Source organism: Pseudopipra pipra, chromosome 12, assembly GCF_036250125.1.
Source record: "Pseudopipra pipra isolate bDixPip1 chromosome 12, bDixPip1.hap1, whole genome shotgun sequence".
Classification (NCBI taxonomy): domain Eukaryota; kingdom Metazoa; phylum Chordata; class Aves; order Passeriformes; family Pipridae; genus Pseudopipra; species Pseudopipra pipra.
Genome location: NC_087560.1, coordinates 1,228,641 through 1,299,689, shown reverse-complemented (window position 1 = coordinate 1,299,689; position 71,049 = coordinate 1,228,641). Strand labels below are relative to the sequence as shown.

General features: G+C 45.7%; 1 protein-coding gene and 1 long non-coding RNA gene across 5 annotated transcripts; one reads left to right on the top strand and one right to left on the bottom strand.

Moving 5' to 3' along the window:
• The first annotated feature begins 6,807 nt into the window (after positions 1-6,807).
• LOC135420651 (uncharacterized) lies at positions 6,808-13,191 on the top strand. 4 transcript variants are annotated; one of them, XR_010433652.1, is made up of 5 exons: positions 6,808-6,967; positions 7,777-7,909; positions 11,029-11,099; positions 12,601-12,723; positions 12,957-13,191. It is a non-coding gene; the product is annotated as an uncharacterized LOC135420651 (long non-coding RNA). The 4 variants fall into 4 exon arrangements; XR_010433651.1 differs by lacking the exon at positions 11,029-11,099 and having other exon boundaries at positions 6,815-6,967; XR_010433653.1 differs by lacking the exons at positions 11,029-11,099; positions 12,601-12,723; positions 12,957-13,191 and adding exons at positions 8,289-8,351; positions 8,810-9,073 and having other exon boundaries at positions 6,817-6,967.
• Positions 13,192-43,763: 30,572 nt separating this feature from the next.
• Positions 43,764-47,147, bottom strand: FOXB1 (forkhead box B1). Its single transcript, XM_064668330.1, has 2 exons — positions 46,621-47,147; positions 43,764-46,211 (listed from the first exon to the last, which is right to left on the bottom strand). The coding sequence occupies exon 2, from the start codon at positions 46,186-46,188 to the stop codon at positions 45,226-45,228; it is 963 nt and encodes a 320-aa protein (XP_064524400.1). The 5' UTR covers positions 46,189-46,211; positions 46,621-47,147; the 3' UTR covers positions 43,764-45,225.
• Positions 47,148-71,049: the final 23,902 nt, after the last annotated feature.

Below are 71,049 nucleotides of genomic sequence, written 5' to 3'. Positions count from 1 at the left end.
AAGACAGACCGAGCAATTGCAAGAGGAAAGGGAAAGAATGAAATTATGGAGACAGTAGATGCCAGGCAATGCAAGAGCTTGTGCAGCTCCTGTAATTGGGGCACAGTGTTGCTGATTAGTCAGAGCAGAATCAGATCTCTGAGCTCATATTCTGCTCAATTAAGTTCCAGCCCTAGACAGGCCTATCTAGAAAATGCCCCAGTAACTGTGACAGAGCTCAAGGGGAGGGAGTCAGGCTAAACTGATGTTCAGGAGGCATTTTAAAGGGTTCAACAAGGGAGCTGTACAGCCCTTGTGTGTTGTGTTGGTGTCAATGAATAGTTTAAGATTTTACCATAAAATTATTGTCCTCCAAATTTACTGTGTGCTAATGACAGCCTTAATTTTTGCCTTAGTGCTGCTGCGTTGTCGGAGCTTGCAAACCACTGCAGGTATTAAGAAGGTAAAACTGAGGTCAACCCAAGTGTTATTGCTGTTTGACAATCTTTTTGCTAGAAAGTTGGGGAACTTGTAGTGTGCCACGCAGACTTCTGTGTGATGAATGTCAGCAATAATGAGGCTGAGCAGCCAAAGCTGTGCAGCCTTGTCAATACATGCCAGACACATATCGTTTGTTTTATTACAGATACAGCCTTTGATCTTTCTAATGTTTGAAGACTTGATTAGGCCCATCTTGTTAAAGACATAGCACATGAAAGCTGGGAATTGGTTCCTTTAATAGCAAAGCTCTTGAGAAAGAGCTCCTCAAATTAAAGAGCAGAAAACGCTTCCTAAGGGCTGTGTAAACCTTCCCACACTCGGTATGAAATGTGTTTGCAGATGTTTCTGTGCCAGAATGGTGTTCCTTCAACAGTCTTTCAGTGGTGCTCAGAATTCTGGATTTGGCTTTAGAGGAGTTGTTTCCAGACATGTCTGTGCACTGAAGGATAAGGTGATGTGTGTGCTGAGCGCTCGTGCAGGGGAAGGACCCACACAGGCACCACAGACCAGACCACGAGTCTCAGGGGTGACACTGGAAAATACTGTTGGACACACTTGGTGCCCTCAAGTCTCTGTTGGTGTGTGTGACTCAAATTCAAAACCTTTTGGCACTTGGTCTTGGTTATCTTGGTCAGAGAAGGAGCAGTGTAGCTCCTGGTGTTTCTCCTCTGTGGGTTATTCCATCACTGGCAAAACACATGCAAGGTTTGGTTGGTCAGTTCTGAACAGCCACGTTAAAATGTAGCAATGCTCTTCCCAACTGTTCCATTTATTCAATGTTAACTGCATTTCCTTCTTTGGTCCAGGCCCTTCCAATGTGAGACAGAAATAAATTTATGCATAGAAAAAGAAATAATGATTAACTTGAAAATATAATTTCTGTATGAACAAAAGAAGGGCTTTATTATCACACTTTTGTATAGTTACTTTTTCTGTTGCCTGGTTACCGGGTCATACAGAAACTACATCCCGAAGAGAACGTACCTTAATTACCAGCTATTCCTAACTCAGCAATTAAAATCTCACCTCCACATTTCCTATATGTTTTACATTCGGGAAGTAGCAGCAGAAAGGAAGAAAATACTTCATTTGTGCTCCCTACCCTGCCAAGAAAGTGGGCTCAAGGTAACGGTCAACCTTGCCCAAAGCTGTTCTTACAATACTCTTGGATAAACATTTTCCAGCAGCTGCCTGTGAAGTCCAGGTTTGGAATGGCTTTGTGTGGAAGTAGCCGAGAGCCTTCCTGCCTCATTTGTTCTCAAAGTCACATTTCATCTCAGTGTGTGTGGTGGTGGAATCACTGTAGAATTAGATGAGTCTTTACCTCAGCCATGATAACCAATAACATGGGTTATTTTTCACCCCAGCAGTAGTTCTGTGTTACTCCTGAACCTGTTCCTTGCTTCTAGCAAGCGACCCTCACCTTGACTGAGACACTCAGGTCAGCTCCTGCTTTATTAAAGCAATCTGATTATGTTGAGCCCAACCCTGTGCATCTGTCCTGGTGTGTGGTGCAGCTCCCGTGCAGGACAACCAGCTCTTTGGGAGGGGCCCCATTCCCACCTCGGGAGCTGCTCCCTCCCCACTCCCTGGAGCTCCCACTGGGCACTGGGAGCGTGGGCTTTGTCCTGCACCCTCCAGGCTGCTCTGCCACTGTGCAGCTTTGATCCCTCCTGGCCTTACTTTGAATAATATGGTACTATTTAATTATATTATGTTGTATATTTTGCTGTATATAAAAATATGACACTGTGAAGATCTATTTATTTTAATAATGCAATATGTGCTGTCCACCAGCTTACATAGAGGAAAGTTTTAAGGCCTCAGAAGGCCTCAGATTTGATTGCTGAGATTCAGGTTATATTCTTAATCCTATGTCTGTTAATCCTGGATGTATTTAACTACCCCAAAGCTCACAAGGATGTTCTAAAAAGCTTAGTTGTTAATGTTTGCTGGACACATAACTAATTATTGTTTTTAGTTAGTTCACTTACAGTTCTGCAAGAAAGTTCAGCAAAAAAATGTTTGGAGTAAACCCAATATTTTATTTTGGAAGTTCCATGATTATTTTTAATTATGCTAGAATAAAAATGTGAAAAATTTGAAATGAAAAGCTTCCGTATAAAGGAAAGAAAACAAAAGGCACCATCCTTAAGAAAAAAAAAATTAAAAGTGGACATTTTTGTTAAGAAAATATTTAATTTAAACCTGAATTTTATTTAAAAATATTTTTTCTCTAGACATACCCTTTTCCAAGCTTAACATAACTTCACAAAATGTTGTTAGGCTACCAAAATAATATTCTTACTAATAATTTAAAAAAAAAGGCCAAACAACAAAACAGAGTTCAGTGAAAACAATTGCCAGATGTTTCTGGCTTTTGCCATGATGGATTTTACACAGAAGGTATGGAATTACATTGTTAGCAACACAGATAACTCTCCATAGATAGAGAATCTAATGTGCTGCAAATATAGAGGTCAAAGTGTTAATGACCCTCATGCACACTGTGATGGAAGAGAGCAGGGGAGGGGGATTTGGAGAGTCTGAGGTGGCACACACCACCTGCCCCACTGTCCTCTTCTCCTTGTAAAACACAAAGTGGTTTTTAACACTTGTGTCAAGAAAAGATAAACAAGGAGAAGAAATAAACACAGAAAGAATATTAAAATCACCTTTCATTTTTTAATTGCTGAGTCTCTGCCCAACAAAACTATTTGAAGTATCCACTGGAAGAAACCCAAGGGACTGAACATCTGCTGGGAGTTTTTGTTCTCTTGAAAATGAAAGAAATCCTCTTGAAAATTTTGTGGTTATGAAAATTTAATTTAGACAGAGCAATTTATCACTAGCTAAATATTCATTAAAACTGCAGTGCACACCCCTGTGTGAGCTCAGTCTGCACTTGCCTGGGCTCTCTGGGATTTCGTGGTGCTCCTCCATCGGGGTGGTGGGGTTTGAGATGTTCAGTTGCTTGTAGGATTCTTGACTGATGGTGTCAACTCCTCAGGAAAGCCTCTCAGCTGCTGCAATTTTGAGATTCTTAAGGGTCTATTTTTCTCTGGCCTTGGAGGTGGGGGGATTAGTTTTCCCTGTACTTTGAGCATGGAGATCTGCAGCATCTGAATGTCCCCATGTTGCATTCTAACCCTTGTGTTAGACAAGGACAGATTTGTTGAGGGCTTTTATTTGTAGGTTTGCATTGATGATAATTTGATTACCAAGGACAATGACAGGATGGAAAATAACTCTGTATGTTCTACTAGGTGCCAATTCTGCTATGGCAATTCTGTGGTTTGTGGGGAATTTCTATTTTCCTTGTAGTGTCAGCAGTGAGGGATGTAGGAAAATGGTAAGGGAAAGAAGTAGCTTAATGTAAACTGTGTGTTTGAATAAATGTTTGCCCAGAGGAGCACAAATATTTCTAACTTTTCTAGACTATTTTTTAATATATTAAGAACACAGGGTCGTCCTGCATCATTAGTTTTATATCTATTTACAAATAATAAAAATCTTTGTTTAGAAGAGGTTTGTGATAATGAATTTTGAATACCATGTTATTCTTTTCAATAAACAGAAATATGAAAGCTCTTGAAGTAAGACACTGCAATAACTGCATAATTACAGTGGAGGGGTTGCCCTCCCAAGCACCCTCCAGCCTAGGTAGGACCCAGATTCCAGAACCTGGCTGGCTGTTCCTTTGGTAAAGGCATGCAAAGTATTAGGCATGTCATTCCTTCAGCTTGGATTGCTTGCCTAGGGTTGTTTAAAAGCAGGTGCTAAGAATAAGTGCATCAGTGAAATGCTCTGTGATGAGGGTGATTTATGATGGGAGGTTTAAGGAAAAAAGAAAATTATCTCGAGTCAGATGAACAAAGGGTGGCTGTAATTAAGCATGTATTAAACACCAGCATCAGAAGCTCTCCAGCCACTGACTTTTTGTTTGCTGTCTTCTACCGATCCTGCTCTGCGCTGGCTAGCTGTATTAAATCCACACAAAGGGACATATTCTCTGTTCCTACCTAGCTTTTTATAATGATCAAACTGGAATGACCTTTAAAAAGCCAGATAATATTTTATTTACCTTTTTTCTCCCATTTACTGCTAAATGTTAATGAAGGTAAGAGATTCAAATCCTTGCAAATAAAACATTTTAATTGACTTAAGTGTAACCATAACAGTAAATTGGCTACTTTATATGGAAAAGCTTTTCAGTGTTGTGAAAACACACTTGCACAGTCCTTTCATCTGTCTGTAGACTCAGAAATTAGTAGCAAACACTTCCTTTGTTTCCAATGACAGGGAGGTTGAGGGTGTTTTGAGGATGGATTTCCCCAAGCCTGGTTGCTGTAATCTAGTGCCAGTCAAGTGTTCCCTGGAGATGCCTCCACTGAGCCCTTGCTGCTTCCTCCCCAGTGTTACCCAGCTGCAGTCAGTCCTCACAACACTTACAGTGGCCAAGGGTTCTCCTCCAGCTTTTCAGGCTCCCCACTCGTGTCCCTCGAGCCGAAGGACCCTCCCTTTCCAGCAGCACTGTCCAGCCGTGGTGCTGAGCCTGGCCCGGTGTTTCAGCTGCTCTGAGCTTCATTGCAGCAGTGCTTTAGGGGGAAATGAGCACTTCATTGCTGAATTCCTGTTAGATGGAAACACATCAAAGCTCTCCTTCTCTTCCTAGGAAATCTCCTCCAAGCAGTGGGGTGCTGAGGTTCCCATCCCTCTGTGTGGGCTGGGGGGATGCTGCTCACAGCTGCAGCAACCCCTTTGCCCTGTGTGTGAAGAGGATGGAGGGGAATGGCTGGAGGAGTTACAGGGTTTAATTTTACCTTCTAAACCAGAACTCCCTGACTGCAGTGGTGCTAAGAACCATCCTCCACTCTCTGAACTGGGTCTGCAGCCTTGTCATGATTTGCTTGAAAACCAAACTGAAAAGAGCAGTGGTTCAGATACTGGAGGGACCTTGTGTACATGACAGTGCAGGAGCAGTTGCTGCCACAATCAGAGCAGCAGCTGCCCTTTCTTGACAGACCTTTCCTGGGGAACAAGCACCGTGAGACTCACAACATTTGCTCTGTGAGTCCTGGGGATCCTGGGGCTGTATCACATGTGTTCTGGGTCAGAAAGAACAAGCTGTTTGGAACAAGTCTCTAGAGACTCCTGTACAGGAATATTTCTCATTCCTTTCTCATGTTCTGACTGGGGGCAGGATGGCACTTCAGAACTGGTGTTGCTGAGATTACCTGGGGTAAAGCAGTGCAGTCTGACACTTTAACAACAGCTGTAGGGACTCCTACTTGATTATGCAGTTACCTACCCTTAGGTAGGTAATGCTGGCTCCAGAAATAAAAGGCCAAATAAATTTTTAACTTTAGACTCATTTTAGGTTTGTTTTAACCAAAAGCCAAACATCTACTGATAAAGGCAGAATCAAGTCCTTAGAATCACAAAATCATTTATGTTGGAAAAGACTTCTAAGATCATGGAGCCCAAGCTTTAACAGAGCACTGCCAAGCCCTCCACTAAACCGTCTCTTTAAGTGCCACATCTACACATCCTTTTCAACGCCTTCAGGCAGGGAGGCTCCCCCACTTCCCAGGGCAGCCTGTTCCAGTGCTTTCCATGAAGAAATTTTTCCTAATATCTAACCTAAACCTCCTCTGGTGCAACTTGAGTCCATTTCCTCTCCTTCTGTCACTTGTTCCTCGGCAGAAGAAACCAACCCCACCTGGCTTCAACCTCCTGTCAGTAGTTGTAGAGCACAATAAGGTTCCCCTTGAGCCTCCTTTTCTCCAGGCTGAGCCCCCCCAGCTCCCTCATCAGACCTGTGCCCCAGACCCTTCCCCGGCCCTGTTGCCCTTCTCTGGACATGTTTCAGCACCTCAATGTCCCTCCTGTTGTGAGGGACCCAAACCTGACCCCAGGATTTGCCTCAGCAGTGCCCAGCACAGGGGGATGGTCACTGCCCTGCCTCTGCCCCACCACTGCTGGAACAAGCCAAGTGCCACTGGCCTTCTTGGCACCCCCCCCCAGGGGTGTATCTGGAAATACTGAGCTCCAAGACTAGGAGAGGTGTCTAGTGGAGCACCTCTTAGACAGGGACTTCTCAAGCAAGGCTCGAAATGTGTCATCCGACCCTGACAATCAAACTTGGAAAGATGCTTTTCCCTCAGTGTTGTACAAAGTACTATTGTTAGCCAAGAACAACTATTTCATCCCAACACTGCCTCAGCTAAAGATACAGCAAGCTTATTCCCAGATTGTTCTGGCCCTGATGCAATCAGAGCCACAGCTCTGCTTTATGACTTGTTATTGGAGCAGAATTGTCCCAAAGAGACGGGATCCTGTGTTGTCTTTGCGTCACACAGCCCAAGGCTCCTGCAACCAGCCAAGTCCAGGCTGGTGTTTTACACTTGCACAGCTCCAGGGGTACAAGATTTTGCCCTTAGAAGAATTTCCTGTGCTGCCAGACTGGGAGATGCTGCCACAGACTGTGAGTGGCTTGTAAGGAGAATCTGTGCTCAGCCCCCTTTCCTTCACCCTTTGGAGCAGTGCTGTGTTTGCCACGCCACAGTGACTGCTGGGAATGACAGGAAAGCTCTGCTACAATTGTGGGTTGTGCCTGTTCCTCCTTAATTCTTAAAAATTGTTACAACACATAGCACAGCATATGGGAGGAGAGGAGGGATTGACTGGGGATTTTTTTCCAGTATATGAGGTGGATATTCTAATTTTCGCTTTTATATAGAACTTTTCTGATTAGAGTGGGAGTTCCCTACGTGGTAGACAAATCTTTTTATACTTATTTTCCAGGCAATCTGATAGTTCTTTGAGGATGAAAATAAAATTCAGTTCCTGACCTAGAAGTTGAATTTTATTATTGCTGATAAACTATTGGATTATTTTGAGCTTGATAATTGCATGTTAATATTAAAAAAGATAATGTTCTGAGTTGTTTTTATTAAGATTCAGATCCAACTTATTAATTCAAATTCAGTTACAAGATGATTGTTTAAGGAACTTAATTTTTACTGTCCTCAGAATTGTCACATACATTTCCAAAGTTAGAGTTCCAAACTTCTCTTTATTGATTTGTTATATTTTCAATTTGGAAATCCAGCAACCTGACTGGTTTAAGAGACGATTTAGTGAAATGATCCCAAATTATCCCTCTTTTCTTGAGCAGGTCGACTCCTCTCTTGTCAGTACTTGTCTGCCTCCAGTGGAAGGATTTCTCTGTATTTTCCTTAAGGAATGCTGAGTCAGGTCCTGATCCTCCCTGTTCCATCCTTTTGTCACCAGGCTTACCCAACTGCCTTGCAAGTCTCCAAGACAGAGACCATCTCTGATTCCTGTCTTTCCTGTCCTGCCATGTGCCTGCTCCTCAGGGATTACCCAAGTAGGAACCTCACAATTGTTACCAACAGCACATCAGGTATTGCTGTGTGAACTCAATTTACCCCGTTGTGTTCAGAGGAACTCTGTGCATATTTAAAGTTGGTATTGCTTTGTGTGTGCTGGGCTGAAGTCTACAAATTTGGGAAGTCGGATCCCCTGAGTAGGTCCTGGTTCCCTGCAGAAACTCCAGTAACAATCTTCATTAACCTGAATCAGGCAGCACTGCAGAAGAAGGTTCCCTCAATAAAGTGTTGTCATGCCTATGTAAAATTCTCCCAAAATATATTAAATACAAATCCCTTCAAAGAAAACAAGCCCCTCTCTACATTAATAAAAATTATGTTTTTGAATGCTCAGGGATTTACAAACTGAGGCCTGTGACACACAGGACTGAGTTACCACTTTTGCCACCACAGATCCTGGTTTTGCCCACGTGTTGTCAGGAGCAGCCTGGGGAACACAGAGCTCGCTGACACCTTGTAAGGAAAACATTTTACGAGTTTGGGAAGTGTACTGTGTAGAAAACAGCATCAGTGATCCAGCAGAAACGGCTCTGGTCAGAGCTTTGTGGCCTCGGAGGAGCCTTTGAATGTCACAGAAAGCTGAACTATCATTGCAAGTGATTTAGAGAAGCTGGGAAGTTTTCTGTGTGCTGTGAGCAGCTATTAGAAAAATAAAATTTGGCAAAAGATTGGATTTCTCAGGATTTGTTCTGTAAATCAAACCAAAATCAGACCGAATCCTTAGAACAAAGGCAGATATGTTTTGCATTTGAATATAAAACCTATCAAGTGGGTGGTGGGGAGAGAATGGGTAAATAAATACAAAACCTCTTAAGGGTTTCTTTCTGGGTTGGTTTCAAGAATGTCCCACAAAACAGGTTTTCATGGTTGTATGGGGCAATGTGATGCCATTCAACTTTCTTTCCTTTCTTTAGAAATTCTGAAGAAACTGTTGAAAACAGCTTCTGGGCTTTTACTAAAATAGTTTCCAGAGATGAGGAAAATGAGAGAATGCATATACAATCTTAGACAAACGATCTGCTCATATATTGAAGCCTGGATTGTAAAATGACTGCTGTGCCTTCCAGTGAATGAATATTCAGTGCTTCCCTGCTGGGTTGGCTTTTCCTATTTGAACCAGCTACAGCTCTGCACTGCGATCCACTTGTTACCAAATTAAACTCTTTACACACGTGGGAGATCCAACTTTATAAAGTCAAATTTTGAAGTGCTTTCTGGTCAGCCCCTGTGCCTGTCACAATCTTCATAACGGCCTGAATTAAGTTTAAAATATCATCGATGTGTGTTGTTTCCCTTGGCTGGGGAGCAGCCCTTCTGTACATCAGGCATTTTTCTGTTGACACTACGTATCACTTAGCAACCCAGTGAAAGGCCCTATATGCATTGATTGCACACAATTGTCTTTATGGGGTGGAAGTGTTAAGTGAATAAACCCCCACAGGTGACCAGACGGTCATTCCTCTCATGTTGATAATCTGTTTACATCAAAATATTGTTTACTCAGCTCTCTGATCTTGAGGAATCTACATGGAGCTGAAAGAATACAGTTAACTCCCCACACTCTGACACACAAGTATGAGCTGTATTTCCATTCTCAGGGATGGATAGATTGAGAAGGATTGTTTTGTCTTTAACTTAGCTCTCCCAAATAAAGCATTAAAATGCGTTTGACAGTTAACCACAGATGATAATGCAATCTTTATGCTGTGGTTCCCATCATAATGGAGAAGTTACAAGGCTGTCACTACACCATAAAGAAAGAATCTTTCGTGCAGTCTTAGTGCTGTCTTTTCTGCTTTCCTCTTTGTAAGCACTGTTACCAAATTACCTTTGGAGAAGTTGGATTGTTTACACTTATTTTTCTCTACAGGGTGAATAGCTGAGCTTTTAAAATGAGCTACAGTGTTCTCCCCAGACATTTTTCCTTGCCATAAAGTAGTCTAAAGAGACAAAAATAGTTTCCAATTCTGCAGGTTTTGTGTGGGTTTTTTTGTTGTTTTTTTTTTTTTAGTTTTATTTGGTTTATTACATCCTTATTAATTACTGGGGGGTGAGGTGGAGAGGGGAGTGTGCTGAACTGAAGAGAGATATTTCCATTGTTTTGTTTGTTTGTTGACAAAGATGTAACTTCTAATGCAAGCAGATTTGTTTTATTTTATGAGGACTTTGGAAACTCAATAGAATGGTAGTTTATATCATAGGGAGAAAGAGTAAGCACTTTTGAATGTTTTTTACTAATTTGGACAATTCTGAAAGATTTGGATAAAAAATCCTCCCCTTTGAAAAGATTCCAAAAACACATACCCTGAAGTGATAGGAAAATTGCAAACTGCTACCGGGAACTTTTTCCATTTTTCTGTTATTTGTAAAGGTCACATTGTAGCATCTGCCACAAGTAATTGAATTAAGGGAGTCAGTTATATCTGCATTTTCTGTCTGGTTTTTTTTTTTTTTTTCAAGTAGCTAAATATTATAGACTGAGTCTTTATAGTCCCTTCACATAAACATATAGTTTTAAGGACTGTGTACTAGGGAAGCATGAAAAGAGCTTTAAGAGGGTCTGGAAATCCCTGTTGTACCACACAGTAACTGCACTAGCAACAGAGTTAGAGAGATTTGAGCTGGTAAAATGAGAGCTGGGCCGCACACATGTAGGTGTGTTACTACAGTGTGTGTTTTCTGCAGTCAATTTAAATCAATCTTTGCAAAGTCTGACGAATAAATGATCTGGGTTTGTCATTCTGTTCCCCGCCCTGCCCCCATGGAGGTCCCTGCACCCAGTCCTGGTGTAGAGCAGAGAACAGTCCTACTGAGCCCTGCTGATCTCTGGGGGAGCCAAAGGAGTGCTGCCAGTGATTAATTTGGCCCATGAACCCCAGTGGAATTTCTCAGGGGAGGAGGGCAGTGAGGCTGACCCAGCACTGGAATCTGTGTTCCCTGCAGTGACACCACTGCTGTGGACACAGGGACAGGGCTGGCACTGCTCTGGGGCAGGGACCAGGGCTGGTGGGCAAGGAGGTGGCTACAACCCACTTCCCTTCCAAGGGCTGGAAGATAAAGCTGGAAGATAAAGCTGATAGATTAATTTTTGGCTGAATGGCCTAAGGAATCCGTATTTCTGAACACTAACCAGGAAGCTGGAGCTGTTCCTTGGTTCTGCAGCTGAATGAGTGGGCCCTTCTATAAACATTTTGCTGTTACAAGGTAGATTTTTCACAGTGTTAATTTTAACAACATGGGTGTTTGCTGTGGAATAAAACTTTAAATTGATGTTCTCCCATTTTGTTGTTAAAACAAGGGGGAAAAATGGAACTAGGATTGTGATAGATTCTGTGGTAATATTGCATTCTGATGGAGGGACTGTTGGATAATTAAAGGAGAACCAAAAGAAAATAACCATTATTTTTACATAGGATATCTTCCATTTTTACAGCATAGTGAGTTTTGAGTATTTCTTCATTAAATCTGTAATAAACCCAGTTACCTTTAAGTATCCTGTATTGGTTTCAAATATGTCCTTTTTTTTCCAAAATCAAATTTACTTCAAAATGTTGACTTCACATCTCAAACTGTTGATTTCATGGGAAGGCACTTGAAAATGCTGGGAGCAACTTGGAAAAACTTGTTTTTCTTTCCTTCTTCTAAAAAACTAATTTGTATTTCTTTGTAATTGAAAAGGAGCCAGGCTCAGAGCCTTATTTTCATGTGTTTAAAAGTTTGGTAGCTCAAGCCAAACACTTCCAAGGCTTTTTAATAAAAAATTAATTAGTAAATGGCACTTCTTCCCTAAAGAGGTGGTTTTAACATGCTGTAGGTGATGCTGTTTGGCACTTTCATTCCACTGTGTTCAGACACTGGTTTTAAAATCATTAAGTGGGGGTGGGGTGCAGGGGGTGTGGGACAAAATTTAAACACCCTGAGCTGTGCACAGTGCAGGTATGTGGTGAGGAGCAGCCAGGAAATTGCTGAACCTTTATTTGGCTCGTGCTGCTTGTGCTTTATCATAAACCCTCTCTCAACCCATAGTTTGTTTGTCTCCATATTTTTTCCCATTCTGACAAAATTCCTGGCCTTCTAAGTCTAATGATGTTGACATATTAAAATGGTAGGGAGAAAAATGTGAGCTGAGCCCCTCCTTTTAGCTAAATGTTATCTGCTTAGACTAATATTGCAATTGCCACCCACTGACATAATTTGTTTCACAGTCACAGCCTGGCAGCATGAATCAAATGTTGACATTCTAATTTCATGCACACATGGGTGTTTGGCTGAGCAGGCCTCAGCCTCTGAGCCATTCACACCATACCTGTGTAAATCAGGGAGACAAGGCCTTTTCACAGCCCCCCAAAGGGAAGTTCCCACCTTCCTGCAAAGTGCAGGGCTGGTTAAAGCTGCACAGCCCTGCCTTCCCCCACAGGAGTTCATGGCTCCTGTCACTGCACTGGTGGGCTGGACAGGCACATTTACAGGAAAAGTAGGCATTTTAAATTTTTATTTTTTTTTTAATTCAGTGTGTTTAACAGATTTTTCTCATAATTCCTGTATGGAACAAATGGTTATATTGTCAAAACTCTGTAACTCTCTGTTGTAACTGCTCTGTCCGAGTGGCTTAAATGCAGAAGATGTTCCAATTCTTGCTCCTGGAGACTGATGCCCATTAATGATTGTTGTAAAGATGTTTCACCAAAGTTCTCACTCCAAGCAGCCACCTCTGGAGCTAAAATGAAGTTCAGCTTCTGCGTGCACCTAACCTTGGAGCACTCTGACCAGAGGGAAAACTCCAGCCAGCTTCTGACCCCCACCTGCCAGACACCGGCCAGGGCCTTATGTAAGGTTTCAATCTAGATTTTCACTACAAATACAGTTAAAATATTGCAAGTATCAATCCCATGGATTCTTCTGCCTCTGATTTGTAGTTTTGTTCCGGTTCCACGCAAAGTGTAGTTATTTGTGGTAAAAGGGCAGATTTATTTTGCTTTGAAGGAAAGTCTTTTGTTTTTCTTGAAAGGCACCCAAAAGTCACGGCAAACCAAAAGAATGGCTTTGAATGGTTATTCACAGATCTAGAGGCACATCCCAGAAACGTTCCCAGAGCTGCAGGGTGGAACGGCTGAGAAGGAGCCAGAGCAGTTGCTGTGGGGTTTGGTGGCACCTGATTGCTGAACAGAGCAAACCATCAAACCCAGGAACACCTGCTTGCTGCTTTCCCGGTTTCATGTGTGTTTGGAAGCTCTGAGAGATTTTAATTCTTATCCAGTACTGATGAGAATAAAGGGTACTCATGAGCCATGTGACACTCCTCTGTTTCAGCTCATTGTAGTCCTGAACTGACTGTGGCTGGAATGCACAGCTTTGGCTTCAGCTTTGGCATCCCTGGGTCGGAGGAGGGTGTTTAGCTCAGGATGTGACAGGAGTGCCACGCACTGAGCTGGGTGAGGACAGTAACACAGGCAGAGCTCTTGTCCTCTGGAAAGGTTCCAGGCTGTGCACGTCCAGCCCACTGACACATTGCCTGCCCTGCGCTGGGACACAGGCTCTGATGGCATGTGCAGGACTGCAGCACTGGACAGGGAAGAGATTTTAGCTGAGACACTTGGACAAGTCCTTGTGTGAGATTTGCCAGGTCTTTAAAGTTCATTCAGAGTAAAAAGGAACTTGGTTATTTTTCAGTCCAAGAGAATGACACCCAGTAAATTGTGCAGAAGCAGATTTATGTCCCTTGGGAGGATGAAGGGCTGAGCAAGCCCTGCTGGTGTCAGCGGTGCTGTTTGAGGGATGTGTCAAGATTCCCAGCGGGAAGCCTGGTGTGCAGAGCCACTCTCAGCACAGCTCCTGCCCAGCCATGCCTGTGCCAGCAGCCCTGGCTTTTCTCTCACCAATTTTGCAGCAGTTCATGGAAGTATTTTCCTTAGTTTTGATGAAAGTTGTTTGCATGCCCAAAGCTGTTCAGTCCACCCTCAGCTGAGGTTTTTTGCCATCCATCAGTGGAAATCCTGTACAAGGTACCAAACACAGACTTTTATATGGAGCAACTTCCCCAAGTCACATTCCTATGGATCTCGTGGCTCAGTCAGAGGTTTTTTAATAGTTGCATAGTCTTAGTTGTGCTCATTGGTGGAAAAGTATTTGTTTAAAGTATTTGTTTAAAAGGAGATAAGCTGGTATGTGCACTAAGAAAGGTGTTTTTAATACAATGTGCTGGGCATGCAGGGCACTGAGAGTGTGTGTTTGAGTGCTGCCAGTGCTGTGATTTCTGCACAGCTGGGGATACCTGAGCTGGGCTCAATTCCATGTTTTACATCATTTGGAATATAAGAAGTCAGCAACTAATACGGGCTGTTATCCAGCTTTTCTAGTGCTGATAGCATTGAGCAGAGCCTGCTGTGAATGAGTGTCGTGGGCAGAATGGTTTATTAGAGAAGCACTCCCAAGATAGGGCAGAAAAGACCCCAATGCTTTCTAAACTCCTTCTCAGGGAGGAATTTGTGTGCAGCTGGATCCAGTCTTAGCCCCAGACTTAGTCAGCCCTTTATTTCTGAAGGTTTCCATAGCTGTAATTGAACTTTTATACAACTTTGTCCCACAGGACTAAGGATGGCAAACCAAATACATTTATATAGATAAATTATTTATTTAAATTATGACAATGGTATTAGACTATAATATTTTAATCAGAATTCTTTTCTACACACTATAGGAGCTATAGCTACTAGCACAGTGCACTCTTTTTGAAGCAATATTGAAACAATTATATTAAAGCAGACAAAAGCTATTGCTAAGTAGACACTGATGTTACTCAGCCAGAGCAACAACCCCAGGCCAGTCTCCTTCACTCAGCCTTGAGGAATAACCATCAGGGGCATCCCCACTCAAGGCAGTGGTGTTCTTTCACCCCCTCTCTAGGCAGAGCATCCTGCTACAACGACCATCAAGAACCTGGCAAGACTTACTATTAGCAAAATATTATTATCAGGGAAATAATCTTTTGATAGGAAAAGGAAAAAAAAATGGGGGCAAATGGTGCAATGGGTCTGGCTTGATAAATTATGATACTCTTTGACTGTCAGCTTTCAGACTCTGGACATGCTGGATACTTTATGGCAACCTACAATTTCCCCACATCCCTGTGTTCCAATGCATTTAATGGAAGAAAGAAACCCACAGGTTAATATTGTTGGTACTTGGCAAGGCAATGTATCAGTATTTATATTTCTCTCTAGAGGCATTAATGAGATTTTTGGACTCCCTGTGGTCTTCCCTATACTCTGAAAATGCCCTCTGGCTTGCCCTCAGTACTTCCTTTTCCCAAATAAAGAAACAAAGTGTGAAAGAGACCCACTCCTGTTCCCCACATCCTCTCCATGCAGCAGGCAGGACTCCTGGAGCTGAGATTCATCCCTGACAAGCTGCTCTGCTCCTGCCTGTTCAAGACTGGCAGGTGTCAAATGTTGTCTGTCCTGGACTTGACCACTTGACCTCGGCCTTGCAGGAAATTTTATCATCTAAGCAAAAACTAACCAGGATTTATTTTGATTTGGTTCTGTTTTTCTTTCTCACAGTTTTATTTATTTGTTTGTTTGTTTTCAGCCATCTGGTTAGGCCAGAAGGAGAGGACTGGAAGGGAGAATTTTTTGGTTTGGATATTTTTCTATAATGAGAACCTGGCAGTGGAGCTGTGTGAGCATCTCACAGACAAGAAGCCAGATGAGCTGGCAGTCAGTTCCTGATGCTGGCTGCTGTCTCACCAAAACTGCAACCAAAAGAATGAGCAAGTTTTAGATTGAACTTTAAAATTCTTTGAGAAAACCAAACTGTAACTTGCAGCTTTTCTACCTGCTTAGGTAAGGTCAAGAGGGGGAAAGAAGGGTTAAAATAATGTGCTGTGTGGTGCTATGCTGGGCAGGCACAAGCAGAGAGCTCAGCAGGAGGAGATGCTGTGCAGGAGCCTGCTGGGGTTTGTGGACAGCTCTGGGTGAGAAAGCACAGCCCAGAGAGAGGCAGCACAGACACCAAGAACAGGGTTAGAGCTACTGAAACCTGAGAGGTGATTGAAGCATTTCAAATCTCTCCAAAGGTTTCTTTATTCCGTCAGGTCAAACATACAGTGTCTGGATTAGAGAACATTATCAGCTGGGCCAGCCTCCTAAATCAATTATGACTTGAAGGGCTTAGTAGCACATTTAGAGGGGCTTAGTGATAAATTCTGTCTTGTTATTTCTGCTGAAGAGGCAGTGGCTAATGTGAGAGTAACTAACGTGGTTTCTGTGAGAGAAGGAAAAAGTAGCAGAAAGCCATAAAAAAGAAGGTAGAGAGAATAATACAAATAAATACCTGAGAATAAAAAGACATGGTGATGCTGTTTGCCCATCTCACTCACGAAAGCTTTTGTCACCGTGAGCTATTCAAATGTCATCTACTTGCCTCGATTTCTTTAGAATTTGGGTAAGAATATAATCACCTCCCTTCATGGAATGCTGGGTGTGACTGTTCCATTGTCTGAGAAGGGTTGTGCCATGACTGAAATGAGAAATCATTGCTGCTGCTCCAGAAAACTCCCTGTAAGTGTTTGCCTGTCCTGTTAGACAGCAGGAGTGTGGTGTGTTTGCTGAGCTGGGAGCTGCTGAGGGCAGGTTTGCAGTGGTGGGAATGATAAATGCCCTTGGCAGCCTCGTTAGCTCAGCCAACATCAACAGTGCTGTTCTGCTTTGGGACCTCAGCTGAGTCATGGACAGCCAGCCCCAGTGCCTCTGCACTGTCCCCAAAACCTTTGGTGCCAAGGGGAGCACTGGCAGAGCATCTCCAGGGTCTGTAGCCCAAGTGCAGCAAGCTGCTCATCTCCTAATGCTGACACAGCTCTCTCAGAAATACAGACACTCTCAGCCTTGCCAAGATGTACAGAGGCAGTGCTGTGGAAATTAAAATGGCCCAAGGTTTGAAAAGCAATGTCTGGATGCCAGGATGAAGGGTGTGGTAGAGAAGTGAGTGTGTGACAGAGGGTTATGTTTGGTGCTGTCCTTCAGACCAGCAGGGTTACAGATTTTATTAAGCACACCCACCTTGAGCATCTCATGGTTCGTGCAAGGATTTGTGTCCTCAAATACCTGGGGGTCAACTTACTACATCCTTTCTAATCCTTTATTCCTAAGTGTGTAAGACTCCCCAGGACCTCCATGTGCATTACAGTGGTTGGGTCCTTTCCAAGGAGCACAAACCCCCCCAGATATTCAGGCACAAATCCGATTCTGGTGTAGTTGAGAGTAGAGTGCAAACATTTCTGGGAGGATTTTCCTGAGATCTGAGTAAGTTCACATGCCTTTGATAGTGGCAAAGGATGTCCTTGGAGAGCCAGGTTACTGTGACTTCTGACCTTGTCTTTCTTAGCTGGAATTCAATTCTTCTCATAAAGACAACTCACAACCATTTCAGAAGTGCTAATAATTATGGGTGATGTGGCCTCTTTCCCCTCCTCCCAACTCTACACCAAATAAATCCGGAGGTAAAAATAACTCCACCCCTCCTTTTATATTGTTTCCTGTCTGGAGACTGTCTTCAGTTTTTATGTGTGCTTTGAGTGTAGTCCTTACATTTAAGATGGCAAACAAAGATTTCAAGCGATGCATCAGAAGAAACCCAACCATTCTGTGTTCTATCCATTTGTCTTCCCTTTGTCCTTAATCTTGATTTGCCCTGTAGGTTAGTCTTATCATAAAGACAGTATGAATGACTGTCTCAGCGCCTTTCCTCATTAATGCTGCAGGAAATTGATGAGGAGATCTCTGCAACTGTGGGTTTTTTTGGCAAGAATTATAGCCCCTATTTATTTTGGAGGGACTCATGTGGCTTTCTAAGTAAATATATGTTAAAATTTTCCCCAAAAATAAACAGTACAAGTAATTGCTTGATATATGAAGTTGACATTTTGGCTTTGTGATTTGCTATGATATGTAAAAATCTAATTTCCTCTTTGGAAAGATGCTATTGCGAAACTGTAGGTAAATTAAAATCAGTGGTTTATTCAGAAGGTGAGTAATAGATTCTGTTTTAATATATCAATATTTATTCTGCAGCTTCTCAGGTCTGCCCAGATATGTGCCATGCAATGCTAAATGTGTGCTGGGCTGTGCTATTACCTTTGTTTGTAATTGGAATGGATCGAGATTGATGGGAGTGTCGTGCACACAGGAGCAGCATTGCTGCAGACACTGCCAGAGCACCCCAGCACTGCCACTCTGCCCTGCTCACTCACCTCATGGGGGGACCCAAAGAGGGGAACTGGAATGCTAAAAAAATCAGAGAGTGAAGTGTAATTTTATAAGTTTAATGAAGCTGAGCCTGCTGTTAGATCTCTGCCTTGAAGGAATCTGTTGGATGGGAACTACATTCATAGCTGCATTATTTGTGCATCTTTTTTGGATTAAACTTAAAAATACAGTCCAAGAAAGAGAAGTACATGGCTTCATACACTGAGCACCTTTGGAGGGGCTGAGGTGCCCAGTGAACTGATGCTGATGCTGCTCTGGGCATTATTAGCAGTGCCATGTTATTAAAAGGGATGGCATTGAAGGAGGTGGCAGGGCTGTGCTGGGGAGGAGGAGCTTCTGAAGAGAAGCTCTTTTAAGGGCAAAAGCACCTCAGAAAAAAAACATTCCAACAGCTCCAGGAAAACAGCTAAGTTAGTGCAATTATTGTGATTTTTCAGGAGTAAATCTGGCTGCAAAGCTAGAAACAATTAAAAATCCTAATAAAATTAATAAAATCTGTCATGATTTTATGTCTTGCAGTTCATACTAAGGTTCAACAGTATAATTATGACATCCATGCTGATGGATTGTAGAAAACCTATTCTGCTTTTTTTCTTCAGTTGAATGATTTTCTTGACTGAAACTATTTAGTTGCTTCCCCAGAACCTGAATGTCTGAACAGGTGGCTTTGGATCATACACTGAATTTGGGTATTGCTGAGTAATACATGATTCAGATGTTCTTCTTTTATTATATGGAAATAAGAGAGAGTTTACTTAAATTTGCCTTTAGTTTTAGTCATATTTTATGAAACTGGAACATCTGCAGCTTGAACCTCAGCTCTAGTGAAATGAATGTCTCTGTGTAAGGCACTGATCTCTCTGCATAATTTGATGTATTGAGCAGGACTCCAGTTTAACAGCAGCAGACTACATTCTTCTTTATGAAATTTGCTTGCTCACTGGCCATTTTTTTTTGTCAAGGCCAATTTTCACAAACGTACTTCAGAAGTACACTGGAGAACTTTTAAATTTTGGAAAAATAAATGTAGGAAAATTATTCTAAAATGCATTTTTATCTGTTGCTCACTACGTAGTCTTAGAAATATGAGTTTCATTGGGTGATTGTGGTTGGTCTTAGAAGTTGGATGCTTCTGGTGTTTTGGTTTCCTTTGTGTATGGCAAAAATTCATGCAGTTGAATTTCTGAAGGTATGTGCATATGTGACTCTGAAAATTGTCTTCTTCCCTCATTTTGTCTTCATTAAAATTTAGTTAGTCTGAGTTATCTGAATGTTTACAGAAAAGAGAATAAAAGGTCAGAAATGTGTAGCACAAACAATACATTAATTTGCTGTACTTCTCTGGCTGACAGTTCTCTATTACTACGTAATCCAGAAGTCCTGACAAAAGCTTTATATCCACTCGTTTCTGCAACCTGGTTTTTTAGTGATTATGGGACCAAGCCTTAGCTGAGAGATACTTGCAAAAGCTGGAGGATTCCCATGTGAATGGAGTATTCTGATCCAAAGAAAAGTAGATTTTTGTTGGCTTTAAGGGTTCATTTCAATCAACATAGACTCAATTTGCTTAAGAGCAAACTATAGGCTGCCTTTTGCCAGCAGTTTCAGTAAGATTGAGACCTGGCCTCCTATACTATAGCAATTAGTTCTACAGGACAACTCTTATTAATTCATCTGCCTCCTGTGAGCATGGGAGTGGGAGCTGTTTCAGCCAACACTTGCAGGTCATTTATAGCACTGGAGTAGGTTCCCTAAATAATAGTTAACCCTGCACAGGAAGTTTTCTTATTGGCTATTAGTACAAGTAAATAAAAGAGGAAGCAAATAAGGATTACTTGGTGATACAGACCCCAAAATAAACATTCAATTTAGTATCATGCAGCATTTGGGAGCAAAAATCCTACTGCAGATAATGCTTGAGAATTGCTCAAAAAAATGCAGCTCAAAAAAAAAAAAAGGCATATGGAGATTCTTACATTATCTTTTATACTTGGGACCTACAAATTCTCACACTTGTCTGGTTAGGAAAGAAGTTGGCATGTGGATAGAACAGTGCACAAAGACCTGGATTCACTTCCAGCTGCAGATTTCCTGTGTTACCTCAGACAAACACCTTCAGTTTTTTTGCTATTGCTGTGACAGGTAACAAAACCCAAATGTAAGTTCAGAGGAAAGAAAACAGCCATTCAGCATTAGGCCTGATCCAAACCCCACACACTTCAAGGATTTTTCCCGCTTAGACAACAGAAGAAATGACCAAATCAAGCACAGATTTTTTTTCAAAGGCTGGAAATATGAAGACCTCTCAGTGATGTAGAGACTAAGGAGAAATGTGAAAGCAAACAAGTCAAACGTGTTGACAAGACAAAGACAGCTGGGGAAAATAATCTACCTGTATAGCAGCTAAGGCGTTTCTGATTAAGGGAACTCTGCAGGCCCATTGGTTCAGCTGGCCCTTGACAAGAATGAACATTTCTGATGTTTTCCAGTGATAAAAATCACAGCCAACCCACCTGCCCTGCTGTTGGAAGAAAACATTGAGGGAAGAAAAAGTAGCACACGGAGAGTTTCTCACACAGAGCTTTTGATTTCAAATCTTGCAGAGCCCTAGAGCTTTACTGTGCTTCTGCCTCCTCTCACTCCACAGGATCTTTCCACTCCCACCACCCCACATGCACCCCCCGTGCCTTAAAGTGAACTTGTGCTGCAGGGCTGTGCAGACGTGCCCGTGGTTGCTGTGGTGCTGCCATCCCACCTTCCTGCACATCCCAAGAGCTCCCTGGGATCTGCAGCTGGGCCTCAGCCAGCCTCCCCGACCTGGCTGAGAGAGGATCTGCAGCTAAAAAGATCTTTGGTCAAACCTGTTTTCCTGCTCTTACCAGAAGACTTTGGGACTTTCTTTTCCAGCACTAAACTTTACAGTTCCTGTGCCAGACTGACAAATGCTCTCTAAGACACCTGACTGTCTTGCCGGCCCCATATCTCTACCCCCAGCACTGAGATCCTGTTATCACCAATCTGCCTGACATCCCTGTGTCTTTCCAGAGGGTCCACAAGCCATAAGTCTGGCTTTGACACCCTCATGTGGAGCAGAACTCTGACATGAGGACACTGGTGTCCAGCACTTGAACTGCAGGTCCCCTGGGGCTTGGCAGGGTGTCACCCAGGAGCCACCAGAGCAGTTCAGCTCCAGGCACCACACTGTAGATAAAGGAGCAGATTGACTTTGCCCTGTGTCATAGATACAGCTGGATTGGAGCAAGGTTAGAAAAGGCTCCAGCAGAAATAGCAGCTCAAGGCACAGCTGATCCTTCTGTGGACACCCCCAGCAATGATGGCACACGTGGGCACACTGAGCTGAGTCCTGCTGCCAACAGTGCAGCTGGAGAGGAGGGGTGGGGTTGGTTTGGTTGGTTTGGTCACTGTGTTTGCAGCGAGGCTGTGCCACTGAGGGGATAGCAGGAAGGAGTCAGGGTCTGGGATGGGTGGGGAGTGGAAAGGCAATAGGTCAGGGTGCCTTGGAAGCCACTGACTTTGGATTGTGAAAACTGGGAGGGTTTTGGTTTGAACCTTTTGCTACATTTGCTCCTTGGTGAAAATTTTCAGGGGAACCTTCCTTCAAGTCAAATCCCTGCTGCAAACTGCACATATGTGATCACACAATCAGTGTTCTGGTAACTGATGAGAACAGGAGACATTTACTTGTATCCTTCCTTCAGAAAAATAAAAAAAAAAATTCATCCTACTGGCTAGGCAGCATCTTATAATTTTAAGAAATTAATTAACTATAACAAAATTTCACCTCTTTAACCTTAGCTCTTGAGCAAACCTGAGTTAAATAAACATCTGACCATTCAATCTCTTCCACTTAAGGTTAACTTGAGTTTATTATTCAGACTACTGCCCTTGTGTATTAGGCAAAGCGTAAATTATGCATACTAATTACCTTGGATGGGGCATGACTTTAATGAATTCTTTTAATTAAACTGCAACACAGTGGTTTTGTGGAGGATGGTCTATATTTCATCCTTAAACTATGTAACCTTCATCTTTGTCTGGAGAGATCACACATTTGAGTTGGTTTAATTCACTTAAGTAGTATATACAGAGAGCAACCTACCCTCGCTAGCACTGGAAATTTGAAAAATGTTCTCTTGCAGTGCTAAGGAATGAGGTTCTTCAGTGGAAAGTTATGGTTCTGTCAGGAAGGCAAAGGCCAACACCCAGGAAAAGGAAAGGCAGTCTTGAAGGAATGGAGTTAAAGAATGGTGTAGTATTGGTAATTTCCAAAACAAACACGAGTAAATCATTTCCCAGGACTTCTCATTTACTTGGTGTTTTACATCAGTGGTAAATAGCAGAGTTATCTGGGTCCCTGGCATGTTCTTTTGAAGTGGCTTTGGCTTCTTAAAAATGATCAGGTCACAACCATTCAGCATAACAGTTACACTATCACCTGGAAGTTTTTGCACAGTGGCAGCACCAGTAGCTTAACAGCAAGAATAGTAGCAAAGACTGAATGATTCATGTCATTCTGATCCTTAAAAGCAAAGCATGTTTGTGCCCTTACTCTTTTGCCTTTTGCTGGAATTTGTTATTTTGTTCTTGTAATTCACCTGTTCTTGGCAGTCTTGAGGCTTCTGTGGCTTCCCAGAGTCCAGGGAAGGAAAATGGTCATTGGATGTGCTTCAGCTGATGTTCAAGCCTCTGCTGGGTTACAAAGAAGCTTGGTGGCTGATGGTAGTGTGCTTATGAGGGAAAATAGCAAAGGTTGCCTGTCCTGACACCTGTCCCCTTCCTTGGATCACCTTCCCTCAGGGTCCATGTAACTGTGAGGTGTGTTCCTGGCTGGTCACGCTGCACATTTGTGTCCTGCTCTTGCCCACAGATCCACTGTGGTACTGTGACCTCTGCTCACTGTTTGGTTGTGTGCTACTTGTGCTCCAGCCAAGGTGTTCATCCATACAAGTAAATGGGAATTTTCTACTTTAAATTTACTGTTTGTAGATAGTTACATTCATCTGATGCTTGTCCTTTGGTCCCACCATCACTTTGGTGCTGTTTCCTTCATGTGTTCATCTCTCTGAAAGGAATATCTGCCCCACACAGCTGTTGGTGTGGTCATCTCCTACCACAGAAACCTCTCCTGGTGATACACAGGAAGAGATCTGGGAAAGACCCTTCCAACCCAAACCATTCTATAACCTTCTGAAGAGAGGAATAGTCATGCCCTTATGCATTTAGTGCATCCAAACCATTTTACATGTTTACATCCTATTTAACCTAAGGTATGATATGAAGAGAAATGGCCAATGCATTGTATATGTGACATCAATCTAACTTTCAAGATGTGTTTAAATATTTGGTACTCAACTCCTCTTGGTTTTTCTGAGGTCTTCTGTGTCAACACCTGGGTTGAACACTTTGTAACAGAAAGTAAAGTCTTCAGTTACTGTGAAAATCAGTTAAAATGCTTGTGCTCATAGTATGTAATCAGTTTTATTTCAGGTAGAAAGAGCCAGATTTTAGAAAGTTGAAAATTTGCTGGCACGCAAATGTCGTATATCTTTCTGTCTCCAGTTTGGGGAATGAAATTTAATATGCACTTTGGAACAGATTTAATCTCATCTGCACTTCCTTGGGTGAATCTCCATTTTAGGCTTTGCTCTTCCTTGCGATGATCCCTGTGTGATTTCAGTCATTCCTTGATGCCATCCTTTGCCATAGGCTTGTCTTCCTCACAGTGCCTGCAGGCTGTGCTCTTATCTAGCATATGTTTTGACAAGCCATCTGGTTTCAGGAGGTTTCCCAAGTGCCTGACTTCCCACAGCCTGTCTTTTTGGCAGCCATCAGTGCCTACAAACCCTCTATCTGTCTTTCTCCATGGGTCAGAGATTCTTATCTGAGCATGGAAGTGTTAACAGTGTGATAAAGAATGGAACAGCTCATGGACCCAATGGGACACTAGTGATGTAGGGAAAGGGACTGAAAGCAAAGGGCCCAGCACAGATCCCAGGGATGCCCCTGGCTGATGTCCAGGGGTGAAGGAAATGGGCTCAGCTCCCTCTGGCTGGGCACAGAGCCATGCTGACAGAAGGTTCTCAGCACCAGCAACCAAGAACCCTTGTGCAGCCTGTGTCTGCAAGGTGTTTGAAGGCAGCATTGCTCCAAGGGCTCATTCAGCAGCTGTGTGCCTCACCCTGCACATCTCATCACCAGACAACCTGCTCCTGGCTCCTGCAGCTTTTCCAACCCCCACAAAAGAGCTGAATTAGCAGAACGAAGAAAACAGCAACACAACTGTTTGCCTTCCCTCAAATTGCTGTGGAGAACCAGCAAAAAGTTCTACTGCCAGGTGACAAAATGGACACTAAGCAAATCCAAAGATCAGGATCTGTAAGCAGAAATAAACAAAACAGCATAGTTACATATTAAGTTATTTAGAGTTAATAACAGATTCATTTCTTCAATTACTGCGTATCTGCAGCAGTTTGCATGGGGAAACAGTCCTGGAGGAATTTTCCTCTGCCTTTGCTAGTGCAGCATAGCGAAATTACACTGTTACTGGTACTCATGTGAGTTGAAAGCATAGAAATACTCCTCACAGCTGCCTGTTGTGCCCTCTTCTAAAACAGTGCTGTGGTTTGGGTCATCCTGCACACTGAATATGCACTTGAGAATATCATCTGGATCAAAGTGATGCACGTGAATTCTTCTGCTTCGAACTCCCGAATTTCTAACCCTCTGCTAACCAGAAATTAATTGGCCTATTCTTTGACTTGCAATTGTACAGTAAGAAGATACATATAAAAATGAGACCAGTTATTATATCAAATGAACAGGTTTTGCTTTGCCACTAGTGAGAAATAAAAGTAAATGTTAAAACACCTTCCCCCCACCCCTCCCTTCTTCCCAGACTCCACTTCACTCCCAGTTTCTCTAAGGGTAGTGAATATCAACACCTAAACAATTTACAAGTAACTCTACTCGAGATTAATTTGGGGTAAACAGAAGCAGTAGGTGATAATAACCCCATCAATCACTTGGTGCTTCACAACCCCTTTCAAGCAAGGCCATTAGATTATTTTTTAAGACACAGAACAAGTTTTCCAGGGCTCTTGGCTGCCAAACTAAGTAACCCTCCCAAGGCAAGTGCCTCCTCTCTTGACTGATCACTTCTATTGAGAGCATCAAGAACAAATAAGAAAGCTGTGAATTTGCTTGGAAGGACTGGCTTTTAATTGTCACATTTCAGTGATTATTGTTTTCTCACCCCAACCAAAAACAGTTTATGGAAATGAAAAAACCCTCTGGTATTTTATGTCAATATACAGAAAAAATGCAGTGCTTGGCAGACAGAAGTGTGAGTGCAATGGGTGATGTGAGCAGAGACTGTGACACTCTGTGCCATTGAGTATTTGTTCAGGTTGGACCAGCATGCCAAGTCAGGGAGCAGTTTTCCAAACAGAAAACAATTCTGAAGAATGTCTCATTTTAAACAGTAAAGTTAAGATCCTGTGTGTTATTGGATGTGTTCAAATGCCTGTGGCAACACAGAGTTTGATTTCCATGGGGATGTGCAAAGGCACAGGGATCATTTCATTCCATAACACTTGAAGGTGCAGGGAGGAAGTACTTGGTGTTCACTATTATTTTATTCATTAATAGTGAATGTTATTAATTCTACGTTAATTAATTTGCAAAACAAAGCAGTAAATAGAAACTAGATTTTCTTTTACTCCAAATATGAAACAGGAAAAGTCTGAATTACACTGGAATAGGTTAGTATTCTTACAGATTCATGTCTTGAAACTCTTCCATGTGTCCTCCTATGATTTCCATTCTTCTGTAGGCACATGGCAGTTCCAGGTCTGCTGTCACAGTAAGGCTGGTGTGTGGATGTGAAATGACAGTCACCTTAGCAGTGTGCCAGGAGCTGGGGGAATGACTTGGGAAGTTTTATTTCTTTCATGCAATTAAAAAAAAACCTGCAGGCGAAAGAGATTCTTCTTGGCAAGGTGGCTAAAAAACTAGTGTGTAGCAGCAGTTTCCCATCTAACTCTCTGAATCTGGTTGATCTTCCTGAATCATACATTTGTTGTATTAAGTACTCTTTCCCTGATTTTTCTCAAAATACAAATTTAGTAGTAAAACTGTAATTCATATAATGAAATTGTGAACCAAAATATGAAAATTGTGTATGATCCTATGCCAGCCAGGTACATGCCCCTTTCTTGTAAGAAACATGGCTTGCTTCATGGATGCTTGCTGGAGAGATCACACATTTGAGTGTGAGCAAAGTATTTAGAACATGTATAGAGAAAGAACTCAGAGCATCTGAGTTCCATCGTGCGCTTTGAAAAGTTTTGATCGCTGTAGAAACAAATTAATATTGTAATAGGAGCCCACAGAGGAGAGTTTAGACGTGGCAGGATGTAAGTGCATATGACTGGAGAAAAACTGCTGTAGCCTCAAAATCAAGCTTTATTAATTTTCAAATATGGGATCCTCCCCGATACTGTCAGAGTGTGGTGTCTGAAGCTGTGATGGCACAATGGCAGTTCAAATGCTTTCACAAGCTCAGTCTGCAAAAGCCACTCTCATTGCTGCAATTGCAGATGCTGAATTTGGTGACAAGACTGAAATGCTTCCCAAGAGTTGTGTATTCTTGTGTATTGAACTCTGAGTTTGGGGCTGTGACCCTTTTAGAGATAACGTGTAACCCTGCTGGAGATTTCAATAGGACCAGTCAGGTGCTTGAAGTGAGACATGAACTTCGTTCAGTGTTTCACCAAACTAAGGAGCAAAATCTCTGGATAACACTGTTGTAGCCCAGATGTGACCTTCACATGCAGAGGTGCAGCTGGGTTGATGTGCTTTGGTAGACCCACTGATGTACGTGGAAAAAAACAGAGAAGTTTGGAAGTTGTTAAGATTTTAATAAATTAATTAGTCATTTAGATGCATATTGATTACTCTTTTGAGTACCCCTGGTGGTCTAGTGATCAGGATGCAGCGCTCTCACCGCCGCGGCCCGGGTTCGATTCCCGGTCAGGGAACCCCTCCGGGCAGATGGAGCTCGTCAGCCCTGTAAGGCCATCTCAGAGAAGGTCACTCTAAACAAACCTACGTCCTGAGGACCTCGCTGCCACCGTCCGATCTCGCTCGGCCCCGGCAGATGAACCTCAGGATCTAAGGGTGGGCTCAGTTCAGCGCACACTGTGTCTCACCTGAAAAATCCACTGCGCAGGCTCGAAGGGTAAAGACCTTTCCCAAATCTTCGCTCGTGAAGACTGGCCATGGTGATTACTCTTTTATTATTATTATGTGTCAAGGTTTCTTTCACTTTGGAACATGAAAGTTTAGCTTGCAGTGGACTTTGTTATTGTGTTCTCTTTAAATCTTTATTCTTAGTTGAAGTAAATAAACCAACACAGTAAAGAGAGCTGATAGCTACTCCATCTGTATTATGGCACACAATGATGGCTGGAAGTTAAAGGTTTGATATATAGATCTATTTTTTTATTGCCAGCCCCTGCCCCTGAAGAAAGTATTAAAATTTCCAGATGAGTAACCAAACAATAAATAGATGAGACAGTTGCTGTGAATATCTGATTTTTTGCATAATAATGAGATATTGCTGGATAATACGCTTTGCAGTCCACAGTTTGTCTACATTATCATTTTGATTGGACAAATGCATAGGAAAGATATACAAGTAAAGCCATGCCAAGCCTTTTATTTTAAATTGATTCCACGTGAGAGTTCAGTTAAATTTCCAGGACATTCTAAAGCCAGAACAAATTCTAGGGACATCCCTACACACACACGCAGACATTCCCTTGCACACATCCTCACATGCCACACACAGAGCCAATATGTGGCCTCACAACCATGCACAGCAGAACCATTGGGTGCAAACTGCAAGCTCTTTCTCGGGCCAGTTAGGCTTGAATCAGGGTCATTTCCAGGGAGCATCTTCTCTCTTGCCTTGCAAAAGGATCATGGAAACGTGTGCGAGGGGGCCTTGCACTCACAGCAGGACCTCGTTCCATCCCAGGACCTCGTTCCATCCCAGGACCTTGTTCCATCCCAGGACCTCGTTCCATCCCAGGACCTCGTTCCATCCCAGGACCTTGTTCCATCCCAGCAGTTGCTCCTTTGCTGGTGAAATGTCTCACACTGGGAGTGACACCTGGTCTGTGTCCCAGTTCCCTTGCTCATGATCCCTCATGCTGTAGCCAATAAACAGGAATTCTCTGAGTTCTTTTTCCTCAGTCATGCAGGTCCAGCCCATATTTATGAAACATAGAGTCAAATTCAAGACTTAAAGCACAGACTATTTTCATCTACACCATGACACTCCCTGCCCTGGCAAAATTCCAGCTTACTGCATTTGACCTCAGAAACAAGATGCATCTTACTCCTACTGTGCTGTTGGGATTAGGTAACTGACCAATTAATTATATTTTAAAGATTATAATATGGTTAATGGGTATCAAACTTGGTGAAGTCATCAGGCTAAGTGTACTGCAGGTGCAACATCTTTTCTTACTGGAATTTGATTCATTCGCAAAATGATTTTTCTATTCAAAACAACTGTCGTGCTTCCTTTGTCCATGGATAATTAAATAAGCTTTCCAATTTATTCATGTATTCTAATTTACATAGGGTACCGACCCAAAAAGCCCTCTGCTCCCTCAGAGAAAAGACATAAAATGCTCAGAAAGATAAATCTAAATGGCAGCCAAGGCACAGTAAGACCAGTTCTGGCTGGTGAGGGCACTGTTGCTGTGCTTGGAGCCTGGCCCTGGGTGGGCTCTGGTGAGCACTGGTAGTCAGGGCTGGAACAAAGTGAGTATTGCCAGGGAGTTTTCTTGTCTTCTCTTCTGAGGTCACACTGGGAAAGCACAGGAATGAGGTATTGAGCTGTCCTGTGCAGAGTTTTTGTGCTCTCTTTACTTGCACTTTCTTTAGCTCAGATTTCTAGGGTACAGTCAGGTCCTCAGAGCAAGTTTCTCCCCTTTTATTGCACCTCTTCCAGGTGCTGGTCTCTGTACAGGCCCTCTGGGGTAAGAGAGTTCCATCCAAATCTCATCAGCTCTTTGCTGCTTTCTGAGCCTGAGGCTTCCTACAGCTGAGGTTCTCATTTCCCAGAGGTTCCTTATTTTCAAAGTTTTAGATGCTCCTGTGATCCCTTCTACCACAGGATTCAAACTCTTCATGACTATTTGTGCACACAATTGCACAATATCACCGTGAGTTTGGCACATGGCATTGGTTTCTTTATGGGGAGCAGGCACAAAGGGGTCCAACACATAATGTTTGCAGCAAAGGATATATAGGTCAGGTCTCAGAAATACCAGCTGTAAAGATACTTAAATGCTGGAGCATCTTAGGGCATTGCAAAACCACTTGCAAGTTTAAAGAAGAAAGTGTATAATCACTTTCAAGGCAGTCTGGGCTTATTTCACACTGTCTGGGTGTGTGAAAATGATTGTATGGGCAGGCTGGATCCATGAGCTGAGCCCAGTGGTGTGAGGTGCAACAAGGCCAAGTGCCAGGTCCTGCCCTTGGGTCACCACAACCCCCTGCAGCTCCAGGCTGGGGCAGAGGGGTTGGAAAGCTGGGAAAGGCCCTGGGGGTGTTGGTGACAGTGGCTGGACACGAGCTGGGTGTGCCCAGGGGGGAAGAGGCCAAAGGTACCTGGGCTGTGCCAGCACTGCTGTGGCAGCAGGACAAGGGCAGTGCCCTCCCTGTGCTGGCACTGCTGGGGCTGCACCCCCAGAGCTGGGGCAGTTCTGGGCCCCTCAGCTCAGGAGGGACATTGAGGGGCTGGAGCAGGTCCAGAGAAGGGAACGGAGCTGGGAAGGGTCTGGAGCAGCTGAGGGAGCTGGAGGGGCTCAGCCTGGAGAACAGGAGGCTCAGGGGGGACCTTCTGGCTCTGCAACTCCCTGACAGGAGGGTGTAGTGAGGTGGGGGTCAGGCTCTCTTCCCAAGGAACAAGTGACAGGATGAGAGAAAATGGACTCAAGTTGTACCAAGGGAAGTTTAGGTTGGATATTAGGGAAAATTCCTGTGTGGAAAGTGTTGTCAAGCACTGGAACAGGCTGCCCAGGGAAATGGTGGAGTCCCCACCCCTGGAGGTGTTGGAAAGATGTGTAGATGTGGCACTTAAGGCCATGGTTTCATGGTGGGCTTGGCAGTGCTCTGTTAAAGCTTGGACTCAATGATCTTAGAGGTCTTTTCCAACCTAAACATATCTGTGATTCCGGGATGTCCTGTGAGATCCCATCTGCTCTTTCATTTTTTTGTGTGGTTTTTTTTTTCATACAAGACCTTACAGGCACTTTGGGAGTCTGTGAATCAGTTGGAGCATTAACCTACTTTTCCTAAGCTGTAGGAAGCTCTGACTGTCCTGTCTCTTACCCACAAAAGCCAGGGATGTGGCAGGCAGGAGCAGACTCAGGTTTCCCCAGTCCTGTTGGGGCTCCCCAGCCCTGGCCAGGCCCATGAGCACACGAGGTACAACGGGCAGGGCTGTACCCACAGCTGGGATGACGCTCCGCTGGGGACTTTGGGGACTCCGTGTGTGCACTGATTTATGATCCTCAAGTGTGTTGTGTAGTAGCTCTTTTTTTCCCCAGACAGGGCAATCAGCTTCAAACATATCTGTCTTATTTATAAGCAGTTTAAACTTTACACTCAAGTTATTTTCTTCTCTTTCCCCAAGCTCTTAATTTAAGAGGAAAACCATCAAAAATAAGTACATAACATAGCAGAACACAAACCCTTAAAAACTAGCAGAACCTTCAGTCTCTGCTTGTTTTCCTTTATGGTATTTTGTTTTATTAATAAGGCTGCCTATGTATTCATGACAAAATAAGAAAGCTATTTCCAATGAAACAGACAAGTCTTTGTTAGACATCAAATATAACTAATATTTGATGTCATAAATATTAATGACTTTTATGTCTTCAGATACTTTAGAATCAATTCCAAACATTTTTGTTTTGATTCACTTTTATTTATTTTCTCACATTGAACTGGTAGGAGGAATTTTCCCTTTGTTTTTCTGGGAACAATCTATCAAGTTCTGCAGCCTTCTTTTCTATTTGCATTAAGATGTTGTTCAACGTGTCTTACATGGCTGTATCTGTACACCCAGGCAAAATTAGCAGTTAGTGTGGCGTGACAGAAATGCACATATGATGGCCACCAGTTCAGCTATCAGTTAGAACTGATCCTGGAAGTTCCTGGCAAAAGAACAGGGATTAAAAGAGGGAGGGCTTTAACTGGACATTTAACAGACCACGTTTTCTGTGGGCACAACACACAGCACAACCTGCCATTTGACATCTGTTTGCTTTATGAATTCTCCACAGGTATTGAACAATAATTGGGATCTCAGCAACTATAAATTAATGTTTGTTGTACCTTAAAAGCAGGAAATTCCTCCTTCTGAGTGGAATAGCTCTGTATCTAATCACAAATGTGCAAACTTAGGTTGAGGCTACAAACTCCAATTTTTATGTCCTATAAACAAATAGTCCATAATAATGTTATCAGTTGAATAGCTGTTAATGCAGAAAGCAGAGTCTTCCAGAGATTAGATATCTGACCCTGATATATCTATACTAATTGGAAGCCAAGTTAAAATATCCTTTCACATGTGGAGGAGAGGGCACTCTTTTCCTGTGGAGGGTTAGCACAGGACAGTGGATGTGCCACCATGAAAGAGGCAGAATTATCCCTCCAAGAGTTCCAAGCTGCTCCATGTATTCCTGCAGGTTTGTATCTAGGGGAATTATTTATTTATTTGTATCTACTATAATTATAGAAAGAAATGTCTACAAACCCAGAATTGAACTCTGCTTTTGCCTTAGAATCTTTGTTCTTTGATAGTCCTGGCACCATGGCAGCAGTATAACATGGTGACATGTTTCAGTCCTGTTTTAAGGCACATTTAGAAGTGACCAAGCACAAACACAGCGTGGTGCTGACAAAGTTCTTCTAACCCAGTGCCCCCTTTTGCTGCTGTAGTGACAGCTGTGCTGTGTGGGCAGTGGGCAGGTTCTGATGACCAAGTGTAGGAGCTCTGCCCTCTTTCCTCTCCAGATCCAGGTTCTCTTTGTCACCTCATGACAAAGCCTGTTCCCTTGGCAGCTCTCCTGCTTAAACCATTGCTCATTGTGTCACTGGGGGAGGCAGCAGATAAGTGAACAAAAGTCACCACAAAGCCCAGACCCCCCAAAGAGCCACTGCCTTGGGCACCAGTCACATGAATATTTCTAGAAACATTTTTGGTGCTCAGAGTTGGATGGGATGAAGGCAGCTTTGGGGCTCAGACTCTCCAGTAGTAATTCACCTCCAAGAGAGCTGTGGCCAGGCAAGGACAAGGCTGGAGTCCACATCTGCCAAGCCATGGAATTTGCAGGGCTTGCTCTAATACTGAACATGTGGAGAAAATCCAAGAGGGGACGAAGGGGGGCAGACAGAGACTTTATATCCAGGAGTTTAGCTTTATATTAACTGAGTCACCTTCGAAACAATAAAAGCAATTCCTATAGAAGCTGTTATTTTGTTACTAGATGAATCTTGAAAGGCTTGGTCTACACTCAGATCAAAGGAAAAATAAAAGATGCACGCCTGTGATGGGAAATGTAGGAAAACAGTAAGAAAAAAAAAATCATACCTTAAAAAAACAATCTGAGTGCATTCAGAACATGAAGGAAAGAAATCCCATGTTCTTTCCAAGCCTGTGGAACATCATAGCTGTTATAAATAGGCCAGTCCCAAAGAGAGCACACATGTTCCAAATGGGAGGAGATTATTTGCTGCATCATTTTAGCATGCTTGATTTATCAGTAATTAATGAAAAGTTGACAGGGATTTTCAGCAAAATAATTCAGTGTGTCATAAGCCCAAGATCTGGCATAAAAAATGTCTTACTTATGGTATATTCATATGGTGAGAACATAGCCAAGTTGTTAGCAATAATGAAATCCATCCTAATTCCTCTTTGTAAGATGCATTATTAATCTGCTGTTATTAAACAAGGAGTTCAAAGCAGTTAGGACAAAGAGTAGGACAAGGAGAAAATACATTTGAAAATTGCACCATTCAGAGCTAGAGAATGAACAGAATTGCTTCAGTTCAGCAGTGACACTGATGGGTGCTCACTTGAGGGTTTTAGATAGTTTTGGAGGCAGAGAATATTTTCTAGGCAATCCTAGTGACTACTTGGGATTTGGTGTCACTAACTAGATTTGTAATGTTTTATCCTGGTTTGCTGAGGAATTGAGGCTTCTGAGACCATATTTTATGCCTGACCTCTCCTCCCAGTCAACCCAAGCAATGTTGAATGTTTTGGCCAGGTTCAGTCAGACTTGAGAGGAGTGGAAGTCCTCTTTCTACTAACTGAGTTCCTTGTTTTCTTAGATGGCTTCTTAAAATGTTGCCTGGATAGAAAAGACAGGCTCAGTTAGTCCCTTAAACAAGTCAGTCAGTCAGTGGTACATCCTCTGACAAGTCCCAGCTGCTCTGTCCCACGGGGGATAGGAAGGGAGGGCTGCTCAGGCAGGTACAGTTCAGGGAACAGAGGACATTATCTGTAGGGAATCAGGTACATTTATTCCACGGCTTACACTACAGTTGCTTTCCAGTACATTCTGTGTTAGCCATCCCCACTGAGATCAATGGCAGTTGTGCTGTGCACTGAAAGGAGAACATGAAGAATGGAGATGTTCTTGAAAAGCCTCTGTGTCCAGAGGAAGATCCCTGAGTGCTGGTACTAACAGCTCCTTACAGAATTCACAGGATGAAATCCTACTGCTGTTCCCATCAAGGTCATGGAAAGGGCCTGTAAGAAGAGATCAAAGTTCTCCTTGTGTCAGGGTCTGGATGCTGCCACTGTTAAAGAAAACAATAATAGCAATATTTCAAGAGGTCTTTTTCAGACTGTTGTTTTTTCCAGTGATTGTGTATTAATTGCACAGTTTGAGCAAGTAAAAGATTAAATAGAAACATCCAGGAATTGTGCAAATGATTTGATTTACACAGTATATACTGCTTTGTACTGATGGGTGTCTTGCAAGGAACAAATAAGTAGATGACACCTTATTGCCCAGAGGTTGGAGCTGTCCACAGAGACCAAGAAATGGAACTCTATTTTGAAAAGAGAACAAAATTGGTCACATTTTCATGCCCATTTGCTTGAGCCTAATGTTCCTGATGCTTCCTGTGCACATAGTAGGTACTTGCACACATAACTTGGCAGCACAGGAACTTTGGACATGAACTTCTTCTTGAGGGTCTTGCTCTGCAAGACTAAAACGAGACCAGTTCTGCTGGACTGAAAGAAGGAGCACACAAAGCATATTTTGCTGGCTTGCTAAAGAGATTAGTGTTTGTTCAGCCCATTTATTATAGTTCAAGCAGTATTTTAGGGACTTTTCCCTCCATACAGACAGTCTGAGTCAATCATAATTCCATTGGAATAAAGAGAGGGTTTGGGCAGAATGAGAAAATATTTGTAACAAGTTTTCTCTTTTCAAATTTAGTGTTTACTACTGCAAAGAGAGAAAGGTTACAGTGGATGGTGTAGCATGCTTGGATGAGTGGAACATTTTCTAAGGCCCAGTGAGAGGCCATGGTTTGGAGCTTCCCAGAGACAAATCAGCCTCTCTGAAGTCTCATGCTGCTGCTACAGCACAGTCTTTTCTGATACAAGAATTACCTGTGCTAACACAAAACAAATGACCAAACCCACTGCCTCAAGGTCTTCAGTGCAAGGGACAGGCTTTCCTCTCAGCTGACACTGTGAGGAAGTGGACAGGCAGGGTTTGCATCCCCTGCTCCAGGGAAAAAAGCTTTTCCCATTGCTGTTCTGAGAGATACAAGAAATTCCACCTTCTGTCAGGATACCCCAAGGATCCAGGCTTATATAATGATGCTTGCTGTTTTTCTACAAGATCAGCTCCCAACCTTCCCAAGAGGTATTTCCAGAGCTCAAGTGGATGAATACTGACAGCTTCTGCTTTGTATCCTCAAAAGCTGAAGGAGAAGACAATGCTGAAAATAGTACTTGACTCTGGGCTGTTGACCTCCTACCCAACTGTGCCACATCCACATTGACAGAACCATCACCCCCCTGACTCGCATTGAGAACTGAGGAACGCTTTGTTACTGACCCAAATTCATCCCATTGAGTTGCTTTGCAGTGGCATTTGACCCCAAAACTGTCCTTTTAAGCAGTATATCTTTACTTGGAAAGGAAAAAAATCACCCAGAGCTTGATCATGGAGAAACAGTTCTGGGTTTGGGGTTTCTTTATTTAGTTGTAGGAACTGACAAAGGAGAATTGCTCAGGAAAATAGAAAAATGTCAAGGGGCTTTCAATATTTTGAACAAACGAAAAAGCAGCACTTCAATATATCTGGTCCCTACTGCAAAGGGAGGATAACAAGGGATTCAGAGTGCTAGATGTCTCATGTGTTTGCTTCTTTGCTAATGTTCTGGGTGACTGTGTGATCTGATGCCTCAGTCAGAGACTCTGTGGTCTGACAAGGCTTTACTTAAATTTAGAAATGTATTTTGTTTTATGATTAGTGCCTGTGACTAGTTAGGAGGAAAATGCTGTTCTCTAAAGTACAACTCGGACACATCAGTTGCAGATAGAGGAAGTGGACCAGTTTGATAGAATTTGAGTGCTACAGGCAGAATTTGGTTATTTTCCAATGGAGAACCTTCATCCAAACATGCAATGGGTGCCCCTGGTAATTCCTGGGCAATGACTTCAAAAGAGCCTGATCTTGAGCTCATGGAAAAATGTCAGAGTAATGCCAGGCTGATAGAAAGACACAACTTTGTGTATCTCCTGATTGGGAAAAAATAAAATAGAAAAGGTAATAAACCCCTGACACAAATTCCTCAAAAGCAAAGCTCTAGAAGGTGAGCCAGTGGTTTCAAAACACAGGTTTCCAACCATCTTACAGCACAGGGATTCATAATATGTAACTATATATAGGCAGTACCAGAACTTGTTATATGCATAAACAATGGATTTTATTGATAATTGTCCCTTCTTTTGGGTGAGGAAGAGAGTAAGGTGATTTCCAGAGCAGTCAGCCCCTGCCTGGCTGCAGCTGGTGATGTCTCCATTCCCTGGGCTGTGCTAGCCAGTGCTGGGGCAGAGCAGGAATTCCAGCCTCTTGTGCTCCTGCTGCTCCTCCCTGGCCTTGCTATCTGTCCTGTGTGGACACCACCAGTCCTATGGCCCTGATTTAGCTCAGTCATCTCTGGATTTGGGGGGCTGCTGGCATCCTTGGGGGAATGCCTACACCATCCCCAGGGGAGCAGCTGAGAGGGAATGTCTGGGGGGGTGTTCTCCAGGGCAGCTGGGCCAACAGCCTCCTCCTGCTGGGAGAGATCACCCTGACAAAACGGGCTTTAATTCGTGTGACTTGGGTGTAAGTTCCCTGGGAAGACACCAGTGGCTTTAATACCAGTGTTTTCTTGGGATTTTGCCTGTATGGAAATGCTACAGAAAATTCCTTCCCCTCCATTTTGTTACACCAAATCTAACAGGCATTGCTGGGATGCAGACATCACCTGATACTGTCCAGTTTGATGTCATTAGTAAAATTCCATTGCAGAAATTTGTCTACCTGTGCTTTTAGTGATGCTTTCAGAAGGAAATCCAGTATTAGTAAGACTTGATCAAAAGCCTTACAGTGCCTGATGCTCTGTTCAACAATCCTGGAGAACTGAATGCTGGAGAATCTCTAGTGAATGATTTGTTGTTTGTAAAGGAGGGAGGGAGTGTGGTTGAGGTCTTACTGATGGGGAGAAAACTGGATAATGTGGTTTTGATGCTAAAGAAATTGAAAAATTCCTCACCATTGAGAAAGTGGAGTCAAAGTACAGAAAAGAGAGATTTTCTCAAAATGTTCTAGTTTTTTAATTGAAAGTATTTAGGAATGTGATTTTTGTTAATTTTCAGATAGATTAGTCCACAGCTTGAAAAGTATCCTAGCACCATCCTAAGCATGGATTCTGAGCTGTCCTTTCTTCATCCAGGAATCAAAAAATACCCAAACCAAACCACAAAACCACCACACAAACAAACAGAAAAACCGAAACCAAACTAAGCAACCAACTAAAATAACATCAACAAAACGACAGAACAAAACCTTGTTGTAGGCAGAGAGGAACATGGAACCCCATGGTTTGGTCTGGGTTTGGTCCCTTTTTGGCCAGTTCTTTTGTGTCTGAGGCACAAAAAAAAGAGGTTTCTGGTTTATGGCCTGAAAGCACTAGAATAACAGTTGAGGAAAAAAATGAAAAAGAATGTGAACATTTTCCAAGGTTTTCGGAGTTGGCCATGACCAGGCAGCATTAAGGCTCTTGTGTACGTGCTGTTTATGGCCTTCCATATCCACTGCCTGATTGACCCCAAACTGAGAGAAAGACAAATTGCTTACCTGATGAGAAAATCATCTGAGCGTTCTGAAAAACCTGGATGGTGAAACTATTTACTTCACTGGGAATTTTTGGTGGATTTTAATGCAAGTACAGTTTTAACCTGAACCCCACCGTGTCTGTGTAAGGCATTTGCAGGCAGGACTTGGGTGAGCTGTAGGGAGAGCACTGGGGACTGGGAGGTGAGGAACCCCAGCAGACACAGGGCAAGCAAGAAGGACAAGCCTTCCCTCCTTTGGAACTGGCTGTTGTAGGAGTTGTGGGAGTTGTGTGTCTTCCTCTGGCATACACAGTACGTGCCATTTTCCAGGAGAAGATACTGGTGCCAGTCTGGCAAATCATGAGTGGCTGAATATAACTTACATCACAAGTATGTTCTTTGGCTTGTGGGGAAGGCAGCTCAAATGTGGCCCAGCTTGTTCCCATGTCCATTCAGGAGAATCTGCTCCTCAGAGCCCCTGGATGCACCTGACCCTGCCAGGTCTAGCAAAGATGAGGGAGCTGTAGCTCAATAAAAAATTAGTATGGCTATTAACAACTTCCTGCAGGTGTAGAAATTGTAAATGTCTGCTTTCCTCTCTGTTAGAATTCCTGTTAGAATTCTCATAGACAAAACAGCAATTTGGAGCCAAATTACACGTAACAGGGATCAACCCTCTCTTGATCCTCTTCCCTATCCTCCAGAGAACTTCCTTAACCTGAAAATTGTGAGGGTTAAGTATGAAATTATATTCAACAAGGGCTCAAGTGCATTCAGCACAAATTGAGAAGAAACACAAACTGCTTGTGGTCTCCTTCAGCAGGTCTGTGCAGGGCTATTCCCACCCTTCTGTGTGTGAGGGGTTTTATCTCTGGCCTGAATAGCCCAGCCCTTGAAAGGCTGAGGAGAGACAAGAGCAGAGGGAGAGATGATGCACGCCTTGTTCTCCTGGGTCCAGAACTCCAGTGTGAAAGGCCCAGGGGAATTGTCCATCCCCCATTAGCCTTCAGGGAGGGAGGTCTCCAAGGGAGGTCTCTGGGCTGCTGACTGCACCTTTCAGCTCCTGAGTACTCTGCTCCCAGGAACACACATCATTAATCCGAGGAGTTAAAAGTGAAATTCGACAGTCAGAGCCACAAAGACTATGCAGGAGAGAAATACAGGAAGAGGTGGGAGAGAATCAGATGTTGATATTACTCCAGTTGGTACAAAATGGCACATCTGTGGTGGAGAAGAGGTGGCCTTGCCATTGTTTGAAGAAATGGCTGCCATCTGTGGCTGCCAATGGAGAATTGTCTGCCCTGCTCTGAAATGGGTTCTTTGCCCACCCTCGTATCCTGCAGCAGAGTTTCCTGTCTGATCTAACCAATAAAGCAGCTGGTTTTGGCCAGAGCTGGATGACTTGGTGTACTTTCATGTTTAGGTATTCCAAAAGACAGGCTTTGGTAACTTTTTGCTTATTTCATTGGAGTTTATATTTGTTTAGTGTTTGTTAGTGCAGTGGCACTGCTGACAGCAGGAATAAAAATGTCCCATAATTAGTAGCTCAGTGTTAAAACGTGGAACTAACCTGTGGGCCTGCTCAGGAGAGCGTCCTTTGGAGCAAGAGTTCCCAAATCCTCTGGCAGGACATTGTACTAAAGGTTTCTGAAGTCTGAGAAGGCACCTTGTGCTGCTGAGGCCGGGGCTGGTGGGCACACCAAGGGACAGAAGCAGGTCCAGGCTTTGGGCTCAGTCCCTCCTTGACTATTTGTTGTCCAGCCAGTAGCCACTAGAGCAAGCAGGGAGGATGGAAGCTGCAGCCCCAAAGTGCCTTGATGTCCTCACTGGGAGAAGTGGCTGCAGGTTGGTGTTTTCAGAGCCACCCAGCACATGCAGGGGGCTGTGCTGTCTGTCTGTCTGTCTGTCTGTTTGGCTGGCTGGCTGGCTGTGCTGGCTGTGCTGGTTGGGGCAGTGAAAATGTTGAGTGCTTTCCTGTGGTGTAGGATTAGTCTTGGCTGTATGTAATGTCTCTCTAAGGAGCTGCTCTAATTAATGCAAAATACTCGACTTACTACTTAATTAATACCAAGGCCCTACGAAACAGCACAAACCCAAGAGCCTTTATTTAGCAGTGGCTGCAGTTGTGGTCTGAGCTGACCTCTCAAACACGGTGGTGTGTCCTGGCAGTGCCTGTGCTGGGGACACTGAGGGAGCAGAGGGCCAGGCCCTCCCTGGTGCCCCCGTGCCCTGCCCTGCTCCGGCTGCCTCGTGCTGAGGGCCCGGCTGAGGAGGGATGGCAGGTCAGGCACCTTCACCTGAAACACCTGCCAAGGGGGGCACAGGGTCACCCAGTTCTCACACAGCAGTGGGCACTCCTCGGGCAACCTCCTCGAGAACAGGGGCTGTGTCGCTGCTGTGCACTGCTCTCTCCCCGGGCAGGCACTGGCACGGATGAACACGGCTGTGTTGCCATGCCCTGTGCCCTGCCCTGTGCCACACTCTGTGCCATACCCTGCCCTGTGCCATACCCTGCTCTGTGCCCTGCCCTGTGCCATACCCTGTGCCATACCCTGCCCTGTGCCATACCCTGTGCCATACCCTGCCCTGTGCCATACTCTCTCCTGTGCCATGCCCTGTGCTCTGCCCTGTGCTGTGTGTTGCGGCTGTAGCTGGGTGAGCCCAGCCTGGGCTGGCCCGGGGGGTCTCCGCGCTCCCCCCGCGGCCCCTCCGCGTGTGCGCAGGGCCCCGAGCGCGGACGGGCGGGCGGGACCCGCCCGGGGCTCGGGGAGGGCTGCGGTCCGCGGGCAGAGAGCGGCTGGGTCCTCTTTTCCCTTTACAAATAAAACCTCACCTTCCAAACTGTACTGCGGCTCGGCTGGGTATATCCGGAACCTTTTTTTTTTTTTTTTTTTTTAGTTGTTGTTGTTGTTGATGGGTTGTATTGCATTTTTTTTTTTCCAGGCAAGGGTGCCAGTGCAACTCGCCCTGTAGCGCGAAGGGACCCAGAAAGAGAGAGGAAGATAAAATGAATTTAAATTCCAAAGGGGTTTCAGTGCTGGTTTCCTAGTCCCCGAGTCAGCAATGTGTTTGTGAAAATTCAGCCTTTTTGTCTCTCAGAAAAAAAGGGCTAAATCTACATCGGTGGCCCAGTCTAGGTTTGCTATTCTTTGCATTTTCTATTCAAGTGAATGAGAGTGAATGAAGTGGCCTGGGACCCTTTATTTGATCTACTCAATTGCATAAAGTGACAGAATTCTAATATATTTGTTTAATGCTCTTCAATGGGGCTTTCACTTTCTAGCTTGCAAATGAAGCCTCGATCTGCAAAGTTTTGTCCTTTTTTTCTTTCTACCTTTTTTTTTTTCCTGGCAGAGAGACCATATTTCATAACTTGGGCCACGGTTTGAAGTGATTTCAAGAGGAGTTTTAGACTCGAAAAGTGGGAAATAAAGAAACAGATGTGAAGTTATTGTAAATTCTTATAGTGGGCTCTGGGGCTATTGTAAACCCACTGCAGGCGGTCCAAAGCCTCTCTTTTTCATGCTGTAATTGAAACATATTAATTAGATAATTTGTTGTTAGTTTAAAAGAAACAAATACAGCACCTCCAAGGCTTCACAGCCTCGTTTTCTTTTTGTTAATAAAAACAAAACAAAAAAATAACGAACTCACAAAGTGATATTTATATTAAGATTCCGAGATAATTCGGCACTGAAGTTGATAAAGCTGCTAAGTTTTTTGTCCCTTTCCCAAGGACCACTTCTGAAAAAAGGCTGGCTCATAAAACTCCCTCTCAGGGGTCGCCGGGGAGTTCTTTTCTCCCTACCTGGCACAGACCACCCTTCCCCGCAAGGCGCGGTCCGAGAGAAAATAAATATTCTGAGAGAGAAAGAGCTGGCTGTCTTCAATAGAGGACTCAGTCCTGTGGGGTGGTGTCTTGTCACATGTCGAGGGGAGAGAAAACAAAACAAAACAAAAAAAAAAAAAAAAAAAAGGAAAGAAATACGCCGCCGAGAAAGGATTCACACACCATGCGCTGACATGGAGCAAAAGCCCGAGCCGCCAAGCCCGGCTGGGTTCTCGGGCTTACCTTGCACACCCGGGCTCAAACCCATCCTCCGGAAGAAAAGAGCTTTTGCCTGGAATGAACGCTCGCTTTGCATCAAGTACGCTCAGCTTACAATGTCTCGCTGGCAAATAAAATAAAAAAGATAAAGATCCCCCCCGGCCCCCCACGAAATGTGTGACCGCGGCGCAGAGCTCGGCCGGGGCTGGTTCCCTCGCCCCCCCTCGGCCCTTCCCTCCGCGCCGTTGTCTCTCGCTGTTCCATTTCAGATCTGTGTTTATTGACATTGGACTTGAGCCATTAGGGAGATTTAACAAGTCAAAGCAGTAAATTCAAGCGACGCGCTGAGCTGCAGTATTTGTTCGAGAGCAGCATCGCAACATCGGGGCGCGGGCGGAGATGCGCGGAGGAGCGCGGCCGAGGGCGCGGGCAGAGGGGGGTCCTCGGGTTGCCAAAGTCTCGGGCAACCGCAGAGATAAGGAGGAAAATGGCACTTTAAAAGTACGGTGGCGACTCATACTATGGCATTATGCAGCGAGAAAGCTATTGCACCTTTTGAAAATATTTTGCTTTGGGCCATAATCTTTTCAGATCGTTATCTCCGCCGCTACTGTATAGTTTAAAAAAAAGAAACTCTGAAAGTGCAGCTTCATCTTCTTAGCTGAACTCGGATTTCATCTTTGAGGATTTATTCTGACTGTTAGATCTTAAAAGAAAAAAAAAGGAAGGAGAAAAAGCGTCCTCGTCGTCTAAAAATGTAGGTCATCGCTTGTTTAGGAAAAGTTTGTCGAGTTATGTGTCCATTGATCTGGTGATAAGTTTTGAATGCTTTCTTTAGCTGATCGTGTTGATATAATCGTGGGTTGGACTTGATGAATGAGTTCAGTTGTCCCCCATCTGACAAGCTTTAGCAGCTTCATGCATTTTAATCAGCCCAATGATTCATGTATTTTTCACCTTTTTTCTGTGTGTGGGATCCGTTCCCTTTTTGAAAAAATGGTCACAACTGGATTAATTGCCCCCTACATTAATCTTAAAACTTTTGCAAGGACCTTGTGGTTTGTAATAAGTAAATGAGGATGTCACTTACTGTGTTTGTGGTCCAGAAATTCAGAGAGATCAGTCAGAGACAAAACCTCTGTAACATCATTGCCGTAGAATTCGCGAATCCTGTCTGTTCATTAGAATACAATATCGTTTTCTTGCTAGGAAGCACTTCAGTGTGTGGTTATCTCATAACTGTGCTCGCAGGCTCCTCGTCTCCGAAACACTTCGCCAGTAATTTCACTGGATTGCTTCTGTCATTTGCAGCAGTCGCAGAATCCTTGTAAAATCCCTAACAGATTTGGAGAACCCCACTGGAAAGTGTGCCCGGAATCCAGTTTTCATTGTAACTACGTTGCCCTTACTTTTTAAAAGGCACTGTATATTTAATTACAGAAAAACGAGCACAATTTTAAGTGTTACAGTTTGCAACCTACCGTTTTTGGAAAGTGTTGATCAATAGAGATGGAGAAATTACAGCAGTGGCTGGACTAACTTGTGCTTGAGGAGGCTTAAACGACAGCTAAAGGGCTATAATAGCTCACTTTTACTCGAAAAAGATTTTGAGATGCCACTTGTAAGAAAAAACACTACTGGCAAAAATTCAGTATTCTCAGTCTTGAAAAGGAACTAATTCTTTAAGGGTTTTTATGTTTGCTCTCTACCGCAGGAGCTTACTGATTTTTATACTTTTTAGATAAAATGTAACTGGGAGTGCGTAGGTGATAAGTTACATCCAAGCAGGTGTAAATGTAATTCGTGTTTGTATTCGGTGTGAGTGCAGAGGGCACAAACGCAGATGTGTATGCGTAGATGCACAGATGTATAAACCCACAGAACACACTCAGTGCGTTATCCCTTCGCTAAACCGGCAATAACGACAACTTTATCTGAGACGTGCTGGTATGTAAACAACTACATTTATAGTAACCTTGCATGAAAAGGCTGTTTAGATTATCTAAATATTGGAATAGCGTCATTCCTTTGTCATCAACTAATGTTTTTTCTTTTCTCCTGTAAACTCTTTAAAAAGACAAATAAGAAACTAAATCTACATTTACATATTTTAATGAGAAAATATTATTTGGACGACTAGGTTCATAATTTAACGTAGACACTTTTTAACCTTTGTCTTAAAACACACATGCTGGGAACAAGAACACCAATATTTAAAATGCCATGCTTATTCTGTACAGGGAAAAAAAAGTTAAAAAGAAATGTCTTTACAGTTTCAATAGACACTAATGCCATTTGGAGAGGGTGTTCTTTTTTTTTTCTTAACTTAAGCAGTTCACAACAGAACAACAGTTCGGTTTCCAGCAAACTACCTAAAACTAGAAAGGAGTATATCAAACAAAAGTGCATTTTACACATTTTATAATCATTCATATGCACAAACATTTACAGTTTCCCTAGCCCCCTCTCTCTTGTTTGCAAAGCCCCAGCAGAAATCAGGATGACCTCCACAGTTTGTACCTGCTATTGTATTACTTTTCCACATTTTATCAGTGACTTCAGCAGCTTTTCTTTAAGCTATGTCGGGTCATGTGCTTGGTGACAGGTTTCTTTTTATTATAATTATTGTTGTTGTTTGTTTTTAAGCTATGAAATAAATAGCTACAAATTTTTTAAAATAACAACAACAAAAAACCCCAACAAACAACAAAGGAAACCTCAGCCCCCGAAACCTTCGGGTTAATCAGAAGTTAATAGGCGAGTCAACTTCTCTTTCACCTGAAAACTACAGTAAACATCCACGTTACAACAGGTACTGCAAAAGGGACCCCATCTGATGTACAGTACAGATGCAAGTTCAGTATTTACATTAGAACAGGCGCTTTGTAAACATTATAGGTGTGGGCTGAGTGGACCGCGGCGGTTCCCTCTCGTGGATCCTGTTCCCGCGCCGGCCCCGCACCCCCTGCCTGGGGCTCCTGCCCGGGGATTCCCGCAGCCTGGCCCCGGGAAATCCTGCCCCTCGTAACAACGAGACCCGCACAAAGGACACGAGCACTTCCCGGCGTTTCCAAGATCCGAGCGTTGGCTGCTTGGAGGCTGGAAACGCCGCTGCTCCCGTGCAGTGAGGCAGCGGCCATCCCTGCCTGTGGAATTACAGACCGGTCCTGGATACACCCTGCTCTTCCCCGTACAAAGGAAGGAAAGAGGCGTCGCCGGGCCAGGCTCGCCTGGCCGCCGGCACAGCGAAGATGCCTGAAGTACTTTTGGAAAACTAGCGATGCAAGTGGCAGTTCCTACCGGGCGGGAGGGGGCCGGGGGCCGGGTCCTTTCGCCTCGGGAGAACGGAAAGCAAAGTTCAGGAGCAGGGGGGAAGCCGAACCCCGAGGGAGGGCTCACGGCAAACCTCAGCTTCCCGCGGGGAGTTGTCTCTGCTTTCGAGGAAAAGAGTGGAGAGGAGAGAGGAAAGGAGCGGAAGGAGGGAGAGGCGGGGAGGGAGGAGAGCTCCGAGGAAACTTTGGGAGACAGGGAAGGCAGAGTCCGCGCGGGCGGCCCGGGTCAGTGCACGGCCACCGAGTGCAGGGCGGGCGCGGGGCTGGTCAGAGTCTCGCTGGGGGTGGCCGGGCTGCTCTGGCTGGTGGCCGTCTGCGAGGACGTGGGGCTGAGGGAGGGCGGCGAGTTCGACAGGATGGTGGGGATGGGCGCGGGCAGGGCGGGCAGGGCCGGCACCGCGGCGGGGGTCGGCTTGATGGGGACGGGGATGGCCGGCAAAGTCTGCCCCCCGTGGCACAGCGGCTTGATGGGCACGCCGTAGGCGCCGTACTCGCTGCTGGCCATGGAGATGGGGGTGGCGGTGTCGATCATGCCGGAGCTGTACATGTGGGGCCAGCCCGTGCCAATGGAGCTGCCCACCGTAGTCAACTGGTTGGGGAGGGGGTAGGCGGCCGGCATGGGCTGCATCGTGGAGAAGGCGAGGCCCCCGGGCATCTTGTACTCTCTGGCGATGATGTTCTCGATGGCGAAGGGGTGCTTGAAGCTGGAGGGCTGGGACACGCCGAGGTTGTACGTGGACATCTGGGGCAGGTGGGTGCCGGTGGCCGCGAGGGCGCTGAGCCGCAGCTTCGCCTGCTGCTGCAGGTACTGCGCCGCGTCCGCCGGCTTGCTGGGGGCCAGGTGGTCCGACTTGACCACCTTGAAGCGTTTGCGGCGCCGCAGGAAGCTGCCGTTCTCGAACATGTCCCCGCAGCTGGGGTGCAGCGCCCAGAAGCTGCCCTTGCCCGGCTGGTCGGGGCGCCGCGGGATCTTGATGAAGCAGTCGTTGAAGGACAGGTTGTGGCGGAGGGAGTTCTGCCAGCGCTGCGTGTTCTCCCGGTAGTAGGGGAAGCGGTCCATGATGAACTTGTAGATCTCGCTCAGGGGCAGCATCTTCTCCGGGGAGCTCTGGATCGCCATGGCGGTCAGCGAGATGTAGGAGTAGGGAGGCTTCTGATCACTGTAAGTGTTTCTGCCCGGGCGAGGCATCTTCGCAAGGCGACCGGGGAGATCTGCAGAGGGGCATCGACAAGGGAGGGGGCGGGGATGGGGGGAGAGGGTTGAGTCCGAGAGGATTTGCACGGACACCCAGTCGGGGCAGGCGGTGGGTCTGGGGCCGGGCTGGACACAGAAGGACGCAGGGAAAGGGCACGATGGACCTCAGCCCTCGGGATGGGGGCGGGGGATGGAAGGATGGGGGCAGGAGAAAACAGCCCGGAGCTCTGTGCCGCCGGCGGGGGAAAAACGGTGTGCCTCTCCCAGCTCCGGCCTCCCTGAGCCTGGCCTTCCCGCTGCAGCCCGCGGCCGTAAAGTTACTCTAGTGGTAGCTCTGTCTTCTGGTCTCGGCGAGGAGGAGAAGGGGACCCCATCCCCTCCCCTCCCCTCGTCTCCCACTTCGTGCTACCCCCTGCATATGCCCACCTTAGAGTTGCTGGAAGTTGACAGTCCGCATCCGGGACGCAGCTGAGAGTCCGGGCTCTTTCCCACCCCGCTCCTCCGGCGTGTCTGTCGCTCCTTTCGCGGCCACTCTGCTCCGGTTTAGTCCTGAGGAGGCAGCGAGCTGGCTCGGTTTTGGGAATCCTCTTGTACACCCCTCCCTTCGCCTCCGCGGGCTGAATCAGCTTCTTTTACACCACCGGCAGCTGGACTGGAGCAGAGGCTTGTTTGCTTCTCTGCAGCCGCGATGAGCTAAGTAGTTGCCTCCATGTCCTTCCTCTAACCATCTGATAGTTTTATGTGGTGACATGAGCAGAAAAGACCCCTGTAGAGGCGCTTCATTAATGTGCCACTTCTTTGCTATCATATGACAATCGCCTTGGGAGCAGGGGGAGGGGAGCAGGGAGGAGGGGGCTGGAGAGAAAGGCATAATCTGGTTTCATTTACACCTATTTACATGGACACCTTGGGCCAATGGGAATCATTTCCATTTGAAGACAAGGCGAGGGGTGAAAAGGCTCCGCCAGCGGAATTGCAGTGCGATGGTACCCGGTGGCTGGGGGTGGGGGGGAAGGTATGCACTAACCTCTCTGTGGACTTTGCAGGAAGCTTAGTCTGCAATTCACACTTACAAATGGAGGTACTGAGCAGTGGGATGTTTGACATGGAAATTGCTTGGCTGTGGTATTCTGTTTGTTCTGCATTGTTATCTGATTTGTATTGTTGGCTAACTTAAGGCAAGCCTTTTTCTCTGTAACGAGAGACTTTCTCTTTGCCAAATCCGCTCTCCCCGAGCGAAGGTTCTTTCGAGGAGCGATAAGATCGGGGCTCCTCGGTAGCCGCCGCCCCGGGAAGTTACTCTCCCCCCCACGCTCCACCCTCCCCCCCCCCAGCCCATGCAGGACTGGTTCTGCGGACCTGTTGGTGTAAAGCCGTGGGAATCGCCCTAAATAATCCCAGCGAGCGGGCTCCCGGCCGTGGCACAGCCCGGTGTGCTCGGGAACGAGTTCCCTGCACGCCGCCGTTCTGCTCGCGGGGCCGCGGAGGGTCCGCTTGCCCCTCTGCCCGGCCGGCCTCGGGACTGGGGGGTCCCGCGGAGCTGGGCCGGGCTGTCCAGTCCCTGTCACCGGTCATGATGCTAAATATCCTCAGTTTGACGCCTTCTGTGGGATTTACGCGCTGTGTCTCAGGCTGTTCGCTTGCCCGTGTGCTGCTCGGTGCGCACCCGTGTGTGGAGGAGCAGGCAGGGTGTGGAGGAGCAGGCAGGGTGTGGAGGAGCAGGCAGGGTGTGGAGGAGCAGGCAGGGTGTGGAGCACCCGAGTTGCGGCTCTCTCTGCTCCACCGCCTCCCTCCTCCCCGGGAACCGAGGCCCGATCCTGGAAGCGCAGCCCAGACGAGCAGCTCGCTGCCCGCCGCGTGTCCTGGGGGGAGGATGAGGCCCGGAAGGTCCCAGGCTTGCCCTAGCACAGGGGGGAAGTTTGTATGATGTGTATTCCCGAGGCTGCGGTGCATCCTGTCACCCTAGAGCCAGAATTAAAGATTGTCTCGGGAGCTGCAAGCCCTGGGAGGAAGAGCCTTTGTGGCGAATACACATCAACTCCATTAACAATATTTTCGGAGTCGGTCAATAACTCACCAAAACGTAACTTAAACACGATGAATTTAGGAGATTAAACAATTTCATTAATATTGAAATGGCTGCTGAGGCTGAGCGCGCGCTCTTGAAATGCAAGCGCACGTTTTTCAATATTAACAGAAGTACTTGAAAAGAAGAATAATGTCACCTTCTTAATTCAGCAAAAATAGCCGGGCTGGGGGAGGGAGCGCGGCGGCGGCTCCGCAGCGCGATCGCTGCGACACGGGCTCTGCGGGCGCCTGGGAGCCTCCTCGGAGGGACCGTCCCCAGCAAGCGGGGCTCCCTCAAACCTGGCAGCAGTCTGGAAACCGCATTTCACACCGCGCCGACCTCGTGTGTGTTACACTGCGCTCCCCTCCTTCCAACCCGCCTGCCCTCGGTCCCATCTAATCCCTCTCTCTCGGGGCAGGATGTCGTTTAGAGAATAATGAGCAAATAATTGTGTTCCTAGGACTCCGAGCAGCCGAACGGCCCCGCGCTGCCGAGCTAACGAGCCCTTTTGGAGGGAGACCTGCCGCATGTCACCCTGTGCCCCTGGCAGGGAAGGGCCCGGGAGCGTTTGTGCGGTTCAGAGCCCGAGAGCTGCCCTGCTCAGTTTAACCGGCTCAGAGATGCTCCGTCCAGCCGGGCAGGGCAGGAAGGCAGTCTCCAGAAATATTTTTGGGGGTGTAAGAGGTGATGAGATGATGACTGTTTGTTAGGGGGTAAGAAATGAAATGAGGACAGATTCCTCCCAGCGTCACCAGGACACCACGCAGAAGGCTTCTATTTCTGTATTGAGAGCCCCCAAATACGTGGGTGTAAGGGACACTTCCCTCCCACATCCCAGCCCCCCGTCTCCAACTCCTAACACCCCGCAGTTCGAGTTTTGTTTCTCAGCCCAAGTTCACTCCTGGGATGCCCATCAAAAAGACGGCTCAAAAACAGCACGGGAGTGAATAAGATTCACAAAGTGACAAATTCTTTTCTTCCTCTTTTTCCCAGTACCTTTTCTTTCCGAAGAAAGAAAACAAAATAAAACAACCGCTGGTGCAAGAGGGAACCGCAAGCTGCAAAGTTAAAGAAAAGTGGACTTCCGTTGTCATTTGCTGCTCCGAGTGCGAACGAGGTATGGCTGGAAGGCGCACGATTTTTTTTTTCCTTCCTTTTTTTTTTTTTTTTTTCCCATTGTAAAGGAATGTGTGAGCGGAGGGGTAGGGCAGGCGAAGTCATCCCAGTAATTGATACCCAAAGTTTCACATCGTGTTAAGCACACAACAGATGATAGACCTGGGAAGTACAGGATTTAAATGCAACTTGCAGCATTTGCCTTTTACTTTGAAAGCCAACACTAGGGAGGAGGAGAGGGTGCAAGTGAATCCAAATCCATTGTGTAGGACACCAAAACAAATAGACGTTTTTCTGAAGTCTAATTCAAATAAGGAGCTCAGAGGAAGTGTTGGGAAAACTGTATAAAATACACATAAGTCAATTATATCAATGTGCAAACCCAATGGAAATCTATTTCGTGCAAGGGCCATTCAGCCCTTGCATGGAGCCCATCATGGACCACCTTTCTGCATGGAAGGTTTGCAATAGCCCCCTTTCCCACAAGCAAGACCACACACGTTTACAGATTTGCTAATAATTTATGCTAATTTTCCTCCATAAATCCACAATTCGCCTCAGTGGCAAGCAGGTCTGTTGAGAGAGGAAAAGGAGACAGAAAAGTGACAAATACAATATTGATTTTGAATCCTTGTGGCTGCAAGCAGGTGTGCAGCTTTGCAGAGGGGAGGAGTGGGAGAGGGGCTGTGGGGGGAAGCCAAGAAGTTTTCCAAGGGTAGAAAAAACCCACTCCGTGTGAGAGAATAGCTCACAACCTTGTTAATATTTACAAACCAGTTGGGAGAAAAGAGAAGGGAGGGGGGAAGTACCAGCTTCTTAGGGTTTCCTAGGCTGCAAAACACAATGCCAGGCTCTGAGCAAGCTTCCCCCGTTTTGGAAAGTCAACTCCAGGCTGCTGGTTGTGGCTGCGTTTCGGCTAAGCCTTGCTCTCTTTTTTTCAGTAATGGTTCTGCTTCTTTTTGCTTCTCGGGGGCCAGGAGGGAGAAGGAAGCGGAGAGATTTGGGGTCTCCTGCTTTTCTGTGTGGTTGAATTCCCGGTGCGGTTTCCCGAAGCGCTGCGGCCGCTCTGGGAACGGCAGGGCTTTGTCCCACCCCACATTCTTCACCAAATCTGCCACTTTGGCGTGAAACTACTTAGCGCCCTTTCAAAAGGATTTTGTTCCTTTCCCAACAAGCACTAAACAAACTCCCCCTGCTTGTCAAGGCTGGACTGAGAACTGCTCCCCAAACCTGTATTCCCGATAGCTCGAGATGCACAGTGCGCTTTGTGCCCGAGGGGGCCCTGGCCCGGCTGCGCCCCTCGGGGCCCGGGGCTCCCGGCGCTGGGCTCGGCCACCCCTGCCCTGCCTTGCCCTGCCCTGCCTTGCCCTGCCTTGCCGTGCCGCCCGCTGGCTCCTCGCCGCTGTCACCCTCCTCAGAGCCGGCTGCCTGTTCGCGCTGTCCTCGCCCGCCCCGTCGGCGATTTCAAGCGCCACCAGCACCCGGCACTTGTCCCCGCTGCGCCACCGCCGGGGGGGCACCGGCTGGGCCCCTGTCCCGGCCCAGCGCCATCGTTTCGCCCCTGCCCAGCGCGAAGAGAGCCCGCGCTGGGACCACCCGAATTCCTTAAGCCCGGGAGGAGGCTGCTGCTCCCGCTCATCGCTCCTGGGGCTGGCCCGGAGCACCCGGTTCCTGACCGAAGCCGGTTTCCTGGGAAAGCTCTTTTTCCTCCGTCGCCGGCGGTCAATCCACGCGCGGGTAAGCGCGGCCCCGCAGCCCCCCCTCCCTCCGCGTCCCCGGGACCTCCCTGGAGGGCTCAGGAGCCGGGGCTGCGCGGGGCCGACACACCGAGTGCGTGAGCTCCGGCTGGGCACACACAGCGCTGCCCGCACCTGCCCCCCGCCCGTCCCACCTCCGCGGGGCCGTGCGGGTGTGCCCGGGCCATACAGGTGTGTCCGGGCTGTGCGGGTGTGCTCAGGGCCGCTCTGGTATATCCGGGGCCACTCAGGTGTGCCCGGGCTGCTCAGGTGTGCCCGGGCCGTACGGGTGTACTCAGGGCCATACAGGTGTGCCCGGGCCGTACGGGTGTACTCAGGGCCATACAGGTGTGCCTGGGCCATACAGGTGTGCCCGGGCCGTACAGGTGTATTCAGGGCCATACAGGTGTGCCCGGGCCGTACAGGTGTACTCAGGGCCATACAGGTGTGCCCGGGCCATACAGGTGTGCCCGGGCCGCGGGCTCGGGCCCCGCAGCAGCGGTGAGTCCCCAGCGCTGTGTTAAGTACTGCGCTGTTGGCGCGGATTCCAGCTCGAGTCTCGACGTTACTGCCCTGAGAGCCTGTCTTTGTGGTAAACTTCCCTTGCCTTCCCGGAGGCGCTGGAGTATTTATCTACACGTTTGGGACTTGTTGGTTTGTTTATTTATTTATTTGGAGAAGTAACAGGGAAGGCCTCGCAAACTTTTTCTTTTTAATCTTCCCTTTTAAACAAATGTCGCATTTCAAGCTGCCCTCTCTTCTCCTTCTCGCATTGTAGGAAATATTGAAAATGCCACCTTAGTATTGAAGGGATTAACTTGCTTTTCTCCCAGCCGCTAACTCTGGTGTAAAGGGAGCAGTAGATCAACTGTATAATGTGTGCACTGTTTGGTCATTTGTACAAGCAGAACAAAGGTTGAGCTAAGCCAAATTGCATTGCACTTGTGAACCGAGTCCCAATTTGAAGTATCTTTTACAGCAGGGGGAATGAGAACAATTTCGTGTATGTCTAAAAGGGAATAACAAAGCCACTTTCTAGAGCATCTCAAAGTGAAGTAGTGAGGCGTGACATTCCCAGGGTGAGGAGGGACAAAGGCAGGGTCAGGGGGATGAAAAAGGGAATCAAACAGCCACTTTCACATGTCTGCCCTCAACTGCTGCACCTCTCCATAATAGGAAACAACTGTTGTAAAAAGGGGGATTGCTCCCATTCATTCAAAATAGCAAATGATAGCTAAACAACATTGTCAAAACTGAATCAACTTCTGTGCAGTACCACCCAGAAAAAGGTATTGTGTTTTGGTTAATAGCTGGGTGGAGCAAACTTGATTTTCCTTTTTCATTCTTTTCTTCTTTCTTTTCTTTCTCCCTCTCTTTTTTTTTTCGAGGACTCTTCTTTCCAAATCCGTCCGTTTCATAAACTTTATTTTTTATCATCAGCTTTTTTTTTTCCGAGACACGCTCATGCCATTCACGCTTTCTCCCACAGTCTGCTCTCGTCTTGGTGTTCCGTGCAAAATCAGAAAGAAAAAAATTAGACTGAGTCCCGTTCCCGCTGCGATCAGAACGGCGGTGCAAAACCCGTAAGCAATGTAAATCTTTCTTGAATTGCATGTCCGTGTCGCCCGGAAAACCACCTTTAAATGACTAAGTTATTACTTAGCCAAACATTGTGAAATGGTTTTTATGACAATTGGCGATGATTTTAAATTGCATATCCACAAGAATAATGGCGCGCACGTTACGGTTATTTCCCCTCTTTAAAAGCAAAGGTAATAACCGCTCGCGGAATTCAGGCTCGGACAAACTTTTTCCTGCATTGTGTGAAGTCTTTAACGAGCCGGGCTTTAATTAGGGTCAGAACTTTGAATGCTCCTGTTTTTCTCGCTGTTGGCGGGGGGCATGTTTGCAAACAGACCCGTGAGTTGCCGCAGCGCGGTGGGGGTGCGGTGCGATGTGTGGGCGCTTTGCCTTCCTGCCGCAGCCCCCTCCCCGCGCCCCCCGCCCCGCTGCCACCCACCGAGCTGCCCAGGGAAGGGAGGACATTCCCGAGCGCGGCGCTCCCCGCCCCCGCTCCTCGGCGGGACGGGACGGGACGGGACGGGACAGCACCGCCCAGAGCCCCCCGGCCCCCGCACACCCGCGAGTGCGGGCCCGTGTCGCGGGGAAGGGGCAGCGCCTTCCCGGTTCTGTCCCCGGGAAAGCAGGGGGGCTGCCCGCCCCCTCCCTTGCTGCGGGGCCCGGCCCAGCGCCCACCTCGGGGTCCGCAAGGCCGGCTCGAGGCTGCGGGGAATGCCCCGCACCGCGCCCGGCAGCGCAGGGAAGGGCAGGGCGGGGGGTGACAGGGCAGCCCGGCGGCTGCAGGCGAAGCGCTGGCTGCGCTTCCCGAGTCCAGCGGCTTCCATCGCTCCCTTGCATCTGTTGACATCCTCCACCCTCAGCTCCCGGCCGCACAGCTCCCGTCTTCCCATCAACCCTCAGCTCTACATATTAACCTTCTTTAATATTTCATTCCTGGAAGAGATTCTTTGGATCTAACTTTAGAAAAGATTTCCCCGCAGCGACTTCTTTCCACATATTTTTCTCTGTCTTTATTATCGAGAGATACGGTAGTCACACAGCATTCAATCAGCCGAAGACGATAGAATTTGATAGAGGATTTTTACTCCTTTTGGCGAGGAAAGATTTTACATGGGAATAAAAGGTATTGCGAACGGCAGAGCTTTTAGAGCTGTGAGAGCGAGATGCCTGCGCTGTCATTCAGGGGAGCCCCTTCGTATTTCTTTTGCTAGGAAGTGTTTCCGCCTAAGTTCGCTCCCTCTTGAGCCACGACCCGTAAAACCCTCGCGCTGTATTTTGGGTGACGGCGGTTTCAATGGGCACGGCCGTTTTCTCGTCAAGGTAGAATCACACTCGTAAGAAGCGCCCCCGGTAGCGAGAGGGACCCGTGGCCGGCGCGGAGCCCCGCGGACCTGTTGGAGCCCCGCGCGGAGCCGGGCGGAGCTGCCTGGGTAAACTGCTTGTGTATCTCACATTATCATCCTGCTATCTGCAGGCAATGTAGATTTTCTAAAGATCTAATGAATAAACAACCAGCAAGTGCTGGCGGTGTAATTTACATTGTTAATGCCTACATGTGTATAATAAATATGCATTTGTATGTCTTCAAATAAACTCTTTTTAGTTTCTAACCTGTGGTGATTTTTTTAAAAGCTGTCTTTTCCAAGAAACCAGTTTTCCTTTTCGTTTCCTGAGCTAGTAGGGAAGGAAAAGACCTAGCAAAGCGCTTTACGTGTGCTTTGCAGCGGCAGCGGGGGATGCGGGGCCTGGGCGCAGCCCGCCCAGCGAGCCCGGGGCGCGGCCCCCGCCGCCCCCCGGCGCGGGATGGAGGCCGCGGCCAGGCAGCGCCAGGCGCTCATTTCTCAGCGCAACTTGCCACGCTTTTAACAGCAGAACAATTTAAATGTACAATATTAGCTCACAGTATTAGTCTGGAGGTGCAAAGAACAATCCATTCAGAGACTGAGCTTCAAAGGCACCGGATTCCCCTCAAGGAAAAGTTTACAAATGTGGCTGCTCCCTCCCTCCTTCGCTGCCTCCCCCTCCTCCTCTCCCTCGCCGGAGACAAACGGTTTTCCCTGAACGCTTCTGTAGAGGGCATCCCTGACCAGATTTCTCCCACCTCGCCGTGCCGAGCCCGCTCCCCCCTTTGAGCTGCGGTTCCTCCGAGCGCGGCCCCGAACGCGATCGGGCTCCGCGGGTCGCGCACTGGCCGCGGCGGTGGAAGGCGAAGCTCTCTCGCTTCCAGATCTCCAGGCTGAAAAGCCTGGCGCTTCGCAGCCCCTGCTGACTTCACCTTGGGAGGGATAAAGATTTTCTCCTCATTTTTCGCTACAAACCAGGTGCCACTTTCTTACACTGCTTGATGGCAAATGTCTCGTCTTCAGCGAGCTGGATCTGGCATACATTATTTTAATTAAGTCTATGGCGATTTACTTTCCTCTGAGATCCATTCCACGGTGCAATTAGGAACGTATTGGTGCTAGCACATATGAATATTCAGGAGAGTGTCAATTAATTAGCAGACAGAGGAATCTCATTATGGTGCTCAAAACCCTTTTAGTGCTAAGCAGAATTAAGGGGGCATTTGCCAATGTGCTGGATTAGTGAATATTTTACTGCGCGCTCATTTAACTTCATTATCATAGCACTTACGCTACTCTCTGATTTTATTAATTAAATTGCTCATTAATTTATCCAGAAAGGGGGATAAAAAGTTTTATGACGCCACAGCACTCGCGTAGAGGCTCAAAGAGCCAAGTCCCGTCCTGCCGCTCCGCAGGAAAGCCTTTCCCCGGGGCTGGAGAGGTCCGGGCAGCGGGAGCGCGCCCGCCCCACGCGCGGAGTCCCGCACCCTCAGCCAGGCGCGTTTGTACCTCCCCTCACCCCAGAGATGAGCGTAATGCGGCAATTAGTGCTGCTGCGGCAAAGGGAAAAGGGTATCGCTGGGAATTTGAGGCGTAGACTACGGGTTTCATCTCTTTTTCTACTTAAATCTTCTCTCAGCATCTGGGGAGCGGGAAAGCCCGCGATGCGATTAACCCCTTAATCTCTGCACAAACTGCAGAAAGAAGAGGCATAATCTCATCTTTCCCAGTATTATGGACAAAATCAAACGCGATCGCTTTCCGACAGAGACAGAAGTGGAACCTGAACGGTTTGCTGGGAGGAGCGGGAGCGCTTCCCGGGGCCGGGAGAGGCGAAGTGCAGTTTCTCAGCGCAGTCAGGAGAACTGCGAACATCAGAAGCCAGCGATCAGGATTACGCTCATTTTCTAATTAGGCGATAATTCAATTCTCATAATTTTTCCAAGGAGCATTGTATTAAGAGCAGCTATTTAAAAAAAAATGTCCGTGGGATATTGTGCTTTGCAAAAAACAAACAAAAATTCCCTCAGAAATGTTTAATATTAAATATTAATCGGATTTAAATTCAATAGCCGTATCTTGCGACAGTTATAGATGTGTGGGAAGCTATAGATAATCAGCCCTTGTGCATCTTCACACAGGAGAGATCGACCCGGTGTCAGCAGAGGCTCCGCAGAGGAAAGGGAGACCGATGGAAATGTGTTTTAAAAGTCACCTCCATTTCAACACCGAGCGCGGAATTTGCCCAAAAAGGTTAGAAAGACAAATATTAAATCTGCCTTCACAAAGGGAGCCGCTAAATAGATCCGAAATTAATATGCATGTAAAATTAATTAGCTGCATTTCATGACATCAAAATAAGTACCTGGGAAACAAGAACACCTTCTGGGCATTTGGCACCATATGCTAGAATTACAGTTAATTGACTAATTACATAAATTAGGCATTAATTTTACAACACATCAAGTGTAAAAGATATCTCAATTAATTGTGGCGGGAGGAGAAGGTTAAAGGGGCGGCTGCGGTCCGGCCGGGCAGGGGCTGCGGGCAGGGAGCGCGGCCGGAGCCGCCGCCGACTTCGGGCGGTCGTGAGTGCGGCTCCAGAGCCAGAGCCGAGCTCATTAGAATCAATTACACAGCTGAGGTTGATTAGCGCTTGTCAGGGCGCGGCGGCCCGCGCGGAGCCGCCTTCCCGGGGGGAATCCCGCCGGGAGCAGCCGGGATTCCTGGGAGCGCTGCACTGCCGTCCGGAGCAGGTACGGCCCGGCCCGGGGGGCTCCCTCTGCTTTGCCTCTGGTCGGTCCGTTCAGTGGAGCCTCCGGCCCTCCCACGCACCCCTGAGTGTTTTATTCTGGGGAGAAAACTCAGTTCTGTGGAGAAAAGGTGCAGGGCTGGAGTGGCTTCCAGATTTCCCCCTTACTTTGCTGTAGCTGGGTGAAGTTTCAAATATTATTAAAGATTTGAGGTAACCAGCGCCACAGCACATGGTTTTGGTGACTCAGAGGTGGGAGGTGATGTTCTCCATAGGCCCAGAACCTTGGAGCCTCCTCACCTGTCAGGGAGGTTACCTGGCAAGCTGCCTTTGTCCCCTCAGAAGAAAAGGAGTGTCCAGTTTTTCCTTATTGTACCCAAAAAGGTGCCAGGCTATCTGCAGTTTACCTTGGAGCTTTCAATTTAAGCACCAGGGAGGTTGTGTTAAAATGCAGGAAGGATTTTGAGCTAATGGGAATAATTATATCTTGCAAGCTTAAAATGGCAAAATTCAAACCAGTACAGGAGCTCCAGGGACCAAAGAATGCCCAGGCCACGGAGCAGGTAGTGGAAAAATTATCATACTAAAAGTATTTGGGGAAGCACCAGTAAGTGGTTTCCATTTGCATTGGGATTTGCTGAACACCACAAAATAAAGAAGCAAGTCCTACTTTGCAGCTTTTGGCACGGTGGCTGGTGAAGCTGGTGCTGGATGTGCACCAGCAGAACAGGAGGCACCAGGCAGGCTGCAAAGAGGGCTCGTTCTGCCTTTGTGGGGAGGTGTTGGGGCTCTTTGGGGCTCTCCACTACTTTCTTCTGTGACTCTGCCTTACTAATATAAATAAAATTTGGTTTCCCTCCTCCTTTGTAAATATTCTATAGCAAGTGGTCTGGTTGCATCAGTAGCAACGTAGCTTGACTGTTGATGGGCTGGAAAACAGATGAAACCCTGCCACACGTCTATCTTTTTATTGAGACAAAACGTTCATTTTGATGTAGCAGTTTTGTGCTGTTGCCAGATGCTGAAGGTACTTGAGGGAGATGTTGACAAGTGGATAATTGTCAGCAGAACTAAAACAGACACTTTGTTTACAGTTGAGCATGATTAATTGAGAGTAAATAAAACAACAGCTCTGTTCATAAACTCTCTCAGCAGCTCAAGTTCAAAAGCAGGCAGCGTGCTCCAGAAAGGAAGGCGCTGAACCTGCTCGTACACAGGGGTCAGGAACTGAGCTCTGTAATGAGAACACACAGTGCAGAGTGGGGCATCACCCTCTAGGGTTCAAGCCAAGTGGTTTCCTGCTTACTTCTTCTCTCTGCTAGTTTCTTTTCTTTTTTTTTTTTTCTTTTTTTTTTTTCTTTTTTTTTTTTAATTTTGGCTTACATGACTGGATCACAAAGGGTTGTGGATGACACATTAATTTGGAAAAAAGACTCGTGCATCTGAATGCTGGATGCAGTTGACATGTTTAGGTAAAATGATGTGAGAAAAGTGGACTTGAAAACTTCATCAACAGTAAAATACTAAGTGGTGCAGCAGTCTGTCTTCCCACATTGCAACTTAAGGTTTATTTAGAATATTATAGAAGTGTTTAAGAAAAGACTGGATGTGGCACTTAGTGCCATGGTCTGGTTGGCACGATGGTGTTCAGTCATAGGTTGGACTTGATGATCTCAGAGGTCTTTTTCCAACCTGGTTGATTTTGTGATTTCATGCTATAAAACAGGAGTGAGCAGACAAATTAGTGTGGGTGGTCAGTAAACACCAGGTGTACACTGTGTTGTTTTTTTTTAAATCAAGGTATGTTTCTTTTTGTATCTCATGTGTAATATTTACCCAGAGTTGTACAGGAGGTGGCATAGTCAGTACCCAAGTGATATTTATGCTGCTCAGACTAGACAGATGCTGCAGCTCAACTGGAGAGTGGGAGGGGAAATAGCACTTACCAATCCACAGTTGCCCAAATGTGTTGTTTGTGCACATCTTTTTCAAAATTATAATTTCCCCTCTCTCCTTTGTGCTTTGATCCACTCTGAAGCCACTTCTTGTGAATTATTCTTTCTTTAATGGACAGGAGCCCCACTAAGAGGCTGTTGTAGCAGCTGGCTCAGCCTCCCCAGTGTATAGCATACTTTTAAGCAAAGTTATGAGCCTGTTAATCTATATTCAAACTTTCTGCATAGCTCCTGGCCTCGGGTGACTGGTAGTTTAAGAGCAGCATATCTGTGTGTACCTGTTGCCAAGGGGCACTGAGGTGGCTGTGAGTGGCTGGCAGCTGCTCACAGCCTGCAGAGAGACATGTTTGCTCTATCAGGACTGAAGGAGAGGGAACATCTCTGACCAGTGACTGTTGTGTTTCTCCTTGAGTCAGTTTGCTGAAGCAGGCAGGTGCTTTCTTTCTTCTTCCTGTTTTTTTTTTCATTTTCTGTGCTAACTCTATCCTACTGCCACTGACTTCAGCTGGAGGGGGCCTGGTGACAGCAGCCTGTGCCAACTGCCAAGTCAGGCCCACAGTTCAAAGATGCAGCTCCTGGTGGTTGTGTTACAAATGGTCCTTGAGGAGTGATTGGGTGCCACTCATCCATCACAGCTGTATCCACTTTGAGGGAAGGGAAGACTCTCAGGAATTCCTAAGAGGTTGCACAGTAACATACATTTATCTGGCTTTTCAACGGTCAAGTAATATTAGGTTATTATTTTGCACTCTGAGGGCCAGTCATGCCACCAGCCTCCTGTGCAGGGAGGTCATTAGCACTGCTGGGTGCTGCTGGTACAGTGTGTGGTGGTGATGTGGCTCCATCATCCCTGGACAGTGGACCTGATGTTTCTACCATTGCACCTCCTGCTCACTGGCTACTGAGCTCCTGTTCATGTGGGACCCTGGCTCTTGGAACCATGACTAAGGATATTTATTCTAATTGTCAATAACTTGTCAGCTGGATTATTAACTATCTTAGATAGTTTACACCATCAGAGCCAAGATTATTGCCCTTTTTTTGCTTTGAAACCTCCTGTATCCTCAGCATTTCTTGAGTTCCTTCCAAAACCTTTCCCCTTTGCTTTATCAGTGATCAAAACTTTGCTCATCCCTCATCCAGAGTGTGTCTCCTCCTCTGGAGCATATGCTTGTCTGAGCTGCAGCAGTTGTTGCCTGGCTGTGCAGCTCAGCAGTGCCCCAGGATGCTCCCCAAAGGCTGAGCACTTCAAAGGAGCAGCTGCAGGCTCAGAGCAGCCAGAGCACAGGCGCTCGCGGTGCTCCGAGCCCCAAAGGGGGCTGCTGGCTTGGATGTAAGAGGAAAAGCTCCTTTCAAGGAGCAGCTTTGGAGTTTCCTTCTGTAGGGGAGCACTGGGCACTTCAGGGACAAGGCAGCAAGCCAGGATCCTCTGTGCAGATTGTGAAGATCTTCCCAGAAGCTAGAGCAGCTGTGTGGGAACTCCTGGGTGAGTCAAAGCACCAAGGGGGAGCGTGGGGGGTAGGGGAGTCATTTCCCTTGTGGGAAGGTGGGATCATTGTCTGTCCTGCTGCTGGTGAGCTTTCATTCCCCAGGTTACCGCTGTCTTATACTGACCTTAAGTCCACTGTGTCACTTGTTTGGATGGGGGCAGTGTCAGCTCTCCAAAACAGAAGGCCCTGCTTATTTATGAGACAGAAGGGAAAAAAGTGCTTTCCATACTTTGATGTCAACTTTGCATTTTCACTCAAACGTCTGGTCAAGAACTTTCAGATGGAAAAGACTCCTGAGATAATGTCCCTCCAAGCCTGACTTACCTAGCACCTTTAAAGGATAAGTCCTCTAGTGGAGCCACACAGCTTAAAAAGTAGACCCAAAGGCAGGAGGTTCTGCTTCAGTTGGCACTGGTGGAACTGGTGTATTTTACAACTGGTAATGATCATGTGAATTGTGACTTCTGAACACAAGGGCTGTGATGCTTGGACCTATAGGAATATCTGTCAAAAATCACCATAAATATTATTGACTCTGTAGTCTAGAAAAAATCCTGAGAAGTCTAAATGACTCTGATAATTCGTAGTCAAAACTCCAGGCCTCTTTGGAGAAGACAATGTACCATCTCATGCCTTTCTTCTCTTCACAGAGCTTTCAGCTGGTGTGGCCTGGCAACTTTGGATTTAAGAGATGGTGTGAACTGAATGCTCTGGTCTGACTGGCCCAGGAGGTGGGCCTGGCTGTCTGGCTGCCCTGTCAACACAGTGCCCTGGGGCGTTAAGGGAATAAGCTGCAGAGGATGTAGAATATCCTTTCCTCATGGTCAAAAGTTGTCACTAGTGGATCCTGAAGTCAGTCCTGCTCTGGGCACAAACCTCAAGGCAACCAGTCATTTGCTGCTTCATTATCTTGAAAGACCTTGAGATGGAGTCAAAATTGAAAGAACGAGCCAGACCTATGAAGGTGAACGTGTTTGCAGCTGACAGAAGTGGACACATGCTGATAACCATCTGCTGGGATTTGTTTTAGGTAGCTGGGGAAGTCTAAACCTTTATATTTAGACTGTGAATACCATGTGCATGATCTCCTTTATGTGGATATGCTGTCCAATTAAATAGTTGCATGGGTATTAAAGTCTATTTAAGTCTGTTTATCTTATTATGTACTCTTTGGGAAGAGATTGTCTTATTATCCATTAGATATTTTCTTCTGAAAAAAAGAACACCTCTTAATAGGTGTCTGTAGATGGAAATCTGAGAGATCCAGCATTTCTCCTTCTGCACTCCGTGTGAAGTTTGTATATGCATTTGCAAAGCAGAACTTTGTTTAACTTTGCTGTCATTAATGGTCAGAGATGCCATGGCACCAGCACTCCATAAGTCAATTAAACATTAAACATTGTAGCAGGATTATTGGCAAGTATTGAATGCCTGAGAATAGATGTGATGCAGGAAGGGGCACAGAATTGCTGTGTACTTAGCGTGTATAATGCCACTTGCTCAATTTGTTCCTGGCTATTCATAGCAGAGTATATTTTCTCTTTTTAATTGCACGAGATGACAAGACCTTTTAATTAAGGTGGCATCTATAGTATTCATATACTGCAAAACCCACAAATGACTAAAACTTAATAGCATCATAAAAACTATGGTTAAAGCTTTTACCAACACTGCCATCACAGCAAAAGGTTTTAAATCAACTACATCAGCAGTGAACTTATGCCTGCACAGAGGCTACTGACTCAGAGAGCAGTAACTGATTTCTTTTCATACAGAAATCGTGGGGTTTTTGTGGTTGTAGTTGTGAAACTGGTAAAGGGCTCTTTTGTCTCCTCAGTTGTATCTGCCCTCCCATGTTGAATGTCTGCCACTTCTGTAACATCCTGTGTGCAGCAGAAGATACTGTTGGGGAAAGAAGATAAAAGTTTCCTGCAGGCTTCAGGGGGACAGCAGGGCAGGGAGTGAGGGGGTTGCATGTGGAGAGATGTGTGGAAGCAGGAGGACAGCATGAGATGCTGTGGGAGCAGAGCAGGGCAAGAACCTCAGTGCTGCTCAGCTCTGACACAACCCACTGTGTCACCCCGAGAACCACATCCCCCTGTTCAGAGATCACTGCTGTAACAATTGACAAGCAAAGGCTGGAAGGGTGTCTGCACAGGCATTTGTTTTGTGTCTTCCCCTTTTCCTTACAGTGACAGTCTCCTGTTTGCTGGGCTGGTATTTGTGGTGGGGATGCTCCCTCACCCTTCATTTCATAGAGGCCACACTGGCACCCCAGGAACCTCTCAGAGGTGCATCCCACTGCTGAGGTGAGGTGCAGGTCAGCTGAACACTGACAGCTTTTGCCTCAGTAACCCTGGTAAAAACAGGAATGGATCTGGGTTACTTTTGTAAAGGGGTAGCCTTTTTTTTCTTTCTTTTCTCGTGGAATGTAAAGGAACATTATGCAAATGCTTAAGGTACAGTCTTATTTTTGGCCAGAGATTTTGTGTTTCTCATCACCTTTGTGTACATGTAACAGTTACTGCAGGGGGCTTTTGCAGGCATTTCTTTTTTTCATGGAATTAGATCTTTAACAGTTTGGGTTTAATCATAATGTCATGATGCTCAGGGTTCCTTGAGCACCTTCTATCGATTAAGAAATAAACCAGTTTGTATAATCCAACATTTCCCTTGGGGTTAGTTCAGAAAGCAACATGATTTTTACTTTATTGCTAAAAATACTGTGTTGTTTACCAGATGAGTATTTAAATAATTTAAAGATGCTATTCTAAAGAGAGACCTTGTTAGAGAGAAAAGTGCTTTATCATGAGAACCTCTGGCAAAAGAGAGGAGGGCAGAGTAAACAGGAGAAGAAGAAGGAACCATAGGATGCATTAACATTTAGCAACACTAAAATGAATTGTCTTAATCACGTCTGGTTTGATATTAGGGAATTATGCTAATTGAGTGTATTTTCTCTATGGTCAGGTTTTGAGTGCTGATTTGTAACTGGTGGGTGTGGAAGCAGTCACTTGAGATTGTTCATGCAAAGCTCTGCGACCACTGGAATTGTTCAGCTGGCCAGAACCCTTGATTCTTCAGTCCCCTTTTCCCAGCAATTAGCTGAGCAGGCTGATGAGTCTGCAGTCTTTCTAGTGGCATTTTCTACACTGGTATGTTTGGCCTGGGTTTCATGGCACAGGACAAGCTGTGTATCCTCCTCTTCCAGCCCTTCACCTCAACTATCCATTATTGCTCTGCTTTCTGTTCCCTGGGAAGCTGCAAAGCTTTTCCTCAGCATGTTTCTGGTTCATGCAGCAAAAGGGCTGGAATTGGGACCACCAGCATTTCTGACAGATGTTGTGTAGCTCCAAAAACTCAAGGGATCAAAAGTAACATAAAGCTGTTGGAGCTGATCTTCAAGTCCTTTGGTCCTCAGAAGATCCTTTGTTAATGAGATGGGGCACAGAGACAACCTGATGCTAAAGCAGTACTCTTGAATACAGACAAAATATCTAAGTTTTGGAGCCTGTGAATTGATGCTTATCAAAAAATCTACACCAAGCTCCAAGAACACAAGGTAGAGCTCATCTGACGTGTTCTGCAGATGCTCCCCAGACCATTTTACCCCTGAACAAATGTCTGTTGATGTTCACCTGTGGAGTGAATGGTCTTCACCTTTGCACTCATCAGACTGCCACGTGCAGGTCAGCACTCTTTACAAGAGGAATCATTGAAATGGGGCATTGAAAGAGTGGGATGGAAATATGAAAATGGATTTTCATGAAATGTGACTGCTTATTTGAGTCCCAAGTCACAAAAGGAACTCGAATTGGGCTTACTCAGTTCATCTCTTCAATAACTTGCAAACAAATGCCTAAATTTAATCCTAGAGATGAAAACATTTGGTAAATGCTGTCTTAAATGGAGTTAAGCCTTTAAATGTTCTTTGTGAATTTTCACATTGTTTAGGAGTTTCCTTTTTCTGCGCTAAGAGAAAAAAATACAGCCAGAAACAGAAGTTTGGCTGTAACTGTGAGGATCTGAGAACAGGCAGGGCAAGATTTGTCAGTGGGGGTTGTTACTTTATTGGGCTATTTGGTACCAACAGAAAATGTAGATAAGGTTTTAGTCCCACAATAATTCCTCTGTAAATGGCATGCTCTTTTTATATTTCTGTACTCAGCACAGTAGCACAGCTTATTCTCACCTGAGTGTCAACACTTGGAAAATAATATTGATCACGTTACAGAAGCTTTGGAAAGTTGTCATGTTGAGGAAGGGTCAGTTCCTCTAAAACAGTCCAGTGTCAAGTGCCCAGAGAGTTTGAAAACACGAGAAAAGTGATATTGGTTCCTATTCCAGCTGATCCTGTGTGCTTTAAGCAATGAGAATTGCAGCCTCAACAATGTTTTTAGGGCCTCCAGTATTTGCAGTTTTAGTCAGACCTGGTGGGTGTTTGGTATCAGTCAGGATTCAGGGATTTATGGGAATTTTGTAAGCAAACTTTATGTATGTAGCAGCTGTAATAAGCATGTTTTTACAAGCTGCAAATAAAAAAAAAATAAGAAAACTTATTTAGAGGTTTGCTGATTTGTTTTGGGCTTTTTTTATGGTTACTAGAGATGTTACTGTTTTGAGACATTTGCTTAATAGAAAGAGAACAACAAAATAGGAGTGTTCAGTAATGTCAGTGGCATTCTCAAGCTGACAGCTTTACAAGTAGACAAGTCCTTAAATGTCCATATTTTTAAAGGAGGAAAATAAATTCTATTTGAGTATTTGCCCTTCCTGAAGAGCAGATATGGATCCAAATAGAAAAATAATTTCCAAATATTTCAAGTGGAGTTCGGATGAAACAAAGAACAAGATCAAAGGAAAACTGAAAATATGGGCTACTTCTGATGCTTGCTCTGTCACTCTAAATTCAGGTGAGTTGACAGAACCTCTCGAAGACTGAACTTTAATTACCTGCTTCTGATGATGGGCTGTGGAAACAAGGAACAGAGAGTGCTGTGGTCTGACCCTGCACATTGGTGTTTGTGTTCTCAGCCTTTGTGAGCATGGATATTTCTCTTTTCTGTCCCAGTGTCTGCTGCTCTGTCCCTCTCACTGCCTGTTCAAGACACCATTAGAGACACCTGAGCAGGAGCAGAGTGAACTCTGCAGGTGTCACAGGGGGTGCTGTGGGAGCCAGTGTGTGGGAAAACACCAAAATGAAAAGAAATGTGAAGTGTATGGGACCTTGAGGTATCAGAGGCCTCTGAAAGCAGGTGGAGTCGTGGTGTGTGCTCAGCACTGGGGGCAGGAGCCCCAGAGCTCAGCTGGAAAGCCCCAGTGCTGCTCCATGGGAGCTCTTTGCACTGCATTGCAGAGGCAGGATTGCCTCCCAGCTGCGCCAGGATCCTGCCCTGATGGGACTGGCAGCACTGACAAATGGCTCTGATTTGTTACAAGAATATCCTGGGCTTTTAATTTATTTTACAGATAGGGTCACCTTAAACTTGACGAACTTTCACAGCCCGAACAAGCAGGGGGACCATGTGGAGAGAAATGTCTCTGGGGATGTACTTTGCAGTGAGTGAGTTCACTGGAGGCATGAGACTGAGGGGGGTTTGATTGCATTTACTAATACAAAATCTGACAACAGTAAAAACACCTTCACTGTTTAATCTTCCACTAGAGGGAAAAAAAAGAAAATCAAAATACTTTTTTCTTTTCCCAGAATAGCTGGCAGAGAACTTGAAAAATGTGAGTCCCCTTCTTGATACCAAGTCACTTTGTTGATGAACAGTGCTCCCAGCAAAAACTGGGAATGATACCAGACAAAGGATGCCCAGCTTCATTATCTGCATTATATATCAATAGTTGTGCTTCCTTGCTTGTCAAGTGTATAACCTTGTGTGTCCTTACAGTGCAGAAACAAAACAGGCAGCACCCTAAGGACACCTGGGACCACACTTCTAAGGAGTCCAGAGAAACAAAAAGATTTTATTAAAATATTATGAATTATTGTTAACATATATTTACATAATTTAATTCATCCAAGGAAACATCTAAAAGAATGGAATTTTATAGACATATAGTCATGAAGCCATCCTTTCTTGTCACCATTTCACTGCTGCAATCCATCAGTACACTAGAGCCACATTCGAGGGGATTTGCTTATTTTCTCTGATAACAAGACAAGTTGTGGGGTTGTTATCCCTTAGATGGGGTACTTGTCTGGCTCCATCAGCCTAATCCTGAGCTGGAAAGGGACAGTATCTCTCAAAGATCCTGGTTTTTTGAGTGAACAGTTAAAAATGCTACAGCTGGTGGGCTAAGCAAACTGGGTCAATGGTGTTACTGAACATGATTGCTGTGTTAGGAACTGACATTTAAGGCTTTGATATTTCTATTACAAGCTTCTTTTCTTCTTTTCTTGGGAGCGCTTAGCTCGTAATGAATTTTTTTTGGTTGAATGTCATTAAGGAAAGAAAATTGAAGCACCTTTAGCCTTCTTATATATAGAAGCAGCCTCTGTTAAAGGCCTTGTCTCTGAAATCTGTTGCTTTCTTAGTTTGAGACAGATTTGTAGTATTTTTGCAATTAACAATTATCAATTGAATGAGGACTTCTGACATTCTTGGTCAATTGTTTGCACAATTGCTGTTTTAAATAGAAAACTGTTAAGAATCTGATTAGACTAATGGAAGGGAGGGGGAAAACAAGGCTGAGGAAAGCAATGTGGTGTTCACAGTGTCTTCTAGAAAATAAAATTTATTGCAGGACCCATTATTAGAAGTAAAATCTTAAAGAATCCTGAGGTAAATCAGAAGGCAGAGAGAACCAGAGCCTTGAGTGTGCCATGTATGAGTGATGAGGCTTCTGGTAAAATGTCCGTGTTTAATCACAAAATAATCTTACCAGCAAAACCATGTGCATAAACCAAATCTTCTGTTTCAGAGCGAAAACAGGGCTAATTGTGTGGCTGCTGAACAAATCTGCCTGACAGCAGGTACATTAAAAGGGCATTATGGTAGTGAGGAAATGCACTAAGGAACCCTGGGAGCTGCTTGTCAGGAAGCTCAGCTCTGCTGGGGTGACCTGTGAACCACAGGGATATTGTTCCCACTCCTTGCAGCTTCAATCTTTGAGCGTGGAATTCGGGAGCCCCCGCGTTTCCCGGTCCCACCGGCCGCTCTGCCGGCCCCGTTTCCCCTGTCAGCAGTTGGCTTCCAGACGAGCTTTAGATGAATAGCACTCACCTTACTGCAGAGCTGTTTTATGATGCTGGTTAGATGAAATAGTTCCAGCAGATACTCCCAATAAGCAGAGGCCTGTAGTCTCTGCAGTTCATTGATCCCATATGGATGAGAACAGCTGGAGAGATGGGTTTGCTACCTGAGGCCAATGTTTGTGTTGCCAAGCGCGACTCCAGCTTGCTGACCCTTGTATAATTCATTGCACTTCAGGAAATGTTGCTCACACTATTCCATTTTGTGATGAATGGCATTACTTAAAACTGATAGTCTTGTAAAGCAGTGGTGACTTCCCATGTCTGACAGATGTGAACAAAGAGTACAGTCAATAAATATTGCCACGTTCTAAAGGAAGATTCACTGCTCACACTTGAGAGGGAAGAATTTCAGTGCAGAGAGAAAACAGGTGGAAAAGAGGCTGGTATAAAATTACAATTTAGGGGTTATGCTTAAGGATGGATCTTTGGGGGGGTTCATGCATTGCAGGTCTCTGAATCATCCAGGTGTGGTGTTGCAGGCACTTATTTCAATCTACCATTGTGGAGTAGTTACTGCTTCACTGAGCCTTTTAAGTAGCCAGGCAAATCATTTCAGTGACCTTGCTGAGCTTAGAGTTCCATGGAATTTGCCCAGAAAGGGAAGGTTGTCTCAGGAAAGCTGTGTCTGGATAATAACATTTTCTACTTAGTCCTATTACTTTTGGGAATGTTTTTATCCAGACGTTTCCTGGTGCATTTTTATCAAAAGTTTTCTCAGTGCTGAGGTTGAGTGTTTTCTTGTTGGTGTGAAAGAGCCTCTGACCTGCTAACCAGTATCTCTGGGCTCCATCAGAAGTCTGTGGTGGGCTTTGTTGGAGGCCTCTGCAAGCAGCAGCCCCAGGTCCTGATGAGAGATCAGAGCCAGCTGATTGTATCCGTATGAGGAACAAAAGGCAGATTCTTCGAAAGGTCAGGAATGTCAATGAGAAGCTGCTAAGAAAAGGGAAAGAGGAACCCAGAAGAGAACCACAGTGTTTTGTCAGGTTTCTGTGGGAGACAGGGGCAGAAATTCATGTGGTGAGAGATGTGAGGGTGGTGCCTGTGGAGGGGCAGGTGAGATCTCTGTGCCAGCTGGAGGGGGCACAAGAGGAGGAGGTGATGGGCTTCAGTGAGGAACCAAGTGAGGTGAGGTGGGTGAGAAGGGAGCCAGATTCCTCGTTAAGATAGACCCTTCTTTCCCAGAGCTGGTGTCTTTAAGCAAAAATAACATCATTGACCATATTTATATATACATGACACAAAATCACCTGGTATTTGCCCACATTCACTCTGTAGTAGGTGTGCAATTGTTTCACAGTCTTCTGCTTAATTTCTTGCCACTTCATGGGGTATAAAGACAAATTAGGTAGTGCTTCTATAGAAATAGAAACAGCCTGATTCAAAGTCCTTTTGAAGTTAAGAGGCATGGATTAATACTTGTTTCTTATTCTTTTGTGGTGGTAACAGTGCACCAGATGTGATACTGGGGATATTTCCCTAGAAATGTTTCTTATCATTAAACTGTAACTTTTATTCTTGAGACAAAATAATTTTTCTCCATGGCCCCCATTCAAAAACCATAAAAATCTTTGCTAAGTCCATGAGTCAAATAACAAGAGTATCTGTATAGGCTGTGGCTGAAATGAGACAAAACCCAGTTAAAAAATACACACTGGTTTTAATCCTCAGTAGCTAAAGCTACACTGCAGAAATCACACCCTAGAAGTGCGTGCAAGAACCTTGCACTGGAGTGATGTTCCTCTTGCTTGTGATGGAAGGAAAGGCAAAGGCTCCTCACCTGAGGGCCATGAGCAGTGCAGCAGCCTGGCCCTCTGCCCCAGCTCCGAGGATGTGCCCGTGCTCAGCCCTGACCTGGCTCCAGGTGGGCCAGCAGGGAGGCTCCTGGAGCTGCAGCTGGAATTTGAGCAGCCCTGACAAAGCAGATCAACCTTGGGGGGTGCAGAAGGTATGTTTGCAGTTAGGTTGAGAAAGGATTTTTGCTTAGCTTTGTTATCACTAATGTTCCATCTCCTGAAATTGAGGTTTCAGAACGGAAATGCAGCTGTAGTGATTTCTGCACTTCTCTCTTGTTCCTTTGCATTGTAGTGTACAGCCACAAGGGGCTGAATTAAAGATGTCTAGGCAGCTTTTCTGGGCTTAACTTGGCAATTAAGCTGCTTTAAAAGATTTCCCAATTAAAATGCAAGTAAGTAAGCCACAACAAAAAGTAAAATCACGTGAAACTAAACTGATACTCATTTGGACAGTAGCAATTCTTCTAAGTTTATTGTATAGCTCTGCACACCTTGAGTTTTCAATCTGGCAAAACAATGATTGTATTTTATCTTACATGTGAACCAGCCAGCACAATAGAAAGAGAAATTTAATTATTGTTACTATGTCTGGGTTTCCCACTTGTTCGAGGCAGAGGATCGTGGAGCCTGAGGACTCCTGCTGTGACCTGCAGGAGCTGTGCAGAGGGGCCCTCCCAGGATCCCAGCTTGGGGCTGTGCCTCTGGGCTTTCCTGGCTGTGCCACCACTTTCTGTTTGACTTCCCCAAGATGGCCTTTTCATCTCTCTCTGCTTTCTGGAGCTGGCAGCCCAGCTGGAATTCCTGCACAGGAAACCTGGAAACAATCTGGAAAGCGTGGTAATTTTCCAGAGTGCAATGGGAATGGGGCTGAACAGAACTGCCTCTGCCTCTGGTGCCTTCGCTAACAGGCTGGAACTGGGACACAGCAAACTCTTCCTCCTCTTGTGCAGCTGAGCCCAGAGAAGAGAAGGGAGAAAAGAGAATGCAGAGATGGAAAAAGGAGCGAGTGGAGGTGGAAAAGTTACGGATGCTTGGGGAGGGGGTGGGACCACGTGTTTCTCTGCTTGCCTTCCTCTCTCTTCCCAAACAAGCTGAGGATCCTGCTGCCCTTGCGCTGCCTCCAGTAAGGGGGTGGGAGGTGGCAGAAGTCCCTGTGTGGAACGGGGAGTGGTGGTTTCTCTCTGCTTTGCGGGCCAGGGGTATATTCAGTGTGCAGCACCAACCCCTGCAGCTCTGGTGATGGTAAGTCTGTGCTGGGAGCTTCAGGAGTTTGGGCAAACATCCAGACCCTCTTTGCAGAGGCAGCAAGAAAGGGAAACCGCGATGCTACACTTTATATCTCTGCCAAAAGTGAGTGGAGTTTCAGAAGACAAAGAAAAGGCATTTTACCTCCTGCAGGGCTGCTTATCAAAGGCTTCCACACACAGTGGAGGTGTGAGAACCTTTCAAAGGCCAGGCCACAAACATTCTCTAAAATTGAAGGCATTGAGTAACCAAGATAGAAGAGTCATTTGCCAGATTCTCTGGTCATATTATTGTATGCACTTATGTGTATATCTATATGTATACATATATGTACACACATATATTACATATAATGCCCACAGAGTGACTGATGTTACATCAAAGGTCACAGCTCCACACCATGCTTGTTTAGACAGGAACAACAGCAGAAATGGGTGTGGAAACAAGACCAATATAGTGGCTTTAGGATAACTCAGAAATCTTGTATTTATATCTTGCATTTTGCACTT

What these genes read in the sequence shown, in the direction of transcription:
- FOXB1 (XM_064668330.1), bottom strand. Translation starts at nt 46,188, where the DNA reads ATGCCTCGCCCGGGCAGAAACACTTACAGTGATCAGAAGCCTCCCTAC.